Source organism: Triticum urartu, chromosome 3, assembly GCF_003073215.2.
Source record: "Triticum urartu cultivar G1812 chromosome 3, Tu2.1, whole genome shotgun sequence".
In the NCBI taxonomy this organism is placed as follows: domain Eukaryota; kingdom Viridiplantae; phylum Streptophyta; class Magnoliopsida; order Poales; family Poaceae; genus Triticum; species Triticum urartu.
In genome coordinates, this window is record NC_053024.1 from 294,869,714 (window position 1) to 294,941,802 (window position 72,089).

The following is a 72,089-nucleotide window of genomic DNA, read 5'->3' on the forward strand; positions in this document are numbered from 1 at the left end:
GGCACTTACGGCCATACAAAGCTTCGTACGGTGACATCTTTAGACTGGTCTGGAAGTTGTTGTTATAAGAAAACTCGGCATATGGCAAGCAGTCTTCCCATTTAGGCCCTTGGGCCAAAACACAGGCTCGCAACATATCTTCGAGTATTTGGTTTACCCGCTCTGTCTGTCCATCAGTCTAAGGATGATAAGTGGTATTGTATTTCAGTGTTGTCCCCGAGGCTTGATGGAGACGTGACCAAAAGGCAGAGGTAAAAAGTGATCCTAGGTCAGAAGTGATGGTTCGGGGTACTCCATGCAGAATGACTATCCTCGATACATACAGCTGTGTGATTTGGTCTGCTCGATATGTGGTTCTGATCGGGATAAAGTGAGCAACCTTGGTTAAGGTGTCCACTATGACCCATATTGCATCATTGCCTCGCTGAGTCTTAGGTAGTCCTATTATGAAATCCATGCAGACATCATCCCATTTCCATTGTGGGACTGGCAGTGGTTGGAGAAGTCTGGCTGGCTTCTGATGCTCTGCTTTTACCTTGTTGCATATGTCGCAACATGCCACAAAATAGGCAATATCTTTCTTCATCCCATCCCACCAAAATATTTGTCGGAGGTCTTCATACATTTTTGTACCTCGAGGGTGAATATAATATGAGGATTCGTGTGCTTCCATCAGGATTTTCTTCTTTAAGTCCGACTTATTGGGTACACAAATCCTTCCACGGAAATGGAGAGTGCTGAATTTATCCTTCGAGAAGTCTCGAGTCTGTCCTGCCATCGTACTCTTGACACGTTTCTGTAGATCGATGTCAGCTGGTTGGGCCTTGCAGATTTCTTCCTCAAGTGTGGGGGCAACTTCCAAAATATTAGCGAGGCCAGCATCAACTATGACCAGGTTGAGCTGAGCGATCTCCTCTTGAAGTTCAGGAGGCAAGGATTCCAATATGACATCTGGAAGAGTTAACACCGGCGCAGTCGTCAGCCGTATCTTTAGCTCATTAAAACTTTTCTCACAGTCCTTGGTCCATTCAAACTTCTTATCCTTTTTGAGCAGCTCCGTCATGGGCTTAGCAATCTTGTAAAACCCTTCAATGAAACGACGATAATACCCGGCTAATCCAAGAAAACTCCGGATATGTGATATGGTTGTGGGTGGCAACCAATCGAGCACATCCTTTACTTTCCTTGGGTCCACGGCTATACCTTCGGCAGATAGAACGTGTCCAAGAAATCCAACTTGCTTGAGACAAAACTCACACTTACTGAATTTGGCGTATAGCTGATGATCGCGGAGCCATTGTAGCACTGCTCAGAGGTGATCTTTGTGATTTTCTTCACTCTTGGAGTAAATGAGTATGTCATTGATGAAGACTACCAAGAACTTATCAAGGAAGTCCATGAATACTTTGTTCATCATATGCATGAAGAAGGCAGGGGCATTGGTGAGACCAAAGGACATAACTGTATATTCATAAAGATGGTACCGAGTAGTGAATGCGGTCTTAGGAATATCTTCCTTTTTAATCATGAGTTGATGATACCCTGTCCTGAGATCAATCTTGGAGAATACTTTTGCCCCACTGAGCTGATCGAACAGATCATCAATCCTTGGCAGTGGATATTTATTTTTGATGGTGACATCATTCAGCTGACGGTAATCCACACACATGCGGAGGCTGCCATCCTTTTTGTCCACGAAAATAGCAGGTGATTCCCATGGTGAAGAGCTGGGATGGATATACCTTTCTGGAGCATTTCATCAAGCTGTTTCTTTAGCTCCACTAATTCTGATGAGGGCATCCGGTAATACTTCTTGTATAATGGTGCGGTTCCGGGTCTATTGCAAACTCAAGCTCGCAGTCAGGTGGCGTGCCTGGCAATTCTTCGGGAAATACATCTGGAAACTCACTGACCATAGGAATAAATTCCAATTCAGTCACAGCGGTGAAAGCCATTTCTTTCTTGGGTATGCTTCTGCGAGCATAGAATTTTGTAGTCTACCCATTTTGACTGGTCAAAGTGACTTCGCGGGTCGCGCAGTTTATGCAGACTTGATATTGGGTCAACCAATTCATACCCAATATAACATCCAACTTATCAGACTCAATGATTATCAAAGAAGTTGGAAAACAGACTCCGTTGATATCGATTTCTAGATTTCTGCAGACCAGATTGCTCCTGATTAAAGATCTCGGGGTTTGTACCAGCATATTCTTGCCCAAAATCGAACAAGGAAATTTGTTTTGGGCAACAAAACTCCGAGAAATAAAAGAGTGAGAAGCCCCAGAGTCAAATAAAATTACTGCAGGTATGTTATTAACAGAAAACATACCAATGACGACTTCGGGGTTCTCTTGGGCTTCATCGGCGGAGAGGTGATGAATGTACCCAATGAGGTTTTGCGGGGTCAGACATGACTCCATGTAATTGACTTGCGGCCTGAATAGAGCATTTGCCTTGCTGTTCTTGGGGCACCGTCTGGCATAATGTCTATTTTGCCCACAACTGAAGCAAGAATTGTTGCGCTGGTGCTCCTCGTGCACTGGGTTGGTCACAACATTCTTGACTTGAGTGGTAGTCTTGTTAACATTCTGTTGCAAATTGGGCTTGTATTCCACCTGAGTCTGCTGCCAGGTACGAGCCTTTTGCACTGGTTGTCCATCCTTCTTTGGCTCAAACTTGCGCTTGTGGACATTAGCAGGCGTATTATCTGATACAAGCTTGTGCTCCCTTTAAGCAATGAAAGCCTTGTTCACCAGAGTTTGGAAATCTGGAAAATCAAACATACTGAGAGTACACTGGAGTTGCAGATTTAATCCACCAAGAAATCTATCAATCTTTCTTTCTTCGGTGGCCACGTCATAAAGGGAGTAACGGGCCAGATGATTGAATTTTTGCAAATATTCACCCACACACTGATTTCCTTGGATGAGTGCAAGAAATTCTCTCTGCTTAGTCTTCATAACTCCAGTAGGGATATGATATTTCCGGAACTGCTCCTTGAATTTTGACCAGGTGATTTCTTCATCAACAGGCCACATGGCTTTTGCATTTTCCCACCATATGGCAGCAGCGCCTTCAAGATAATGAGTTGCAAATGGAACTTTATCATTTTCTTCAGTACGAGCAATCTCAAGCTTTTTCTCAATGGTACGTAACCAATTGTCTGCATCCAAGGGATCAACAACTTGACTGAAACTGGGAGGCTTGGTCCTCTAAAAATCTGACAGCTTGGAGTAGTGACCATATTGATTTCCACTCTGACCAACCATAGCTTGCACACTTCTTAATATTTCAATCAGATCATTATTCCGTCTTTCCTCAAACATTCGCAGAATTTGCTCGGTGGAGGGCGGATTTGGCGGTGGATGCGGTGGCGGAACGTACGGCTCGGGAGAGTGTCCTGCCTGTCGTGCGGAACGACGAACAGGAGTTCCCTCACGAAGGTTGCTACTGTTGCCTCCCCACATCATCCTATTATGATTTTTCCCAGTACAACGCAACCGAGATGAGAAACATTCAAGACAACTTGGGGAAAAGTCAGCAACGAAAGCCCGAGAAAACCGAAATGACGAAGAAAACACGGCGAATAAAATAGAGTTCCAACATAATTATACATAGACTCATACATGAAAGATAACCAACATGCCAGGTTCAACTACTCTCATACAGACAACGAAACATCATGACTCGTACTACTACATCCGGACATCATCCCAACAACTGCGGATACTCAGAGGCTCTACTACTCCGCTGGTGCTGCGGTGTCCTCTCCTGAAGCGGACTCGGATCCTGAACTGGCGAGGTTAACAGAAACCTCTGGGCTAAAGGTAACACGACGACGCTGCCTAGAGGGCTCTCCCTCAGGGGAAGGTGGAGGATGAATCATCGGGGCTACATGAGTAGAGAGAAGTGTAACCCACTCAGCAGGGGCACTGGGAGGGTTCATCGTCGAGACGCCCGAGCTACTCGGGGGAGTAACTAGTGAAACAGGTGAACTAGAACTGGCAGGAATATAAGGAGTAAATCCCAGAGAGGAGGGAGTAGTGGCAGATCTAGTAGTGACTAAAGCAGCGGCTAAAGTAGTACGAGCACGAGTCAGCTCTCGAGCCAGCTCGTGGATCATAAGATAGCTAGCAGTGATATAACGAGCATGATGGCTAGCAACACTATCAGACTCCGGATCAATGGTAGAGAAACGGACACAACCATTGTCGTGCAGAGAAGGATAGTAGTAGAAACCTGGGTGGTTCTGCATCCGGACCTCGTTGTAACGAAGCTCGACAAGGACCTCGAATGCAGCAAACTGGACAGCCTGAGAAGCGGTAGAAGTGAAACCGCTCCGAGAGGTACGAGTGTAAGTGCTGGAATCGGAACTGGTGTGCAGAGTAACCACTGCGTGATACTCATACACTGAGTCAGCTAGACGCTCCTGGTACACACGATAAACTGGGTCGTCACCGAGGGGGTACAGCCGACGCCACACGTTACGAAGAAGATGCGGCGACGTGTACGGCATCAGCTACAACTGGCACGGATACGGCACCGGAGCCATCTACACTCACAACCATTAACATGTTAGCATAAAAATAAAACAAGTGCATGCAATGCAACAACCAGCTACAAATGCTACTGGCACTCAACTTAGACTCATATCTATCGTCCAGTTAACACGTTGAAGTCTAGCCTGGCCTACAGTCAGCGTGGCTCTGATACCAAGCGTTGTGGCACCCCAGCTCAGAGCGACCGGTTTACCCTGCATTGTCAGCCCAGAGACCATGTCTTCTGGCAACACACAACATCTTGGTACAGAAAGCAACCGTTTTATTAATGCTAGCGGATCATAGTTTATATTACGACAGGTGTTGAGGCCAAGCGGCACACACGGTGCGGCTGCACAATATGTACATTATTTAGTGAACATAAAGGGGGCCTCGATCATAATAACTACACGGCAGCGGAACAACGTCATAGCTAAGACTCCATAGCACAGGGACACCAATGTGGACACGATCTAGATTCGAGCAGCACTCCTTTCCAGCGAAACTTTCTTGAAATCTGGCATGACACGCCAGGTCAGTACATTGAATGTACTTGCAAGCTCACAACAGGCATAATCATAATGACAAACAATATCATGATAATTAACCAGTTAATAATGCAATAATGCTTCAACATGTTGTAATCATGCTCTCGTGGTAAAAGTCCCTCGAGACTGGCTTACCAACCGTGATCGTTCTTGGATCACAAACATACCACCATCGTGGTCTTGACTAGAAGTATCTCGTGATCCTTACGGCGATCACAACCACGACCAATACTTGGTCTCGAACGTCCCGATGGCTTTCCACCATCATCAACAGTGCAAAGTTCATAACTTAGTGTGCAAAGTTTATTAAATGTTGATGCATGGTGTGACCTACTACAAGCGTGTCCGTAACCGTGGACTCAGCTATCGATATATTATTACACTCTGCAGAGGTAGCACACTGTACCCACACCACGGAACCCATGGCCTCGTACTCCCATTCGGGTGGACCAACGACATTCCAACGAAACCCCTCCATTGCCATGACACTCTCCCGGCCACTCCGACACAATCCCCACTGGGCTAGTCCTGGGTTGCCCCGTGTCTACCAAAGACACAACGACCACCGTCGTGGCCAAAACAATCCCACAAGGGGACCCGGTACCATAATCTCAACAACGGGCACACAAGGTTATGTCTGCTTACCGGGCCAGGGTAAGCATGCCCATAACCTTCCCTAGTTGGAGGCACCGACCAGAGGCATGACAACGGACCGAATCAAGGCCCTCCATAAGGCAAATGTGGTTGCACTGAGAAAAACTCGATTCAGTGGCACCATGACCGGCCAACGATAGATTCAAGTTGAGTTATATTCAGGTTCAACTTAAAGTAAAAATAACCGGTGTCATAGTATGCCATGAAATGCAACACTAACATATGCATCACATATTAACGGAAATGACTGAGTCAACTATATTCACACTAAGCATAAACATCAACAACTCTTGCCACTTTTCTGGTTAAGATAATCCTCACTTTAAACAGAATATTTTCTAGCAAATTTTTATTATTTTACTCATGTAAGAAAATAACTTCAAGTAATTACTCATATGCATAACAATATTATTCTTTTATCATCACAAATGAATCCTAGTTTCTTTACCAACTAAGTTAGTTTCAAACATTATGTAAATCAAGCATATTAACTAAAACAAGTACTTAACAGAATATCAATAACATAATAGTTATTTAAATTCATAGTTTAAATCTTTCATTCAAGTAAGAAAATCATAAATATTGAAATGGCACCATGAAGATGTTGTTGTGGCTTGCCTTAGTGCAAATGAGGTTCACAAGCCTTCTGGTGATCCTCAAGACGAGCCTCACCCTCTGAAAATAATTTTAAACACAAGAAGAAAATATCAAGAACCCTTCTGAAAATCACCAGAAATTCTAGACAGCTCAGAAAAATCTCATTTTTGGTGAGTTGTTAGATTTCTTTGCAAAGAACACAATGCAAAAAGAATCAATTCATTTGGACATATGGTTGAAGAGTTATAGTTGTTCGAAGCTCCCTAGAAATTAATTGAATTTGAATTTAGATAAAACAAACTAGGGGGTGACGTCGAAGGCATAAAGCCTCGGGGCGCCACCACTCATACCGCTTCGCGCACGTACTGAGTGGCTGACTAGCGGGCCCCGCTAATCAGGTGAGGTGGAAGGGGAGAAGGAAACAGAGGGGGTCGCGGCTTCGCTGGAGCTCACGACAGCGACGAGGGCTCCTTAGCCAAAACGACAGGGAGGGATCGAGAGAGGGGATCGAGGCGCACTTGCCCGTACCCGTAGCATAGCTAGGGGTGGTTAGACGGCGTCGGATTCTACCTTGCAAGCGGAGGCAGAGAGTGGAGGTCGCCGGAGATGAAGACGACGGCGAACTGCGGTGACTCCAGGGGCTCCAAGTGGATGGAACGGCTTCACCGAAGAGTGGTGGAGGCTCTGGAAGGGTCGCCCAAGCCTGGAACAGGCTGGAGCTACCATGGCGACCCGAGAGGATCGCCGATGAGCTCGAGCTCGGGGGCGGCGGCCCACGGCCTGCCCGGCCAGGCTACGGCTATCTACACATTTGTGGAGTGTGTGGGAGTGGAGGATGGTGCTCGAGGAGGCTGAGGCTGACTCCATTTATAGGCGAGCGGCGAGGAGTGGATCGGGCTCCGCCGGCGACAGCTGGACACTGCGCCCGGTGACGAGCGGCGTCAGTGAGAGAAGGAGAAGGCGGGTCAGCTCACGCGGGGACTGTGGGCGAATGGAGACGAGGACATGATCGAGGAGAAGGCGACGAGCACAGTGCGCACCGCACTGTTATGTTGGCCAGACCGCGCCCGTGCTCGCTGTGGCGAGCTCTGGCGTCGGCGAGTGCCAAGGGGGAGTTAAGGGAGTTGAGACGAAGATGGTGGCGCGGTTTGGCATGCCCTGGCAGTCGGGGAAGCGAGCACGCGCGAAACAGAGCGCTCGGCGACACTTAGAGCATGTCGACACGCATGCTGGCATCATGGACACGCGTGGTCACCGCGTGAACTCTGCCCTCAGGCCGACCAACGTCCAAAGATCATGTCTGGCTTGTTGTTCGTGGTAGGTTTGAAGATTACCACGCTTTGGTTTGACTCCAGATGCAGTAGAAAAGATTTCACACGTTTGGTAAGTTTCTGATCAGTAACTTTGAGAGGTTACTGAGGTTAAATGGCTAGGATTTGGAGGCTGTGCTTTGGAGGCTAGCAATCATCTACTAAGGTGATGATGCACAAGAAAAATCAGGCACAATGGAGCAAGTAAAATGGTAGTTTCTGTAGAAACCACCATTTCTGTCCAGAACAGAAAATATTCTCTGTAGCAAAAATATTCCAAAAAGTGGTACAATATTTTTGCTCGGGAAGGTGCCCTAGGGTTCAGAGAATATTTGTGAATTTTCTCAGATTTTTGTGGGCAAGAAAAATTGGGGTTGCTTAGGAGCACATTGAACTAGCTAGGGTTTTGGAGGGGGGAATTAATATTTTTCATTAAAGAAAAATATTCCCAAATATTATTTTTGGGTAGAACCAGAGAGTGAATGATGATTATATAGGGAAATGAGGCACTTGGGTAAAAGCCAAGGGTACCCAAGTGTTTAAGTCCATTTGAAAAGATTCAAAAACTCCAAATTTCAAAATCAAACCAAATGAAAATCAGGCAAATAAAGGAGGGCAAAAACCAGGCTGTCACATGGGTTATGAGAAATCTTGATAGCACTCTCATTGTCACAATAGAGTGGCACATTCTTCACATTGATGTTGTAGTCCTTGAGAGTTTGCTTCATCCATAGCAATTGAGCACAACACGAACTAGCAGCAATGTACTCAGCTTCAGCAATAGAAAGTGATACGCAGTTCTGTTTCTTCGAAGACCAACAGACCAAGGATCGTCCGATGAAATGGCATGTGCCTGGTGTTGACTTGCGGTCCACACGATCACCAGCATAGTCAGAATCTGAATATCCAATGAGATCAAAAGCCGAGCCCTTGGGATACCATAATCCAAGTGTTGGAGTGTGAGCTAGATATCGAAGAATATGCTCCACAGCCTTATGGTGTGATTCCTTCGGTGTAGCTTGAAAACGGGCACACATGCAAACACTAAGCATAATATCTGGCCTAGATGCACATAAATACAATAAGGAGCCAATCATGGAGCAGTATACCTTTTGATCGAAGTCAATACCATTTTCATCAGTTCATAGATGGCCATTTGTGGGCATAGGGATTTTGACGCCTTTGCAATCTTGCATGCCGAATTTCCTCAACACATCCTTGAGGTATTTCTCCTGAGATATGAAGAGGCCATTTCATTGTTGACGAATCTGAAGACCTAAGAAGAATTTCAATTCTCCCATCATAGAAATTTGATATTCTTCACTCATCATATAGGCAAATTCATCACTATAACGTTGGTCAGTATAGCCAAAAATGATATCATCAACATATATTTGACACATAAATAATTCATCGTCATAAGCTTTGGTGAAAAGAGTTGGGTCAAGTGAATCGGGTTTGAAGCCTTTCTTCATGAGGAATTCCTTCAAAGTGTCATACCACGCCCGAGGGGCCTGCTTGAGGCCATAGAGGGTCTTATTGAGTCTGAAGACTTTGTCAGGATGCTTTGGATCCTCAAATATACTTCTTCCTCAAGCTTACCATTAAGGAATGCACTTTTCACATCCATTTGATATAAGATGATATTATGATGGTTAGCATAAGCAAGTAATATGCAAATAGCCTCAAGTCTAGCAACAGGTGCAAAAGTTTCATCGAAATCAATTCCTTCAACCTGTGTGTAGCCTTGAGCTACAAGTCGTGCCTTATTCCTCACCACAAGGCCATTTTTATCTTGCTTTTTGTGGTATATCCATTTTTGTGCCGATGATATTGTGCTTGCGAGGGTCTAGTCGCTTGACAAGTTCCCACACATTGTTGAGCTCGAACTGATGTAATTCCTCTTGCATCACTTGAATCCACTCAGGCTCCAGAAATGCTTCATCTATCTTAGTGGGCTCTGTGATAGAGACGAAAGCAAAGTGCCCACAAAAGTTAGACAAATGTGAAGCTTTTGAGCATGTGAGAGGACCTGGTGCTTTGATGTCGTTGATGATTCTCTCAATCTGCACTTCATTAGCAATGCGAGGATGAGTTGGTTGACGATTAGGAATTTGCTCAGCATTTTCTTCAGAGCCATTTTCTTTAGGTGCACCAGCATGATGTTCTTCATGTTCTGGAATGACTTCTTCAACAGATTCTTCGGTAGGAACGACATCCTCAGTAGCCTTGAACTTAATGGATTCCTCAGGTGGCATTTCATCTAGCATAGGAGGTAGGTGCTATCTTTGCGAGCCATTACTCTCATCGAACCACACATCTACAATTTCAGCAACCTTGTGGTGATAGGTGTTGAAGACTCTGTAGGTGTGCGAGTCCTTACCATAATCAAACATGAAACCTTCATGTGCTTTCGGTGCAAATTTAGAATTGTGATGCGGATCTCTAATCCAACATTTAGCACCGAAGACTTTGAAATAACTCACATTGGGTTTCTTGTCCGTGAGCAGTTCATATGAGGTCTTTCTGAAGGATTTGTGAAGATATACCCTGTTGATGATGTGGCACGCAGTATCAATTGCCTCAGGCCAGAAGCGAGAAGGCGTCTTGTAATCATCAAGCATAGTGTGAGCCATCTCAACAAGAGTCATGTTCTTGCGCTCCAGGATGCCATTCTGCTAAGGAGTATAAGGAGAAGATAACTCATGAGTAATACCAAGTTCATCAAGATAGTCATCAAGGCCAGTGTTCTTGAACTTAGTTCCATTGTCACTTCTGATGTGCTTGATCTTCACACCAAAGTTGGTTGAAGCCCTCGAGGAAAATCGTTTGAAGAGTTCCTGCACTTCAGTTTTTGTAAGTGATGATATGCACCCATGTATAACGAGAATAATGATCAACAATGACAAAGCCATATTGAGATGCAGCATTGGTAAATGTGGCATAATGAGTAGGGCCAAAGAGATCCATGTGAAGCAATTCAAATGTACGAGTGGTAGTCATGATGGTCTTTGAGGGATGCTTGGCCTTGGTCATCTTTCCGGCCTCACAAGCTCCACACAAATGGTCCTTGAGGAATTTGACACCCTCGATGTCGATGACATGCTTCTTCTTCCCGAGCGTGTGCAAGTTCCTCATGCCAGCATGACCAAGTCGTCGATGCCATAGCCAACCTTCTGAAGCTTTTGCAAGTAGACATGTAGCAGGTTGTGGTCCTGTAGAGAAATCAACAATATATAAATCTCCTCTCCTAAAGCCTTCGAAGACTTTGGAATTGTCAGCTTCCATGATCACAACACAACGATACTTGCCAAAGACAACAACCATATCAATATCACAAAGCATTGAGACAGACATGAGGTTGAACCCTAAGGACTCGACAAGCATGACTTTCTCCATGTGTCAATCCTTTGAGATTACAACCTTACCTAGACCCAATACCTTGCTTTTTCCTTTGTCAACGTAGGTGATATGCTTCAGATGCGATGGAGATAAAGCAGTGTCCATCAATAAGCTCCTGTCACCGGTCATGTGATTTGTACATCCACTATCGAGGACCCACTCAGTGGCTTTGGGTTGATCATCCTACAGATGAATTAGTGCATCTTACGATCTCATATACTTCGTTAGTGAAGAATATGACATCAGTTTTATCGGATCAATTTCATCAAGCGATAGAACAGGTAAAGTAGTATGAGGACGTGAGAAATGAAAATTCATTTCTTCATGATTAGCTTGCGTCCTTTCAAGCATATTCAGGTCTCCAGCAAATTCTTCAGACGTTTAGGTTCGTCTGGAGACCTGACCCTACATAAGAAGTTAGTTCTTTTTCTTCACCACCCACATCTGGAGGGGTGGCAAAGAGTTCATCATTCTGCGAGCTCCATAAGAGAAAGGTGGCATAGATGCCAATCCACTTTGTTTCACATAAGAGGGGTTAGGGTAAGCATATGAGTAAGCAGAGAAATTCTTCGAGGATTTATGAACATAATGATTTGAAGAATAATGCACATATCCATAACTCTTTGCCTTTCCCTGCGAACCAGAGGTGTTAGCACGATGATGTTCATATGAGGACTTTGATTCATATGAGGAATGTGGTCCATATGAGGACTTTGGTCCATATAAAGATTTTGATCTGGGGTTCCTATTCTTCACAGGTGGTGTCATGATGATATTCACCTGAAGATTTTCAAGGGACCTTTTGGGAACCCAGATTTTCTTCATAGGAGGACCGTTCCTGCAGTTAGTGCCAACATATCTAGCAAATACTTCACCATTCTGATTTTTGAACAGTTTATAATTGGAGTCAAATGACTCATCCGAAGAATATGAAGATTCACATGTAAAACCAGATAAAGTAGATGGATCCACTGAAGGTCCCTTTGCAGCAACCCATGAGGTTTTGGGATACTGCTTAGGCTTCCAGTAGGTCCCATCAGCATTGAGTTTCCTCTCAAAGGCAATACCCTCTTTTCTAGGGTTCCTGTTGAGGATCTACTTCTTAAGCACATCACAAAGATCCTGATGCCCTTTGAGGCTTTCGTACATGCCTGTCACATACAATTCCTTCAGCCTTGCATGGTCAGTGATACTAGCAGCATACTTAGATGAGGAATTTGTGACAGCATAGTCAGGTGAAGAATTTGCAGCAATAGAAGAATTTGAACTTTCACGTGAAGAATTAGCAGATTCACGTTCAATGCACTTCAAACATGGAGGAATAAATTCTTCCCGAGTAGTGCTGATTTGTTGAGCAAGTAGTGAATCGCGCTCCTTCTGAAGATCTTCATAACTCACTCTTAACTTCTCAAGATCTTGCTTTCTTTGAAGAAATTCATAAGAAAGCTTCTCATGATCAGATAAGAGAGTGCTATGATGACTCTGAAGATTATCAAACTTAGTGTGAAGTCTCTGAAGATTTTCAGTCAAAGTTTTAGTGCGATCCATTTCTTCACCCAACATATCATCGCTTTTGTCTAGCATATTTTGAACCTTTTCAAGAGCCTTTTGTTGTTTCACAGCAATCTTAGCAAGTTTAGAATAGATAGGATTGAGGTTTTCATCAGATTCATCCTCACTTGATTCAGAGGAGGGATATTTGAGTACCTTTGCACCTTTTGCCATGAAGCAATAGGTGGGAGCATAGTCATCATCATCGTCGTCAGTGGTGTTGGGGAGGTCCTTTTCCTCAGAGTTGAAGATGGACTTGCTGACGAACGCAATAGCGAGGGCTAGGCTCGCCACACCAGAGTCTGCCTCCTCAGATGCCTCATCTTCCTCATTTTCCTCAGATTCAGCCTCAGAGTCCATTACCTTGCCAATGAATGCCCGAGCCTTCTTGGAGCTGTTCTTCTTGTGAGATGAAGACCTTGAAGATTTTGATGAAGAGGACTTTGAAGATTTCTTCTTCTTCTTTGAATCATCAGAACTATAGTCCTTGTACTTCTTCTTCTTTGATTCCTTTTCCCACTGAGGATAATCTTGAATGTAGTGACCGGGTTTCTTGCATTTGTGGCAAAGTCTCTTCTTATAATCACGGGATGAGGAATCAGATCTTAAGTCATCACTTCTTGAGGATTTTCCAAAACGACCATGTCTTGTGAACTTCTGGAATTTCCTCACGAGCATTGCTAGCTCCTGGCTCAGTTCTTCAGGATCACCAAGGCTGCTACCAGAATCTTCACCTTCAGATTCAGACACTGCCTTGGCCTTTAGAGCTCGTGATCTTCCATAGCTCGGTCCATAGAGATTTCTCTTCTTAGCAAGCTGGAACTCATGAGTGTTTAGCCTCTCGAGAATATCAGCAGGATCAAGTGACTTGTAGTCTCCACGTTCTTGTATCATCAGTGCAAGGGTGTCAAATGAGGAATCAAGTGATCGAAGCAGTTTTTTCACCACCTCGTGGTCGGTGATGTCAGAGGCACCAAGTGCTTGAAGCTCATTTGAAATGCCAGTGAGGCGATTGAAGGTTTGCTGAACATTTTCATTGTCAAGTCTTTTGAAGCGGTTGAAGAGATTGCAAAGAACGTCAACACGAGAGTCACGCTGTGTTGAGACTCCTTCATTGACCTTGGATAACCTGCCCCAGATAAGTTTTGCTGTCTCCAAAGCACTCACTCTGCCATACTACCCTTTGCTCAGATGGACACATATGATGTTCTTTGCTTGAGAGTCGAGTTGCTTGAATCTCTTCACATCAGCAGCGTTGATGGTATGAATGATAGAGGGAATGCCATTTTCCACAACATACCAGAGATCGTTGTCAATTGCCTCAAGATGCATTTGCATCTTGTTCTTCCAGTAGGGGTAGTCTGTCCCATCGAAGGTAGGACACCCAACAGAGACCTTGATCACACCTGCGGTCGACATAACTAAAACTCCAGGCGGTTAAACCAAAATCACACACAACAAGGGAGTACCTTGCTCTGATACCAATTAAAAGTGCGTTAAGTCGACTAGAGGGGGGTGAATAGGCAATTTTTATGAATTCTTCACTGAGGAATTTTAGGGTGAGGAAATTCCTAAGCAAAGAACTACTTGCAACGGAATAAGTACTCAGATGCAGACATGACATAACATAAGTATGGACATCATGATGAATAGAAAACAAGCACAGAGTACAGAAAGCGTTAGCACAGGATAAAATAGAATGAAGACAAACAGACTGAAGAAATTGGACTGAGGAAAGTGAGAATGTCTTCAGTCGAAGTCTTCAAACAGATATGAACAAGAACACAACACAATAATGAGGAAATGAAAGGGTTGATGAAATAGAACCAGTTAGCTCGGTGAAGACAATGATTTGGTAGACCAGTTCCAACTGTTGTGACAGTCGTATGTCTAGTTGGAGCGACTAGGTATTCAAACCTGAGGACACACAGTCCTCACCGTATTCTCCTTGAACTAAGGTCATACAGACCTCGTCCAATCACTCGTGGTAAGTCTTCAGGTGACTTCCAAACCTTCACAGACTCGGTCACTCGGCGATCCACAATTTCCTCTTGGATGCTCTAGACAATGAAGCCTAACCGTCTGGAGGATGCACAATCCTCAAAGGTAACAAGTGTCGGTTCCCCACAGGAACAATCTCTTTAGTGATGCTCAATCACTTTGGGTTTGTAGGTGTTTGGTTTGGGGTTTGGGGTTTTTCCTCACTTGTTGATTTTCGCTCAAAGTCCTCGGAGGATGGGATGCTCTCAATGACAAGTGTCAGTTTCTCGTGGAGCAGCCAACCGACTAGTGGTTGTAGGGGGCGGCTATTTATAGCCTAGGGAGCAGCCCGACATGATAAGACATAAATGCCCTTCAATGATATGACCGTTAGGTGAGTAGATATTTTGGGACAGCTAGCGCATATCACAGCAACGGTCGGAAATTTTAGGTTCAAAATCCTCAGGGCTATCATGTTCCTCGCTCGTAGGCAATTTACACTAGTGAATTCCTAACTCCTCAGTCAGGACAAATTCCTCAGAGACCAGAAGAACTATGTCTCTGTCTCTGAAGAAATTGACTAAAATGTATGAGATTTCCAGTGACTTCACTCGAAGGGATTGGTAGGTGTAGGATTTTGAGTTGAGCATCACCTGGAAACCTTTCCTTAGTTTTACCTCGAACCCCTTTAACAGTACGGTGTTTCCTATGACTCAAGAAAGAGAAAATGAAACTACGAAAACAAAAGTCATCACGCTTCATGTTCCTCGCATGAATATCAAGTCTTCACGGTCACACCAATCTCTTCACTTTCAAAGTCTTCAGAAATCCAAGGTCTTTAGTTGAAGACATTCATTTTTAAGGGTCGTCTTTCTCTGTAAATATCAAACTCCTCATAGACTTATAGTCCTATGTACACTCACAAATGCATTATTCCCTTAACCTATAAGTCTTCAATACACCAAAATCACTAAGGGGCACTAGATGCACTTACAGTCGTCCGAAAGGGGTGTCATCATCCAGTTGAGTGAACTTGTTCCTTGGGTCTGTCATCTATAGAGTTGAAAATGGAGAAGAGTGAGAAATGAGTAGAGAAGAGTATCATGTGGCGTGTCCTGGTGGTCGCGTCCTACAGTCAACGCGTACTCTGATACCATCTTGTAGTGACCCGACCTCAGACGGTCAAGTCGCTATGCTTAAGTGTCATCCCTGGATCGGTATTGCTGACACACACAGTACTCAAGGATTTATAACAGAGTTCAATCACACACTTATTACATCGAATGTCTCAAAAAAGAACTTATTACATTTATATGGGTGAAGGCTATCTAAATAAGATAACAGCGGAAGCTTCGAAGGTAGAAGAGCCCATCCAACTCCACGACAAAACTGAGTGCATGACAACGACCTAGCGCACCTTACTATTCGTCTGAAAATTCTGCAACATAATACATTGCAGCCTGTGTAGGTCAGCACATGGAATATGCTGGCAAGATAACACTACAGAGCAATGGACAGAATAACAGCTATCACTACATGCATATATGGCTGGTGGAGGCTCTATGGTTATCATTTGCATAAAGCTAATTTTTTCCTACAACAAAGGAATTTTAAGACATTAAAACTGAGCACTTTTCCAGCCCTCTCAGGTCATTAGCGTTTCTAGCCGTTGGATCGTCAATTCTAAGCATTTTTGGCCGTTGGATTAGCAGTGAATTGTGTCTAAACTCGTTTCGTCCGCTAATATCCACCGCTCACCGTGCTGGGCCGCTGCTCCATGAGCATTTTTGGACGCTCGGTGTTAAATTGGGCCCGATGGGCTGTCCCCCCACCAGATGCAGGGTTGCACGAATCCTTCCCGGCAACGCCGGCGACCACAACCTTGAGCAGACCAGTCGCCCCCCTCACGCCTCCTCACCGCCGGCCTCCGCCCCTATCCTCTCGCCCTAAGCAATCGACCTTGTCTCCCACCCTCTCCTTCTCACGGTCTCACCTCATCAGAAGAGAAGAGAAGAGAACAGGGAGATCGACCAGGTCAGGCGTCGGCCAGATCCTCCACGGCTGCAGCCACCTCGCTTGGCTTCCATGGAGGTCAGAACAGCACGCCGGGACAGGACCTAACCTCGGCCACGTGAGGAGACGGCTGCCTTCTCCGCGCCATCGACGCCATTGAGCTCCCCCCAGGCTAGCATCCATTCTTCTCTGATCCAGTAGGTTGCCCCTCCATCTTCAACCTCTCTGCAGATTTTTTCTCTCCCCACCACACAATCCCTTCTCTACCAGTGGTTCGTCACCTCAAGATTTACTGATGAATCCAGTCAGATTTGTTTGTTGCGTACTTAATCACCACCCTATAGATGAATTATTATTTGTTTTTGCCGCAAATGTTGTTCATGTTGTTGTCCATATATTTAGTTGGTGCCAAAGCAGTGATTTGAGCATCATGAAAATATAGGGATAAAGCTTGTTTTAGGAATGTGTTTCGTTACGACCCGAGTAGTGTGATTGCACAGGCTGCTCAATGGCTTAAAATTTGGTCTGGTATACAGAAATGAGGACATGGAGCCATGCAAGCGAGAGGAGAAAGGTGGCTTCTGCAGATTGCGACTCGGATTTTCAGCACAAGAAGAGGCTGGGCACTTGGTGCTTAGAATAGCAGGGCGAGATGGAGTTTTGTGGAGCACTAAGGTAGATACAGTTGCGGTACTGTATTTTGATTAGTATTTCTGGTTCATTAGTTTTGGTATTGGGATTGGTTGCTTTCCTGTGTTGCTATCTACCCATATTCGTGTAATAAGTAGTTGGCTATAGAGTTCTTGTTGTCTGCTAATTTAAAATCATGGTGATCCTTGTGACCATGAAACTTGCTTTGTATTATCAATTTCATTGTTGCAAATGAAATTGGGAGTGGAGAGCTCCTAAAGTTGAAAAAAAATGTTGTTCATGTTGTGCTATGCTCTGTACCAATTGCTGATTTGTGTGCCAGGCCACCACCACGGTTGCACCCGTGTCTCCGCTCCATTCAATCATATCGTCCTACGATGCAGACATCCTAAGTCTGGGAAGCGATCCTGGTAAGACAATTAGAATCACATTTTTTTAATCCTATCACATGCACAATCTAATCAATGGTTAATTTGCCATCTCAGGTTCAAGAGCTTCTTGGTCAGCTCTAGCCATTGGGATCCCATGGATGCCACCAATGCATGCAATCAATAAACATATTTGATCATGTCTTCTTGAACCACTCAGCCTTCCAAGATGAAGTCAATAAATCCAGCACTCCAGTCTATCTGCCACTTAGCCCCTGAAATTAGTATGACTACTAGCTAACTACACCAAATCATAAAGCTCTACAACCTACTATAACTATCTCACATGGTATAGTACCAGCGAACAAAGTTTTCCGATTGTTAATTATTTTTAAAACTCAAATCATCCTATTATTGGATAGATGTGAAGTACATATCTGGTAGCTTACGATTGTTCAAAAAACTAAGACCATGATCGTTCCTAAATGTGATATTTCATGGTGAATTTTTTGGTACGATTGATTCTTTTGTTCTACTTCAGCTCACTCTTAAATATTGGCAATTCGTGTCCAGAGCCCTTTGTTGGCAACTCACTGATGTAGACAATCACGTGGATGTAGCCAGCTCAGCCCCAAATTGATTTTTCTGTTAGGATTCTCGGTAAGTATTTAGTTCGAAAGCATCAATCTTATTCAATTTACTTTACTTGAATGTTATCTATGTAAGTGTTTGAGCCAAAACATCTTATGTGGGTGTCTTCTCGTGATATTTGTACCTTACAAAGATTCTGTCTTGATTCTTGAATTTTACTGGGGGCTTTCCTATTTTTACCATTTGATTATTACCATTTTCTTGTATCACATTTGCTGTAAGTTGAGCCTTAAAACATATATGGCTTGCCAATGACACCATGATTACAAGTATATATGTTGTTTGTTGTTAGAAAAAATAAATTTGATGCCTATTGATCAGTGCATCACAGTAATGATTTCTCCTGTCACGTGCCATTCCTTTATTAGCTTATTTGTTGCATTGGTATTTCACGTCCACTTCCTAATTTACTTGTAACACAGATTGAATGTGCTTTGACAAATATAATCATATATCAAGGAAACATCCACATCTAAGTTGTTCTAGATATATTTTATATTGGTTTATAGCTCGCTGATAATACCATTTTTTTAATTTATGATATAAGAAATCTTTGCCTTCTTAAACCACTATACAATGAAGTTTCCTTTTTGTTGGGATAGCATTATGGCCAACTAATTCGATAGAAATTTTTACCCAAAGGATGCTAAACAAGGAAACAAAGTACACTTGCTAAATTTAATTTCCTTCGTCAAGGATATAGGGGGGAAATTCCTCTTATAGATCTCCTGCTTCTATTGCACTAAGCTTTTGGTCACCATTTTTTATCTTATTCCAGGATCCATGCTATGCATGCTCATACCTGGAATATTACCGATCCATACATGTTTTTTTCCTGCTGTTTATGACTTGGCAGTTCGGATTAGCTGTAATTACTGTGAACATTGTTGTGCATGTAGTCATACCATGTATCTGTGAATCTTGATATTTCCTTTAATTACTGAATAATATATGTTTATGTTTATGCAAATGTAATGTGTTCTATGTGGCCATTTACTTACAAAGTTTCTTATAATTTTATTGTATAAATAGACGGGCGCAACAACGCGCGCAGTCAGTGATCTAGTATATTTTATTTAGCTAGAAAGTTTGTTGAAAACATTGAGAAGGTAACCCCAACTCAATCCCAATTAAAAGTTAACAACCCAACAAATTAATTAAGTAAAGTGATGAGATCAACATAATAATTCAAGTACCAGATACTCAATATGTCCATAACCGGGGACACGGCTAATCATGATTAGTTTGTACACTCTGCAGAGGTTTGCGCACTTTTCCCCACAAGACTCGATCTCCTCCGTTGAATTTCTCGCACTGCATGATGTTTGAGAAATGGAAGACCAAGACACAGTCTTTCCGAAGAGATCCCCTTAACCGATAGATAGACTGGTACACCTACATTCCCCTACATCTGGTAGCCCATCATGAAAAGGATTCCCACAACTTACTCAACTATGCCAGAGCCCATAATGGCTTGTGGCTGCACACGGAAGTTTCTAGCATGAACAATATTATGATCCCTTTGAGCCTGGGTGGCGAACCATAGGAAAATCACACGGATACCATGGGATCTCCTTGGACAACACTGGATTCCCCAGATGCCCACAAACCAATCCATCCAGATGTGTACTAAAATAGTCACCTTAAGTTAAACCTTAGTTAACAATAACTCTCACATCTTTCATGATTTTTCTCAAAACCAAACCACGTATACGAGCATAGCATAGCAGTGTAAGCATAACGTAGTAACACCCACGGTTTGAAATAAAAGACAATAGGTTCCTACCTCATATTCTACTTCCCAAATACCCACATGTTATCAATCCTACTCATGCAATGTTTGAGGGTTGAGACTAATGCATAAAAACTGGGTAGTAAAGGGATATGATCAAAGTGTTACTTGTCTTGCTGACGATCGGAAAACCTTAGTGATTCGTAGTAGCAAGCCTCGCACTTCGGAAACTCTATCGTGAATAAACAATAGCATACATAAGCACTCAAGCATGAGATGCAAAAGTAAATCCAAAATAAAAGATCCAAACTGAAAGTCCAAGTGAAGAGCTTCGATTTGCAAAAAGAAACAATTGAATCGGAGCTACGAAACTCAAACTACGATCAAAAGAAGTTCGAATACAAATCTTCTTGAAACCAAATTTTAAAATTTCAAAATCATGTTCAAGTTGATTATCTGGAAAGAGGGGAACAAGACAAAGATTTTGGCGTTGGTTTCACTGGATTTGGACATACGAGCAAAAAGTAGTGAAGGATTGAACATCAGGGACTAATCTGTGATAAAAGTTATTACAGATAGGTCCCTGACCAAAAATAAAACTAAAAAGAAAAACCTAACGAACGAACGTTCGTTAACAGAACCTAACGAACGAATACGTTCGCTAACAGATAGAATCGGGTGAACGTTTACTAATTAGACTAAAACAAAAACGAAAAGCCGATCTAAAAACTAAACCGACAAAACCAAAAAAAACCAAAAGAACCGACCGGTTCTTATCGGTCAACGGGGTTGGCAGCGGTATTCCGGCGGTTCGGGCATCGGCGACGAGGCGACGACGAGGCGGGGCGGCGGCGACGCGCGCGACGGCTACGACCACTGGCGGCGGCGAACGGCGCGGGCTGCGGCAGGCAGCGGCGGGTGGCAGGCGGCGGTGGGTGGCAGGCGGTGGCGGGTGGCAGGCGGCGGTGGGTGGCAGGCGGTGGCGGGTGGCGGGTGGCAGGCGGCGGCGGGTGGTGGGTGAGGAGGAGGGGCCAGGGCGGCTTATAAGGAGGCCCGAGGGATCATCGGCTTGCGTGAGGGGGCGGGGAGGCTAACCCGGACTCCTCCTCGCCGGAGTCCGGCGCCCGCACGGGAGGAAGGCGGCGGCGCTCGGCTAGGCCGGCCTAGGATTTTTTTAATAATTTTCGCCGAACAGAAAAATCTAAAAAATAAAATAAGTAAATCCTAAAATTTCCAGAAATAATTTTCACGGTCCTCTCCTAATATTTAGGAGAACATGAACATTTTTCTGAGCTAAAAATACAATTTTGAAAAATACAATTTTCCCCTAATTTAATAAAATAAAATCTCAATAAAATATTCAAATAAAATAAATATTTTTATTTAAAATTAAATTTCCATTATTTTCTTTATTTTGAAGAAGTCATATTATCTTCTCTCAATATTTTATTTATTTCGAAATAATTGGAAAAAATAATTTCAAATAAAAATCACTTTGATCCAATTTGCCAGTTTTGAAAATTCAAAATGAAATTTTATAAAACCTCCAACTCTCTCAAATGGTCCTTGAGTTGCTTAAGGTCTTTTAGGATCAAAATGTTCAAATAAAATCAAACAAAAATGCAAAGAGCATGGATACATATGATGACCTAATAATTAACATCCAAATTAAAAATTGGGATGTTACAACACAACACTTATCAAAACAATGAACGGTAACTGAATAGAACTTGGTGAAAGTAACTTCACAAAATTCCCGAGTGTCCTCAAGAGCGTTTTAATCACTATAAAAAACCCAAACGGCTTGTCCTTAGCATACATAAGGTTTTGGCCACTTGCTTCACTCTATTGCTTTTGTTGCTATTTACCATTTTTATAAATTATCTGGTATCAAACAACTTGTCAAATTACTTTTACAGATTTTACAGTAAAACCTTGATGAAAGCTTCTTGTAAATTTCTTACACTCCTCGTTAGATTCAACACTATTACTTATGAAAAAGGCTAGACTAGATCCCCTATACTCGTGGGACATCAATGATGCTATAAATTTTTATCGGTCTACACACGAATCTACGACAAAAGGCATGACATATCCTCATGCAAATATGTATGTAATGGATCTATATCACACATGTAACATATCAAGGACAAACATAATATCACAAATGCATGATCCATCACATACAAAATGTACGGATCTATCACAGATAAACTACATATATGTATTACATGCAAAATATAGCAAGTATTTACCCATATAGCAAAATGAATGTCGCAGTTGAAAAATAACAAGGCCATTGTGTGTGTGTGGGGGGGGGGGAGACAACCTGCGGGTTGGGGGTCAGATAGGGTGTTAGTGTGTCGGCTTGGAGGGACACAGCTGGCGTCGGTATGGAGGTCGTGCGCCGGCTCGGCCTTGGAGAACGGAGACGACCCACTGTCCGGGGAGAGGTGTTAGCCACCGATGGCGTCGTGGATGCACATCGGTAGCTAGGAAGAGGGGTTGCACGCCCTCGTCGTCCCATCGAGGATGGGCGGGCGCTGCCGTCGGTTGGAAGAAGTGGTGAAGGAGCCGTCACAGAATGGATTCGGGAAAATTTTCCCCAAAGTTTTGGTCATGAGGGGTGATATAGAAAATGGATAAGTGACGTGGACAGAAAAAGCAACGCCACCTAAAATTATGATAGATATCAGCGGCGTTGCCCCCGAAAGGGCAAGGCACTGACACTTTTTTGTGTTAGATGTTTTTGAATTAAAAACATGTCAATGAAGTCAAAAGTTCATGAAACCTTTAATGTTGCGTCGCTATATCCTTTATAAGCTTTGGTTAAAGTATGATGTGTTATACATAGTTCATGATGCACGTTGCTTAGAAAACCGATCCATGTCCAGTTCAATTAAAGAAAATTGATACATGCAGACTCATAGTTTTTCCTTGTCGTCTTAGAGTTTCATTTTTTCTACATTGTATACAACATTGGAGGTTATTGATAACATTTTGGCATTGTAATTAGGGTATGGTTATGATTAATTAGGGGGTTACTAAAAAATTCGTACAAACTAACTAAGTCAAAAATTATTAACTTATCATGCTGTATTGCTATGATCTTTATAGGCTTTGGTTATATTTTGAGAGAGTTACACAGAGTTTGTGATGTACACTGTCTAGAAAATAGATGTATATTATGACCAAATAATTAATTAAAAATATTGATTGCAATTATTTGTTAAAAATTATTTGATTGGTATGTTGTTTATTTTTTGTAGTTTGCTGTTATTTTTTTGCAAATTCTATATGTTATGGGTAAGCATTAAATTAATTTGTAAATTTGTATAATTTAGTGGTGTGATGTAAAATCCGGACGCCGCTATGTCGGTGCTGGAGCTGCGGAAAGACGTCACACCGCTAATATCTGTAAAGCACCATACCGCCGCACGACCCTCTCGCCTTCCACATTCTTACTGTTGCGTGGGCCTTAGAAAACCACTCCCCATGTAATCAAATAGTCTCCCTAAAAATGTAATCAAATAGACAAAACCCCATCTTTCTCCTCTATCTCTCTCACCGTCCTTAACTCTCCCTCAAGAAACCCCCAAATCCGATCGATAGATGTGGAATTCAGGTAGAGCGTCGCCAGAGAAATATACAAAACAAGGTGGGGGAAAGACTTTTCTTGTATCCCTTGCTAAATTTTTTTAGGGGAATGTATCCCTTGTTAATAGTTGACAAACATATATAGACGACAAATGAATTGCAGAGAACAATGCCTAAAATTGGCTCCCATATTCCTAACTGGTTCTTCTATAAAAGCGATTTAAACATAAATGTAATGTCAGATTTTTAGGGCTGAAAATTTAACGCCCAATAGTACGTCTAATTCAGATCGAACGCATGGCAATTAATCGTTGTAGCGTGCTAAGCGGTAATTTTTATTTTAGAACATGATAAATTCTTGTATATCTGTTTTCGCATGGCAAATTTGGTCGTCAGATTTGTATAGCGCTAAAAAGTTCTGATGCCAGATTTTAACATTTTCGTGAGAAAAAAAGATTCCTAACGGGCCTGTCTCTGTTTTCTCGCTAACGGATCACAAACAGAAAGTCCACCCGACCCGTCGCCTTCCTTCGTCCGTCGGCCTACACCGTCTCCTCCCTTTCCCGCAGAGTCGAAACTAGGGAGAGATCGACGGAGACCGACCGCGACGAGGATCCCTTTCCGGAGGAGGGCGGGTGGGCGTGACTGCCGGTGATCGACGGCAGAGGCGATGGCATCAACGTCACGGATCTTCGAGTACTTCGTGGTATGCGGGCTGGGGCCGGAGATCCGGGCGCTTGATGGCCTCAAGGGCTTCCATGGCGCCGAAGAAATGTACATGCCTGCCTTCATCGACCAGTTCCCGCACTCGGGCCACGCGCTCTACCCTCCCCCGCCCCCGCAGCTCCCCACCGTGAGTTGCAGATCCCGCCCCTTTCCTCCAGCTGCCCCTCAGTTCTTCCTCTCGCGATCTGCTTCGGCCCCCATCATTCGAATTTTCGGTGAAATGGACAAATTGCTGTTGTTTAGCATTTGATTGGGCTGGCGTGTTGCTAAGTTCGAAATGGTTGATCTGTAGACGTGAATTCGTGATGCTCTAGTGCACTGAGGTTAGAATTGTACGGAGTATATGCCAGTTGCGTACTCAACCGTGCATCGGTCGAGACAGAAATTTAAGAATGGCTGGGAAAATTATTGGCCGCCACACTGCGCCGTGGATTGTTGGCCTGCGAGGTGATAACATTGTCCGCACACTTGCTGGCCTGCTGGGGATAGTTCTTTTGCACGGCCACTTGCTAGCCTGCTGCACCATGCCACTGCTTGCTCACCATACTACTGGGGTCGTGCCACCTCAAGATTATGCGGTCACCTAGTTATTCTGTCGATTAGGTTGACCCGATTCGGTTGGGTTTCAAGTTTGATTGATTTTTATAAGGGTGAGTCTGTAGGCACTCAGGCCAATGTGCACACTAGATTACTAGAGGCTTAACCGCTCTGCCCAACAGAGTTTCTTCTTTGAACAGTTACCTTCATCTCTCCTTGTTGAAAGTTACCATCGAAAGTTCAAGATCCTGCTATCTTGGGAAAAATGCTGGCATTCTAGGACAAGTGCCCCAACTTGCTCCAGTGGCCTCTCTGCCTGCACGCAGATGATTTGATGCTATATGAACTGGTGTAAGCAGGGAATTTGGCTTCAGTACATCTGTGTGGTTGGAGATAATTGAACATGGAAGGTTACTGTTACAATGTGATCGTGTGATGTATGTAGGGGCATGCTATTTTAACATGTTCAATCACATCCCTGCCCATGACCTTTTTGTACCAGCACATATAATTTACAACCAAAATTTGTTAGCAGTATCAAAGTCTGTAAGCCATGTATTATTGCGGAAAAACATGTTAATGACACATGGGACGGAAAGCAAGGGGTAGGGCGTGCCATCCATTTATTTTAACTATCGATTTTGTTTAGCAATGTTGGATAATTCCATGTCATTTGCCCAGGGGCTGAACCTTGAACACCAATAAAATAGTGGAGATCTTTGCCAGATAACTGAAAAGAAAAGATAGTAATGTGAACAAAAGAATGTGATTGATTTCATGTTATAATAATTTTAAACCGCTGAATGACAATCATGATATCATCATGTCTATTTTATCCCTAATCTTGTTTTATTGTAATCTGAACCTTTCTATCATTGTCCGTTGATAACTGCAGTGTGTTTTGCCAGCGGGTGTAAGAATATACTCTTCTGGGTTGGACGCCAATGACGTCTCCACCTATCCAAGGAGCTATCCCATAGTTTTGACAGGTATGTCTTGTTGGTAGTTGACATTTCCCGAACTTTGTACATGTTTTTAACCCTTCGAGTTGAAATTATTATTGCTTATTATTTACATAGACACCTCTTAACATAGTCATCATTTTTTTGTAGAGGGAGATGGTTCAAAAATTTACGTCAGTTGTATTGCATTTCGGGATCCAATTTGTGAAGATATTATTGAAGCCTACCAAATTCCGGTGAATTCTTTTGCTGATAAATGCATCTGCTTTGTGTCCCATTCTCCTTGTTTCCAAGTCCTCCGTGATGCTCTAGAGGAAATATTTGTCCTTTGTTTTTCTCCTGCCGGTTGTAGGTAAACTTTCATTGTTCATGCGTGCGCTTTATAAACTATGGATTACGCCTTTTTCATGGCTTAATATTTGTCGGCCCTGATTTCAGCAAGCCTTTGTGGGATATAATATCCCATGTGGTGTCAAATGTTCCATTACCAACACCGGGAAAGGATCGTGTCTTGTTTGCCATTGATAATTGCCTTCTTTCCGCGGAAACTCCTCCAAAAGAATGGCTTCCTCACGCTGATGTATGGCTTCCTTTCCATTTTGTCTTATGTTCCTTGACCATATTTCCAGTACCATTTTAGATACTCCATTTTGTTCACATTCAACTTGTAATGTCAAGCTGATTGTGGTTGCAGATATCCTTCCAGCCATTGGTGCAGTGTCTGGATGTTGATAAACTAATACAGCTCTTTACTGCCGTTCTGCTTGAAAGAAGGATATTGCTAAGATCTAACAAGTCTGTTGAGTTTCACAATGCAACTCTTGACCATGTTTTAACATTATACCATCCCAGTCTTAGCTTAGGTTTACAAGTGAATGGATTGTTACTTTGGAACAACACCTTAAGTGGAAGTGTTTGAAGTTTATCTTAAGTTTGCTGGACTTCTCTTTTGTTTTGTAATGCAGGTATACATTATTAACTCTAGTTTCAGAAGCCATATGCCATTTGATATACCCGATTAGGTGGCAGGTGGGTTTCATTCAACTGTGTTCCTTTTTATTCCCAAGTCTTTAGCAGGCTTCACAAATATGTAAAATAATTATTGCGCTTGAGGATTTCATTCATATCTGTTCCAGAAATTCTCATTATTTTATGTTATGCTCATGTGGTGAATTATCCCCATTCAACGTATTTGTTGTGCTGCAGCATGTCTACATTCCAATAATATTCTCTAGTGGTGTTGACTACATTGATGCTCCGACTCCCTACATGATGGGACTTCATTCAGGTGTTGACACATCTACAGTGACAATGGATGGTGTAAGTTGCAACATTAAATGAAGTTTCCGTTGGCTGTTTTTCTGCCGTTGCCTGCCTATATTCTCTTGGTAATACGTACTAGTACTTATTTACTAGTGGAAATAGCCTTTTTAAAGGTTTGGTCCACCTGTTTTTTATTTTTGCTGGTAGGATCATTTTCCTTTCACAGCCGATGTGTGAATGTTGCTTTGATTAATAAAGTCACAACAAATCTTTATATTTATAGTTTTGTAACCCTGAACTGAAGACGGATGTTTGCAAGGGTTCTATGATATTTTGAGAGCGAAGAAGTTTGGTTCAACATATTTTGTTACTAGTCTGAAGCAGCACAAAGGTTGTGGAGGAGCAACTCCACCTTGCTGCTACAATGTGTACATCACAAGTGTTGAAGGAACAACTTCAACGTGCTGCGCTAGATATCGCTCTAGAGACGAATGTAGGCTGATATGGCAGCAAGAGTTCAATCCAGAACTCCTAGAGCACAAGATCTACTCCAAGATCTTAGATAAGAACAACAAGTTCTATTATAGGTAGTGAGTACATAGTCTGGGTTCCAAAGTAGAGGTGAGGACCTCTATTTATAGGTCTTTGGGAAGCCTTCACATACTTCTACTTATAGCTGGAGCACTCTAGAAAACATTATTTAGGATTCACCTCTCTACTCACAGCTACTTATAACTAGAGAACTCTAGAGACAGCAGGTAGGGTGAAGAAAAAAAAAAAGAAATACTGCACTAGAGTGAAAGTATCTAGAAGTAGCCAAACAGATCTGGCATCTGTTTTTCTTTCTCATCTATTGTTCCTCATCATTCTCCCCTGGTTGTTTGGAACTCGCCCTCGAGTTATCGTCATAGAGCACTTCTTCTAGATGGTAGAGAGTCAAGCCCGCAACATTGTAAGTGTTGGATATGCCCATGTCGCTTGGAGGATTTATCACATAAGTATTATCATTTATCTTCCTCATGATAGAGAAGGGCTCATACCTTCGCTGCCTAAGCTTCCCCTTAACACCTAAAGGCAGCCTCTCTTTTCGGAGGTTGACCATCACCTTATCACCAACTTGGAATGATTTTGGCCTCCTTTTAAAATCAGCAAGTTGTTTATATTTCTGATTTTGTGCTTCCAGAACACCACGAATCTCGTCAAATAACTCAGTGTAACTATCAACAAGGGACAATGCTGATTTTGAGTTTCCCCTTGATGGTAGCTTCACCAGGTCCACCACGTGTGTTGGAACTTTAGTGTAGACAATGGATTCCCCTTGATGGTAGCTTCACCAGGTCCACCACGTGTGTTGGAACTTTAGTGTAGACAATGGAAAAAAGGCCCCTTCCTGTGGATCTATGCTTGGAGTTATTGTAGGAGAACTCTTTAAGAGATAGAGCCAAATCCCATTGTCCCTTTCTTTCTTCACAAATGCAACGGATCAGATTACCCCAAAACTTGTTCGCCACTTCCGTTTGTGGATGAGCAGTGCTAGAAAATTTCAATTCAGTGTTCAATTGCTTCCACAAAGTGAGCCAAAATGCAGCAAGAAACTTGCTATCACGGTCTGAGACAATGGACCTTGGAACTCCATGAAGTCTGACCACTTCTCGGAAGAATAGGTTTGCCACATGATGAGCATCCGTTGTCTTGCGGCATGGGATGAAATGAGCCATCTTAGAGAATCTATCCACGACCACAAAAACGACATCACTCCCTCATCTTGTTCTTGGCAAACCCAAGACGAAGTCCATAGAGATGTCCTCCCATGGAGCAACAGGAACAGGCAAAGGCATGTATAACCCTGTGTTCTGGACTTGGCCTTTGCAGGTTTAACATATAGGGCATCGTTGGACAAACTTTCCAGCATCTCTCTTTAGTTGTGGCCAAAAGTAGCGAGCTTCCAGGTTAGCGATAGTCTTGTCCCGTCCAACATGGCCACTAAGATCACTTGAATGGAGTTCTCTAATTAGTTTGTCACGCAGAGAACTCCTTGGGATGCACAAACAATCATTTTCGAAGAGATAGACATCCTGCACCAAATAGTCATCACCTAATGGCTGTTCCCTGATGTGCTTTACCCAAACATGGCCAAAGTCTTCATCATTCTCATACAACTCCTTTATTTGATCCATGCCTGGAAGTTCAGCCTCAAAAGAAGTCAGGAGGCATGCAAGACGACTCAAAGCATCGACCACTCGGTTAGTTGTTCCAGATTTATGCACGATGAGATAGTTAAATCTCTCCAGATATGCTGCCCATCTTGCTAGCATGCGGTCAACATGCTTTTGATTTCTAAAATGCTTCAAGGATTGATGGTCACTATGAGCAATGAACTCTTTAGGCAGCAAATAGACTTCCCAAGTTTTCAACGCTCTGAAAACGGCATACAATTCTTGCTGATAGATACTCCATTTCTGTCTAGCTTCACTTAACTTCTCACTAAAGAAAGCATTGGGCTTCCTTTCTTGAGATAGAACAACTCCAATGCCTACTCCACTTGCATCGCACTCCAACTCAAAAGTCTTGTTGAAATCAGGTAGCACCAAGACAGGAGCTTGTGATAGTTTTTGTTTAATCTCATTGAAACTAGCTTCAGCTGCTTCTGTGTTAGAGTACGTAATGGGCCTAATGGGCCTGGGCTGGCGGTATAGTCCGTTAGTCTTAGGGTTAATTAGAGATAAGGGTCGCTTGCTTGGGAGTCAAGTAAACCTCTCTATACAAGGGGAGGAGATGTATCAATCTAATCAAGCAAGAATTAAGAAGGAAATCCCTTCCCTCTTGCCCGGCCATGGGCAAAACGGCCCCCGGCCGGCCCTCTCGCGCCCTCCTTCTAGCAGCCACATAACAATTTGGTATCAGCTAGCTTCGGTTCGATCATGTCTTCACCGCCGCCCAACCTGTCTCTTCCGCTGCCGGGATCCTCCGTCGCGCCCGCCCCCGCCGTCCTCACCTCGGAGGAGGTGTCCGGGGCGCTGCGGGACCTAACCCAGGCGGTCCACGAGATCCGCATGTTCTTGGCCGTCTCCTACGGGCCGCACCCGGCTGCGCCGACCATCGCCGCCACCGCGCCGCCGTGGCAGCCGCTGCACCAGGCGGCCTCCGCCGCGCTCGCCGGGCCGCAGCTGCAGCCGCAGCAGCTGCCATCCACCGCCCCGCCCTGGTTGCAGTGGCAGCCGCCGCTCTTGGTGGCCTCCGCCGCGCCCGGCGCTCCGCCGCTGCCCCAAGGCGTCCCTGCCGCGCTCGCCGGGCCGCTGCAGCAGCCGTTGCAGCTGCCATCCACCGCCCCGCCTTGGCTACAGTGGCAGCCGCCGCTCCTGGTGGCCTCCGCCGCGCCCGGCGCTCCGTTGTAGCAGCCACCACCGGTCAGCTCCCGCCCCGCATCGACCGCGCCGGCGGGAGTCCCGATCCACCAGATCAAGTTCCCGCCGTCACCATTACCGCTTCCCCAGGGCGTCCCCGTCCAGCAGAACAAGTTCCTGCCGTCGCCGTCACCGCTTCCGGCTTGGATAACTACCCGCCACGTGTCGGCGGCGGTGAGGCTACAGGCTGCTGCGCGCGGCCTCCTAGCGTGTCGGCGTGTGCGGGAGATGCGTGGTCTATAGCTGACGCTCCTCTCAGCCGCGCTTCGCTGCGCAAAGGACCTCGATCTCGTCCGCTGCGTCGGGGATCTTGGGCATGTTGTTTCCCCCGCGGGCAGCGACCTCAAAGTCTGCGACATCGGTGGTTGGGGGGGGGGGCGCACCCCTCCTCGTCATTCTTCATCGCAAGCCCTCCACTCTTCTCTGTGCGATGCAGACCAACAGCCGTCCGACGGGGAGAAGGCAGGGTGTCACCGACAGGGGCGCACCGCGTAGCACCACTGCATTCCGCCGGCTGCCGCGAGGGCGCCTCTGCTGGTCGCTCTTGCGACCACTTCCAAGTGGCCATACACATGCACTCCTTTTGTCCAGATGGTGTCCATGGGATCCAGGCGGCTGTACATGTGCATGTCCGACGTGCGGATGGTGTCCACTTTATGTTCAGGGGTCCAAAATAAAGCGTCCTAGTCCATTTCAGGTTGAGAGTAATAAAACAAGCCGAGATGTAAAAGGCTTGTTTTTAGGTGTTAGGTTTGTGTTGCGTCGAGTCATGGTTATAAGTTGGTTAGGTTGCAGCTCGAGGACAAGCTGCATGTCCAGGTGGGGTGTAGTGTTAGAGTACATAATGGGCCTAATGGGCCTGGGCTGGCGGTATAGTCCGTTAGTCTTAGGGTTAATTAGAGATAAGGGTCGCTTGCTTGGGAGTCAAGTAAACCTCTCTATATAAGGGGAGGAGATGTATCAATCTAATCAAGCAAGAATTAAGAAGGAAATCCCTTCCCTCTTGCCCGGCCGTGGGCAAAAAGGCCCCCGGCCGGCCCTCTCGCGCCCTCCTTCTAGCAGCCACATAACATTCTGTCCATTGGAACTTTCCTTTCTTCAAACACTCGGTAATTGGTGCCATGACAGTGCTGAAATTCTTCACAAATCGCCTATAGAAAGTTGCAAGGCCATGAAAACTTCTTACCTCAGAAATGGTCTTCGTAGTTGGCCATTCTCGGATTGCTTCAACCTTAGAATCATCAACACGAATACCGTCACATGTTATGACGAATCCTAGGAAAAGAAGTTGTGTTTGCAGGAAAACACATTTCTTCAAGTTGACGTAGAGCTCATTTTCCCTTAGTACTTCTAGCACCTTTCGAATGTGATCAAAGTGTTCATCCTCATCCTTGCTATAGATCGAGATGTCATCGAAATAGACCACAACAAAGTGGGATAAGAAGGGTCAAAGGACTTGATTCATTAATCACATAAAGGTACTTGGTGCATTTGAGAGTCCAAATGGCATGACTAGCCATTCAAACAACCCTTCCTTTGTCTTGAAGGCGGTTTTCTATTCATCCCCGAGTCTGATACAGATTAGATGATATCCACTTCTTAAATCTAGCTTTCTGAACACTCTTGCTCCGCTAAGCTGATCCAACATATCATCCAGACGGGGAATCGGGAGTCTATACCTTACGGTGATCTTGTTAATGGCTCTACTGTCCGTACACATGCGCCAAGATATCTTTCTTTGGCGCGAGTAGGGCTGGTACAGCACATGGGCTAATACTTTCTTGAATGGGCCCCTTTTGTAGCAATTCCTCCACTTTCTCCTTCAATATATCATGCTCCTTTGGGCTCATTCGATAATGTGGAAGATTAGGAAGACTTGCTCCCGGAATTAAGTCAATTCTATGTTGAATTCCTTTCATCGGTGGCAGGCCTTGTGGCTCTCCAAGTATGTTCTGAAATTCTGCCAATAAACCACGTACCTTTGCTCGAATTTCAACAGTCAGGTGCTCTTCTCCTTTTACAACAAGTGCAGCACACAAATCTGCCTCCTTCAAGTTTTCCATAAACTCATGAGAGGAATGGGAGATAGTTAATATAGTTTTCCCCTCCTTAGAGGTATTACCTTAAGTTTTGTTTGGTAAAATAATGATCTTTCTCTTGTTCCAAATAAAAGAGTAAGAATTTTCCTTGCCCTTGTGTGTAGTATCCACATCAAATTGCCAAGGTCTCCCAAGAAGAACATGGCTAGCGTCCATATCAACTACGTCACACAACACATTTGAGCGATAATGCTTGCCCAAAGAAAGTGGCAGGTTGCATTGTTTGGTGATCTTCATATTCACTCTTTCTTGATCCACCCAATAGTGTAGGGGTTTGGATGATCATGAGTATCAAGCTTTAAATGGTTCACCAACTTCTGGGAGATAAGATTCTCGCAACTGCAACTATCAATCACTAATTTGCATACCTTGCCATTCACTGTACATTTGCTCTCAAATATTTTCTTTCGTTGTGTGTCGTCAGGTTGTGGTGTGGAACATAGGAGACGCTGAATCACACATACCACTTCTTCACCTTCTTCTTGACAAACCTCTTGTCCCTCTACATCTTCAGATTCGTATTCTTCCTCATTGCCTTCACCATCATGGATAGTTGTGTTAACAAATTTCCTTAGTGGGCAACCGCTGGATATGTGTCCGTCTTCACCACATTTATAGCATTTTGGGCCTTCATTGGACTTACCCTTGCCTCTAGTTTGCTTCTGGATGGGTCGTTTTGCCTTTAGTGGAGTGGTCTTTTCTTCCGCTCTATTAGGCTGACTCCTAGACGAGCCTTCGACATGAGGATATGGAGCCTTAGTTGCCTTTCTTGTCCTCATAAACCTCTCGGCTTTTAAGGCTAGAGCTTGTGCTTGATCAATGGACCAGATTTGTTGCATCATCAATCGATCTTGAATAGCATCGTTGGGACCATTGATGTACCTTGCAACTTGTTGATCTTCAGTTTCAGCAAGGTTGCACCTCACTTGTAGCCTTAGAAACTCCTCCGTGTAATCTGAAACATTCCTATTTCCTTGAGCACAATTTTGAAATTGGATAAATAGGATCTGGTCATAATCAGCGGGCAAAAATCCCCCTTTCAAGAGACTTTTCATTTGCTGCCAAGTTCTCACATGAGGTTCTCCTCTCAGCCTGCGCTCTTCTTGAACGCGATGCCACCATGCACGGGCTCCTCCTTTCAGCTTGTATGCGACCAAGGGAACTCTACGATCTTCCGGAACCTCCATGACCTCAAAGAAAGTCTCCACTTCATATAAGCAATCTAGGCACCCTTCAATATCAACATTTCCATTAAAAGTTGGGATCTCAGCTTTCACCTTGTATGTATCTCTTGCATATGTAGGCTTGGGTACTCTCCGATATGCGTAGAGATCTGGTTCTTCAAGGGCATCATCATACTCCTCACCTTCAGAAGCTTCAACATAAATTGGCCTTCTTGAAGCACGTTGAACAGCACGTTGTGGTGGTCTTGCTCCAAGATTACCTCTCCTTCTTTGATGAACATCTTCTTCTTCTTTAGATGAATCTCCTTCATTGGTAGCAGGGGGACACCCTTTCTTATCATCTCAACCAGTTGCTCAAATCTCCGATTAAGATCTTCACGCAGCTCTTTGATTTGTTGTTCTGCAGTATCCATCCTCTTCTCCAATTGCTCCATTGCTTGCTGCAGCTTGCTCTAGAGACGAATGTAGGCCGATATGGCAGCAAGAGTTCAATCCAGAACTCTTAGAGCACAAGATCTACTCCAAGATCTTAGATAAGAACAACAAGTTCTATTATAGGTAGTGAGTACATAGTCTGGGTTCCAAAGTAGAGGTGAGGACCTCTATTTATAGGGCTTTGGGAAGCCTTCACATACTTCTACTTATAGCTGGAACACTCTAGAAAACATTATTTAGGATTCACCTCTCTACTCACAGCTACCTATAACTAGAGAACTCTAGAGACATCAGGTAGGGTAAAGAAAAGAAAAAAAAGAAATACTACACTAGAGTGGAAGTATCTAGAAGTAGTCAAACAGATCTGGCATCTGTTTTTTCCCTCATCTATTGTTCCTCATCATAGTCTGAACTCTGAGAAGTCAGGATTGCTTCTGGGCGTGTGAATAATTTCCATGAGAATAACACACTGATTTGTAAACGAACAATGTTCAAGAGTACCCGTACCTAGCCTTAACAAGAGAAGTTGAATTGCATTTATTTATTCTATACACCATGCGCTTAGATGTAGAACTTCTTATATTGCATATATTGAATGCATTTTATGAGAATGATGTCTCACTATTGCCCCAAGTTTTTGTTACTTTGGCCAACCAATGCAAACTTGCGTTTTCCTTGTTTGTTTTCTCAAACTTTACCATTATGATGCATCATGATGCTGTGATAATGGCAATGCATGCAATTGCAGGTAGTGGTGGTTGATCTCGAATACAATCGGATAACAACCACTGAAGACATTCCTCCTATACCCGAAAGCGAACATAGTTTCTTGCGTGGTGAGATATTGAAACTACTACAGCCCAATGTTGTGGCAATTGATTACATGAAAATCAATCTTGGCAGTATGGGTGACTATTCTTTAAGGACCGCGGCAAAATCATGGGGGCAAGATCATGATTTTCAGCTCAGGTAATTCTGTGCTACATGTTAATGTTTACTTTGTATCTGTGCGCAATTGCTAATTAATAGGATGTTTGTGCTAGCACTCCACTGAAAGTAGGCTTATAATGGTAGCAGCATTCCACTGAAAGTAGGCCTAGTGGCTTAGACAACAATATGAATAGATAAATTATAGTGCCTGGCTGCCTGCACAAGTATATTTACATGAGAACAGGCTCAGACTCAGTTCATGCAGACTATTCTGTATCTTACCATTCTGAGCATGGTAAATAATTGGAAACTGAGAGAAAAAGAAAATATGCTTGACACTAATCAGATAGGGAGTTTATGATTCTTTGTTGCATGGATTGATCCTGAATTAACCCCGAAGACTATTCTGGGTCTTCGTCATGATCTATGTTTAGGATTATTTGTTCTCCAGTGGGCATCATGGGAGCTATTTTATTAGTTGATCTTTTTTTTTTTGCAGGCTGATATTCTTGAGATTCTTTGCACAGATTATGAGTGGTTACCGTAACTTCATTGTAAGTCATCACTCTAGTAAGTTTTGTGACTACTATTTGTCTACTACGTTCTTTGGTGGTAACTCAAGAGGTTTGCTTGTCAGGATAATGCTTTACCAACCGGTTTCAATGCTCAAGCATTCCTTAAAAAACGGTCTCGAGTAACTAATCAGCCTGTCGAGTCCATGTCGATGGTATGCTTACAATTCATTGGCACTTTACATCTTTGTATATCATGGAACGAAAAGTTGAATCTGTTAAAGTATCTTTTGGTTCCCCAACTTAGTTTGCGTCTATTTTGAACACTAAACTTCTCAGTGGTACTATTGGTCTCTCAAGTTTGGAAGCGAGTAAAAATGTTCTCCATTCTGTTAAAAGAGTGGTATATTTATTAAGTTTCTGTTTGACCCAGCTGCCAGTGCTCAGAATATCTGACTTGGGCTTACCTCTGAAGTTTAGGGACCAAAATAATGCCCTCATAAACTTAGGTCACATAAGACCTGTCTATGAACTTGAGTCCAATGAACTATTCCAATATTTAATCTGTCATTTCAGCGAATGATTTGCCTCTGAAAGCTTTTCCATGTATAAGGATGTTTTTAAGTATACACTATTCTTATACATTCAGGAATTGGCCTTAATATAAATGGAGCTATATGGCACATAAGCTACTTTCCATTGACGGCGTGTACTATATACAACGATCACGAGAGAACATGGAAGTCTGTTCATGCTGTATTATGGTTCATTAATTTGTAAAGTAACTAATGAATCCCCTTTTGCGAGACAGAGGAAATAGCTGCTCACAAATAACAACTGTGCACCTTATTCCATAGACGCATTTGCATACTTATATTTATACAAGAGTTATGTGCCATTCCACACAGATCAAACCTATTGCTAGATGGGCTTTGTCAACATGTATGCAAAGTTACATCTGTCACTCGAGTCCTGAAATTTGGTCCCTTGGTTCCTTTGTTGTTGATCCGTTCAAATCCGTCATTAGTCTTATCTGCATATATGGGGTTGACATATTCCAAAAATCAGAGTTTACTTAGATTTCATCTGATTAACTAGTTACCAAGGAGGTGTTTGGTTCACACAATGGTAACGGCAACAGGACTGGTATGAGGTTATAGTGGAGAAGGGGCGTAACTGATTCAGCTGCTATTTTGTTTGATTCTAATCAGTAAGGGTATCGATTGAGGTACGGCCTCGCTGACGAGACAGCTCTCCTCCCTACCCTCGCGTCGCTCCCGCGAGCGACCGAGTGGATAACCCTAGCCGCCGCGAGTGTTCCCTCTCCCTCCCCTCCCCCTTACCGCTACTTGTCCGCGCCGCCTGGTGTTGGCGGCGGCGGGGCTCTTTCTCTCGCTCGTGGGGGCTTGGCGCGGGCGGGCGCTCCCGGGTGGTGGCGCGGCGCGGATTCGGTGCGTGGCGACGCACGGCTGTGCTCGGCGGCGGTGTTGCGGAGCGGCTACCCGGGCTTGGAGGGCCGGACGCACGTGGTGCAGGGCGGATGCGTGGCGGGGGGTGGCGGCGGCGGCTTCGACTGGATCTGCCCCGCGGGCGGCGCAGGCTGCGGCGGCTTTGTTCGAGGCGGGCTTGACCCTCTCTCCTCTGCTCATCGGTCGGCGGTTGTGGCGGACGGTGGCGGCCGACTGGTGGATGTTGGCTGCTCGGCGGGGGTGCCGGTGGCTGGCCGGTGGTGGTGGGGGAGAACCGGGGAGGGAGGCAGGGGGCTTCTTGGCCGTGCCGATGTCTCGGTGGTCCATGTCCCCAGCAGAGCGGTGCGGTGGCTGTGGCGAGGATGAGGCCGGCGGCTGCCGGCGACCCTTCCCTGCCTGGATCTGGCCGGCTGGGCCGCCTTCCCGCCAAAGGGTCAGTTTTGGGGTGGAAGGAGGTGCCTTCTACCTCTCATCGGTCGGTGGCGTCCATTAGCCGTCGTGGTGGTTGTGGGGGGTCTTGGATGCCGGGGCGGTGGCCTCGGTGGTGGTAGTCGTGCTGCTTGTGGGCGGGGTGCGTGACTCAGGTGTGGGCTGGTCGCTATGGCCGTTCGGGCGGCGTGGTAGCCGGTGCTTCGGCAATCGGAGGCGTTTCGAAGGTGGAGCGTGCGTGCCAGGGGAGATCCCCTACTCGGCTTCGGTTGGGCCGACGACATCGGCGTCCGTGGGCGTCGTCTCCTTCTTGAAGGCGTTGCCGTGTCTAGGTGAAAACCATGATCCTTTGGATCCGGCGGCGATGGCGCTCCGCTGTCGTTCCCCTTCTTGAAGGCGCTGTCTTGTAGGCCTACTTTCGCCGAGCTTAGCTTTGTGGCTGTTCCTTTACCTTTTGTATCCGGCCTTGGGTGTGTTGTGTGGTGTTGAGTTGTTTGCGATGATTGTAATCGGTTATGGTTGCTTTATATATAAAGCGGGGGGAAATCCTTTTTGGGTAAGGGTATCGATTTACTTCACAACGTTTGTTTATGCAATAAAACCTGAATACAACTGAAAACTGGAGGGGAGATGAAGGACAACTAGAGAGCGGAGGAAAACACGGGAGAAGAATAACATGGGGCCTGAAGAAGAAGCAGCACCGTGAGTATAGAAGGGGATCGGCAAGGGGGTCTGCGGCCCCCGCCATTGTTGCTGCTCCTCGCATGGTGGCAGCCGCCATTGTGCTGTTCCTCGCATGGTGCCGCCGAGATCGGCTTTCCATCGCCACCACCTGTGCCGTTCGATTTGACGTAGAAGAATCAGGGCGAAGGGGATCTAGGGGGGGGGGGGATCGATCCATGGAACCGTCACCGGAGGCGAAGCGGTAACGGGATCTGTTCCCGGTCTGGGATGGGCAGAAACGACCGAGACTTAAGGCGTAATCTGTTTACCCCGTATTCGTTTATGGGCCGGCCCAACCAAACGTGATTAATGGTATCAGCATGCGGTGTAATCAGATAACGATACAAATTGGTCGAACCAAACGTCTCCCAAGTGCTTTGGTGATTGATAATTGTTCTTAACCTTATTAATCCTACTGATTTAACTCAGTATTTCTGATTTTCCACTGATGCTTCCTGACTTCTATTTGTTGCTCACAATAGCTTACCTATTTTGTAACGCGACAGCTCTTCTAATTTAAAGTGAGTATTGCTGGTTATAATATACTTCGGTGTTATATCCTTTGTAGCCAGGTAGGGCAAGCATACACACAGTTAACTAAAGTGTACCCTAACCTTAAATCATGTGTTTGCATTTTAACACCGTCGCATAGCTAGCTTGGTCATATCCTTAACAAACTATAAATTTGATGCTTGTTTGGCAGATTATGCAGTTTATAGAGACTCAGGGATTCTTGGATTATCTGGAAAGATGCAACAACGCAGAAGAATTCACCAATAACCTTCTTGATAAGCTGCAGGATGCAACTGGGAGAGGACAAAGCCCTCTGGCCATCTTTCCTTCTCATGTTGCTGATCCTGAGATCATAACAATAGCTGATTCTGAGATCGAAGGTTCAGGTACTCATCTACATTTTATTTTTTGCCTAACACTTGTTCTCTCCATCTTATTGTCACACTTAATCACTGTTTCTAACAGTTCAAACCCTATGTATGTTAGCATCAGATGACCTCAGGAACACAATTATTTAGGATTGTGTAGATGACCGTGCATTTTTTATTGGGTCTAATACACTACGGTGTAGGAATTGATTGTAAACAACTTGAGCTCTTTACCAAAACTGTTCAAACACTTTAACTGAAGGAACCATGTAACTGTTGTATTTTCTCCATGTCGAGGTTCATTTTGACTTGTAATGCCTGGGTTGTGGGGTATCTGTTTAGTGCTGCACTTCCATTATATTTGGAAAGGTAATTAGCCATAAACGCATCTGCAGAACCAGGCAATAGGCACTGTTATAAAAGCTTTCCAGCAAATGCAAGAACAGAAGAACAAGAAGAAAAGCGTAAATCAATTCTAGCATTAGTTGGTGGAGCTAGTAAGCAAGTACCAAGGTATGATGACAGGCCTGCAAGTTTTTTCACCGTTAACCTTTTCCAGTAACTATAAGTCTATAACTGCAATATCAACTGACATCTGTTTTCAGCTCTCCCGCTGTCCGAATCAGTGGGGGTCCAAAGGCAGAAAGTCTGAGTCCCAGAGAGAGGGCGGTAAGTCATGCATACTGCTATGTAAATAATCCCTACCATTGTTTCTGTACATGCATGCCACAGTAGCTTTTCTTTTCTTAAAATAATAACGATCTTCGTTTTGGTCTATACAGGCTGAGAGAGAAAGGATGGTTCTGGATATAAAAGTAAAGCTCCAGGTAATTATCTGATCATTCTCACTGCTCTCATTTATATTTTACCATGTTCTAAATTGTGATTATCATGGTTTTGTGGTATTGCTCATAAAGAATGGTACTGAGGATGATCTAAAGTATGGTGGAAGTTATTGGATGCCATGTTTTTAAGCCAGTTATATACGATCCCTAAATATTGATTGCAGTGGGATCTGCCTGATCAACCTTTTGATACTAACATATATCTGCGAAAGTATATGACTGGCTATTTGAAAATAATCTGTTGGATTTATCTTGCACAATCATTTGCTGGTATATTTTATTGAAAACATAGTCAATAGCATGCATTGTAGTTTGTAAAAATCTATAACAACTTAGATTTCTGTAGAGTACTACTACTTATTACCATGTACGTATTGCTAGTTGCGATAAACTAAACTTTTCATGGTGCTGGGTGTCTCTGTGCAAAATATGTCATTTCAGGGAATCAAAAGTGTAGCAACTGTAATTTTTCACTCTATGACTCGGAAGAAGTTAAGAGGTTCTAGCATGTCATTTTATAGGGGTATGCATGGGTATTTATCATTCTTAGATTCAGTGTCTTGTTCTGTGCGCTTGGTGGGCTGTGGACAAATAGCGAAATGGAAGGAGTACCAGTCTTCAACTAAATTACTGTGAAAATTACAAGAAACAGTAAAATAAAGAGGATTGTATCCAAGTTGGAATTGCAACTTAGAACTCTTACTCGGAAGTGCGAAGTAATAATCCTGAATAGCGGTAGGGAAATTATTCAGCTGAATTTTTTTAGACCCTTAGGTTGTGAGTTGATTGTTTTGATCATCATTTTTTTGTCCTCAAATGCGCAGGAGAGGTGCGCATCATTATATTAAGAAAGAAAGGAGTCTAGTAAGACTCATACAAGCCCAATAGGAAGAGTTTAAATACAAAGGATCACTGAGAAAGAAAGCAAGAAACCTATGGCCAGAACCCCCCCCCCCCCCCCCCCCCCCCCCCCCCCCCCCCCCCCCCCCCCCCCCCCACACACACACACACACACACTCAAAGACACATCCATTCCTATGCTTCCAAATCCACCAAGCTACCAACACGACCAAAGAATGGAAACCCTTGCAAGGTTGTCCAACCACTTGCTGCCTTGCTTGGCGCCACCAATCAGTTGGCCCTGGAGTGTGCTGTTGTAACCCAACCAAGGATAGCACAGAGAACCAAACTTCTCTAGAGAACATGCATGCACTGAGCAAGTGTTGTATGGTTTCCTCCTCCTGGTCACAGAGCGTGCATTTTTCCGGGTGAGACCTCGACGAGCCAATCGATCAGCAGTCAACATCGATTTAGAGAGGCCAGCCAAATGAAAAATTTGCAACGAGGTGGAGCCCAAGTTTCCAAATTTCTTCCCATGGCTCAAAACCAACAGCCCCTAAGAAGAAATGACGATAGGCTTATTTGGTCGTGAGCTCTCCCAAAAGATATGGCATCAAATCATAATTTTCCACCATCCTTCTATTTCTTGCCACTCTCCTAAGGCTAGCTAACCTTGTTGTATGAGTGACTATAAATGATGACTATATATGACATGGGAACATTATATAGCCAGCAGTTGGCTATACTATTAACCATGCTCTGAGCGGGGTCAGCCTTGCTGGGGTGGTCATGCCTGGATCTTGGTGACGTGGGGCGGGATCAACCTCACACCTCGACTTGACGGCATGGCAGGATAAGCCTCGCGGGCTGATCCCTCCTGGATCTTGGCGACATGCGCAGGGTCAGCCTCACCAAATTATTCCCGCCTGGCTTATCGATGCGGGCCCGGTCAGCCGTGCCAGGCTATGATCCGGCCTGGGGCCCTATAACCCCTACACCATCATTTGCCCCTGCAACTCAGTTGCTAACAAAAAGTGTAATCAATTACAACAACGTCGAACCTGTTCATTTATGTCAATTCGGGATGGGGCAGCGGCCCTCTCGCACAACACTCTGATTCTATGGAGTGGGACCCCAACTTTAGAAATGGATATTGCCTAATATGTGGCTGCGAACCAAAAACATGCCTACCTCAGTCAAACTTAGCTAACATGGAGTGTGGAAAAGTGAGGCAAACCCAGTGACCAATCAAACAAGCGCTAAGAGTCTTGATGTCATTTAAATCCTTTCTGAGCCAAAAGCCTAGCCATGGCCGTGCCTGAAAGTAGCAAGTGTGCAGCCGCCTCTGTTTTGTGTGAATTTTCAGTATCTCTACCTAATATTAGAGGAAGGATTGTTTCTCCACTTTTTTTCGTCATGGGGTCCTTTTGTATTGCCCGTTAATTTTTTCGTCCGTCATCTGCACTGGATTTTTGCCAGTCGTTCGCGCGTACAGCGTACGAAATAGAAAAAAAGGAAAAGCGGCCGGGTGGGAGTCGTACAGCGTGCGAAATAGAAAAAAAGGAAAAGGAGCCGGGTGGGAGTCGAACCCCAGAGCTCCGGCCTTGCAACAAGGCCCAAGGCCAATTGAGCTAGCTCTCAATTGTGATGGAAAATAGAGTTGGCCACTACTTAATATCAACAAACTTATGGACCCTCTGTCCTGCACATGGACCGATATTGGGCCTGGTCTGAAGCAAAAAATAGTTATTTCTGCGGGAAGGACAAAGCCAACTGAACTGGCTTACGATTGTGTTAGGAAAACAGCGGCCTTTCTAAATTAGTTAGTCTCGCATCGTTTTTTTTACATCAAATAAACAATACTATGACAGCGAGGTTAATTGAAAAAGTACACCGGTGTGGGCTTCGGTACTACACATGGGATATTTTATCCCACAACTTATAAAATGAACAAGCATGGAATTATAGGCACACAAGTTTGCTGCTGAATATGATTTTCAATTATTAAAAATCTGTACAACATCAGAACACTTCTTACTTACAGATTTGGCTAATTATTGTGATTTTATATTATCCTATGAAATGTTATTTTATCTGATGAATAGTAATATTATTCCATGCCTAAAATCATAGTTTGGAAATCTATCTTTTTGCTATCTCATTTTCCCTTAGTTGAAAAGACAATCGATCACCCCTGCTCTATTGTATATATTTTTTCGTGCGTGTCATTACGTGAATGTATATATTTGATAATTTATGTAGAAACCTATGTTTTAATGTATGAACTTTGTATACTCTACACCAGGTATGAGGAAATATCTACATTTCTAAAGGGCCAGTGCATTGTTGTAAAGTTTTCCATTAAAGTGATTGTCAAATTTTATTTTGTATTCAATATTTGCTTAAGCTATCTCATAAAGCTATTGTAGATGTGCCTTGGTACTCTGCCTTGGTACTACTACAATACACAGACGGTTTTTCGAGATTGTTACCCGGTAGACACATTTACCAACCACCCTCGGACAAAAACAAAACTGAAATAATGTAAATTTAAACATTTCTTACAACATGAGGTAACCTCCATCGTTCAATATCCAATCAAGACGAGCAACCCCAGCTAACATAAACTTTTTTAGAGAGTCATCGAAAGATCGCGCGGTAGAGAAAGAGAGTCGTTCTAAGATGATGCAGAACACAGAGACATATATGTAGGGTGGAGGAAGGAGTAATTCAACAGTAAAAAAGGCCGGCATTGTCACCTGATGTATGTGATAGTCAAAAATATATGTGATACACACAATTGATATCGAATCATAGAATATGTATCCTAAAGATATGTCACACAAAATTGATATTGTGCAATAGAATATGTATGCCCCGTTGCAACGCACGGGCATTTGTGCTAGTTACCACTAAAGCTGGAATGCCATAAATATAACATTTTGAGGCCCAAAATCGCGATAGAACCATTAGTCTGCAATTTAAAGCAGTGTTGTTCAGGTTGTTTCATTTTGAACTCTGCGCTGCAAACTTTGTTTCTCACACATGCCTGGGAGTGTCATTTTTTTCTGAGAGAAAGGAAGTGCATCACTTTTTTTGAGAGAAAGGAGGCGTGCCATTTTCATTAAGAAGAAAACACTAAGATAGCGTGAACAACTAAAATACAAGTATTTACAGTATGAGCACTGCATCCGTCAACTGCGAGATCAAGAGTCATCCTCACCAATTGACCTATGACCACAATGACAGGAAACTCGCCTTGCCCAGCCTCTAGCAAACTCCTCTCCTAATAGAGAATTTTAGCCTAAAAATTCCCTACTAAGCATCTTATGCTAAAGTTATTTGCATGTTTTATCTTCAGGGACTATGGCTTCGTCTTCTGAGACTTGGGGCAACTGAGGATCCCCTTTCATCATTCGAATATGGAACCATTCTTGGTATCTTGAAGTTTCAGTTTATACTATATTCTGTCATTGTGTAACACATTTATCTATATATGTCTTACTTGCCCAACATGATTTCTGTTGCCTTTTTGCAGCCTTGATTGAGTCTGATGCAGAAGGCATCGGAGGGAGTGGCTTTGTTGAATGCATCAGAGAGCACATTCATTCTGTAATCTGAATCTTATAACTACATAGTGCATACCTTGCTACTTTCTGATCCACTTCATAAGTAACTTTTCTACCTTATAGGGTTGGCAATGCCGCTTGACTGATGAGCAGTTTATTGCTGTAAAAGAACTGGTGAGTCTTATTTCTTATTCCATAGCCCCACATTCTGCATGGTATAAGTACTGGTTCTTGCAAACAGTTTTTCATGTTCAAGGCGGTGATTGCCATGATATTTAGCTGGTCACTAAGATGTAGGTATGTGGGCAAACTAGTTGTGCTAACTCATCACTTATAATTTAATTGCTATGAAAATTTGACTTCTGTATCAGGTGGTGGTGGGTACTGCCTTTATAAGCTTATAAAATTATAATGCTATATTTGTGCCGATGTTTTCAGTAGAAATCGTACCCAATTAATTATCACTTCACTACTATGGAAGTTACGCCTAGCTTCTTTCTTTACAAGTTTATGAAGCTTGCATTTTGTGTGTGTACATGCAGATCTATCAATATGCTTATCTTCTTTTCTCTGTCGTGTCGATTCTTGCAAAGAATCTCATCATTCTCTCTTCATGCAGCTTAAAACGGCTATAACTCTTGCTAGCTCTCGCGATGATGTGTCAACCATTAGAGATGCTCTTGAAGTTTCTGCTGAAATGTACAGGAAGGACCCAAACAATGTTCAAGACTATGTCCAGCGTCATCTGTTATCCCTATCAGTCTGGGAGGAGCTTCAGTATGTCGTTACTAGCATGAGATAATTCGTTCTTAAGTTAAGATTAGTTTCCAAAGGTGCAATCCATATGCCATGTCATTGTCTAATCTAAAAGTGTTGCTACGTCGACCGTGAACAGCACATTAGCTTGTCATGCCATGCAGCTTTGTTTTGAAATAAGCTAAGCGTGTGTGTGTGCCTGTCATGTCATTGCAGCTTTGTTTTGAAATAAGCTGAGGGTGTGTGTGTGTGGACTAAAATATAACTTTGGGGCTTCAATTGACAAATAGCGTGTAGGTTCTCATAAGTAAAAAAAAAAGGCAATCCTGAAAAGTGAGGAGAATCAAAATAAGTTACATGAAATTCAAACAAACATTGTCTATCGCCAGCAGCATGATTACTCATCGGCCTGTGTGGATCACAGTCTCCAGAGTAAGTTCTAAGTTTATCAGGTGGATCACACCCTTCTTAATAGATGGGAGATCCATTCTCCTTTCTTCTGTTTGTTTAGGTTTATTGCCATGTGATCATTTGTGTTTCTAATAGGTTCATTACCATGTGTAATTTTAGTCATTCAGTGTCCATCTAGGGTTAGAGTTGTTGTAGCGTCCATCTATGGTATGAATAGTATACATGATTGTTTTTCTTTGGCAGCTTCTGGGATGGCTACTTTGAATATTTGATGGAAAACTGTTCGAACAAGTAAGTTTCTGAATTAGTTATGTATATGCCTTTACATCATGTATTAGTTTGCAACATATGATTAGACAGAAATTCTTGATGCAGGTTTAAAATATGAACAGTAAGGAATATCTTACATTTACATGGTTGTGCAGTATGTGCAATATAACTGTAATTTTTCCTTTTTATGCCTCCGCGTATCTTCTAGACTAGAAAAACCATGTAACTGATATAGCAGATTTATAAAATCGCATTAAGTTGATTGAAATAAAATGTGGAAAATATACGTGTCGATGTCAACGTTCATCTGTTCTTTACTAGACAAATTCCAGTATTTACAAAAAATTGGGACAAACAAAGTACCAATGCATCTACTGTGGGGAGAAACTCCTTTTACTTGTATGGGTGGGTGCTCCCACTATCTCAACCAGTGAGTGCTTGAGGTTTCTGCACATTCTCTCAACCTATTGCAATCAATGTACACTGAGATAATGTGCACATGGCTCAAGGCGCATTCCATGGATGTGATAATGGTAGCACCGATCAATACAATAAGAAAATTCCAATATTTATACTTGTTATCTAATGATCTTATCTCTTGTTTATTTTTCTGTTTCCGCAGGTCAACAAATTATGTAACATTAGTTACTGCACAGCTCATTGTCATGGCAACTCACATGGTACTTAGCAGGTTACGTCTTGTATTCACTGTCGAGCAATCAAATTTTACTATCCTGACTTTCTATTTTGTCTATAATGTAGGCTGGATTGGGACTACCTGATATCGATTCTTGGAATATGATCGAGAAAATAGCAGAGAGAAACAACTTAGGTTATAAGCAGCTTGTAAGTCAAACTAGAACATGACAGTGTCTTGATAAATGCCCGCTGTGAAATGTATTTTCTTAATAATTATTTTGAACTTCCCTCAGATCAAACTTAGAGCATTGCTCACACATCTGCAACAACTTCGTGTTGGCTATTGGGGGGTCCCTATAGGAAAAGGCCAACCACCGCCATCATATAGCATGGCTTCCCCTCGTGCGCTTGATATATCTGATGAAAGCGAACAACCTGCTGAGGCATCCGTGTTAGGCCGAAGTTGGGTGCACAGTATGTTCAGTAGGGACAGAAGCTTAAGAGCTAGCTCCTTCAATCGAGCCAGTAAGTTTAAGCTAGGCCCACCTTTCCTCCTTTGAGGACCTAAATGGAGAATATATTATCTTGACATCTCCATATGTCCCTAATATGACTTGGATAATCTCAGGTGATACAAAGGCTGGTGCTACTGCGGGCAAAACAGACCTAGCTGCTGCGCAGAAGAAAACTCAAACAAATATGAGGATCCTTAGAGGACACACAGCTGCCATTACTGCACTTCATTGTGTCACAAGAAAAGAGGTGTGGGACCTTGTTGGTGATCGTGAAGATGCTGGATTTTTCATCAGTGGAAGCACGGATTGCACGGTTAGCTTTATGCTGTCATAATTATTTTATTTGCAATCGTTGCTTTAGCGTAATTGTTAAATTCTGGTACTAACCACACCAGTAGCGAATCATGGGCCAGAGTATATGGTTTTAGTATGATGACCTCTCCAATTTTTACCAATCTAAAGTGGAGAAACTTTTTCAAGGAAAAAGCAAGTGCATTATGACATTATCATGAAAATTAGAACCTACCAGGCAAGTTAGGAACACAAACGTTAATCAGGATGCTTTCGAAATACCAGATATGGTTTTAGTCATGTTTTTTGTTGAGAAAAACTGATATTCTCAATACTTGTCTTTGTAGAGATGCATACCACGTTTCTGCACCCGAGCTCATATGATCTCACATGAACAGTAAACTCAAAACAAATAGTAAAAATATCATTAAATCTGAAAGTTTTAGGCATCGAACATGATAATGTCTTATAACTGCATGCGAATTTTTGTGTCGAAGGACATCTGTGGTGCCCTGTGCAGGAAAAAACATGGGTGCTCCAAAAAGCCTTTGCTAGGGTACCTATTTTTGTTTTGTTTGTGCAGGGAACTGCAGATGTCCTTTCATCGTGAAATTTTGCATGCAGTTAGAAGACATGAGCAGGTTGATGCCTAAGGGAATTTCTAGTCGAACCCCTAAAATTTAGCCTCCAAAGGCCCCCTCAAACCTTAATAATAACTCCTCAATTTTGAGGAGTTAAATGAAAACGGTTCCTGATACTTCATTTGGATGATGGTTGATGCAATGAAATAAGTTGCATGAAATTCATGTATTCTTTTGGAGGAGTATCCAAATTTAGAGTCCTCTGATGCAGCTGTCTCAAGAATGATGGTTGGATCTTTGGAATGCCCTTTGTAGTTACCTTTCCACCCTGTAGGACAATTCTTCCATGTCTAGTGCATGAAATCAATTGATCAAAGCATCCCTGGCCATCCTCATTCTTCACTCAAACCCAAGAGTTTCTCGGTGTCTTCATCATTGGGTGCCCTCAAGTACACCGGTCCATAAATCTCAATGACAGCTTGTGTGTATCTTCGAACGGCTTCTAGGATTGTATCTTTCCCAATGCGGACATAGTCATCAATGGTGTCAGCTGAATACCCATAGGCAAGCACTCAAACAGCCACGACATACTTCATCAATGGGCTTGCACAGTTGCACTTATCTCTCCCAATGCACTTCTCCTAAGTGTAAACCATGGATCATGCTCCTCAACAACTTTTGCAATGGTGAGGAAGAGACTTCGGTGCATCCGAAATCGCCAGCGAAAATATTTCTCTCGATAGGTTGAATTGGGTGCAAAGTAATCCTTCATAAGCTTGGCATGGCCTTCTGATCTATCGCGATTGATGTACAAGCGGCAGAACTGTGATCCTAGTCTTGGTCGCTGAAAGTATCACAAACGATCACGACAATGGCCATTTCAAAATCATCGTCTTTTTCCTCCTCCGACGAAGAGTCGTCGAAGAATATCTCCCTTAACCTCTTCATCTACACTTTGGAATATTCGATGTTGATTTTGATTGCAAAAACAATAAAACACAATCAAAAGGCCAAAAAAACGCACCTAGGCAATTTGTCGAACACTTTGCGGGTGGAGGAGGTGACAGCTAGGTTTGCGGGTGGACAGTGGGGGCTGGGTGATGGTCTGCAGGCTCCGAGGAACAAGACTCTCCTCCAAGCCGTGCTTGCCCGTCGCCGGCCAAGCTCGCTGCGGCCATACTCTGGTTGGCGTGGCCGCGAATCCGGCGCTACCTAGCTCATCCGCGGGTGCTCAGCGGCATCTCGGTCGTCCACCGGTTCCGATTTGGACGAACCCAAGCTCGGCGGTGGCCTTCTTCGTTCACTAGAGTGCGGTGGTGACGGTGAAGATATGTGGCGATTCCGGTTGTGGCGCCGCCGGCGAGCTAATCAAACATGGCCCGAGAGGTCGGTGGGGGTGTCGGCGAGCGTGCGTGCTGGCCAGCGGAGGAAAGGAAATTGGCGGAGACGGCGCCCGGGTGTAGGTAGTCGAGCGATGTGGATGCATATGAGAGGGTTTTTTGCTGAGAAGTTGCTTCGGCCGTTCGAATCTTAGGCGCCGACCTCAGCCTAATTTTTTTGAGTTAAACCGACTGAGGGTTCGGCTAGGTGTGGCTCAACTCCTAAAAAGGGTATATTTTGAGGAGTTAGCACTTTTGAGGGTTTGGCTGGATGCTCTAAAATTCAGTTTTTTTTTACTATTTTTATGATTTTCCTGTTCACGCGGGATCATATGAGCTTGGGTGCATTTTTTTTTCCTTACATAGTAAGGCTTCTGTGCGATCTACTTTTTTTGGTGTCCAGAGGATCACGCTACAAAGGATCAATATCGAAATGTATAACGCCTGCTAGTGGCTTGTAATTGTGTTCGAAAATGTGAACTGGCTGGTTATGGCCCACTGCTCACTCAGTTCACATCCAGTTTCCAGAAAAGAATCGAAAGCCAGATTAAAATTGGATTATTCCTTATCTTGTAGCCATACTTGAACAATCAACATTGTGCAGGATTGCTTGTAATCGGTTGGTATTACGTGTACTATGTTGGGTAACATCATTTGTGCTTCTGCAAACTCTTGCAAAAATACGTACATCTATCTTTGTAGCCCATGATTTTGTAAGTTTTGCAATACAGTGGTTGTTCTACTCTAAATTACTTTGTTGGGGATTGCTAAGTGCTTCTTACTAGTTGAGGGTTTCAGTAACATCTGCGCAGTGCTTGTTCATTATCTTCACCTTATTGGTCAGTGCTTATAGCTATGCTGCATTACAATGAAATCTCTTCATGAACAATTGTGCGTATGTGTGTCCTTAGTGTGGATAGTGATTGATACAGTGATTTTGCATGCAGGTAAAAGTTTGGGATCCAAGTTTGCGTGGTTCCGAACTTCGAGCAACACTTAGAGGGCATACCAGGTAGAAAATGTCATCCACATTACTCAATGGAACTGTCAGCTGTGTGAACATTGCATTTAAACTTAATTTTATATCCTACTCCCTCCGCCCCAAAATAAGTGTCGCTGATTTAGTACAACTTTGTACTAAAGTTGTACCAAGTCAGCGGCACTTATTTTGGGATGGAGGGAGTATCATAGTTGGGTGTATAGTAATCTGACTAACTAATTACAATTGCTCATCCGAGACACTGTATAATGCAAGCATACAGTTGACTTTTCTCAGTATACATGTTCAAGCATGTATCATTGTTACTGTTATTTGGAGAGTCTTTTGCATAACGCAACTTGAACCATCTTGCAAATGCATGGGCATGGGGTTGCATGTAATAGTTGCATACCCTATATCTGCCCTTTCAAGCATGGTTCCTTTATGTCTAAAGTTCAACCAAGGAATGTGATAGCCTTTTTTTCCTTTTCCTTTTGGCCGAGCATTGGATCAGTTCTACACTTGTTTTCGTACGACGAAAAAAGAATATTCATGCATTGGTTCTGGGAGGAGTGTTGTTCGTGCTCTCATCCATAAAGTTGTTGAGAATCATAGGACAACAGTAACATTAATTGTAAAGTGTTGTAAGGTCTTTTGTGGTCTATGGCTGATGCGTTCGCAGTAGTGGTTATCAACAGACTAGTCATAGACCTTCAAGTACTTTTGATTGGTTTTTTGTCTTTCTAGCAGCATCGTAAAGTATTCAGGGTCTTTAACTTGCCATGCTGATTTGGCTACTCAAATTCAGTCTAGATTAACTGCTGTCCACTTAAATTCTTGCAGGACAGTTCGGGCTATTAGTTCAGATCGTGGCAAAATAGTTTCTGGAGGTGATGATCAATCTGTCATAGTCTGGGATAAGCAAGCTTTTAAGCTTCTGGAAGAACTGAAGGACCATGATGCACCGGTTAGCTTCTTCATCAATAGTAGTAACTTACATATCATTGTCTCCATATCTAACCCTTACTAAGCATGTTCATGCACAATTGACATTGATATAGGTCACTTCTGTGCGGATGCTCTCAGGAGAACGTGTTCTTACTGCATCTCATGATGGCACGGTGAAGATGTGGGATGTCCGGACTGATACTTGTGTTGCTACTGTGGGTCGTTGTCAAAGTGCAGTTCTCTGTATGGAATACGATGACTCGACTGGAATTCTGGCAGCTGCTGGGAGAGATGTGTATGTACTTTTTTTAACTTGGAAATGTTTTTAGTGCTTTAAACTAATATTTACTTGAACAACTTTTGTTCCATTCTAATCTGAAAGGTCATTTCATCAGGGTGGCGCATGTCTGGGATATTCGTTCAAGTAAGCAGATGTTCAAGCTTCAAGGGCATACAAAGTGGATAAGGTAATGCCTCTGTTGGACTGTTGAGCATTCACATTCTCCTGCGCTGGCGATTTCGACCAGTAATTTACAGATGCTGACACAAATTTTGGTTAATTATAGATCAATGAGGATGACTGGGGAAACGATAATAACTGGGAGTGATGATTGGACAGCTAGGGTGTGGTCTCTTACACGGGGAACATGTGATGCTGTATTAGCATGCCATGCTGGTCCCGTACTTTGTGTTGAATACTCACCTTCGGATAAAGGAATTATCACTGGTATGTGACCCATTGCTTGTTTTTAAAGTTAGGTGGGAGGTCTGCCAAATCATATCGAGTGTCTATTCACGATTAAAGAATTCTCTCCATGTCACATGTATCTGATCCTTAATTAATATGCCAGGTTCCTCTGACGGGCTTATACGTTTTTGGGAAAACGAAGGTGATGCATTATGGATTGTGAAAATTGCTTCATCTGTTTTTCTGTATTTACTTTTTTGTACCTTATTTAGGAAAGTTAATGTGTTTGCATTATTTGTACAAAAGGGACACATAGCATTTATCACTAGAGGATACTGAGCTGTGTTACAGCACGAGTTTGCTTAATGACTGATCCACATTGTTCCAGTAATTACCCATGTGATGGTGGATGCAAAGTTACATAAAATTGGAAATAGTTCCGTGTTATTAGCGGCGGCAGTCCTATGCACTGTATGATTGACTGAACAAGTTATTCAGCATGTCTAGTTTGCAGTTTAGCATCAATGCAATGTGTCATTGACTTCGATGACATGTTAGTAGTTTTCGTAATGAGCACTTAGCACCAATCAGTGTATTGTGGACCTTTTAGTACCTGTGGCTGCATATCTACTGGAACCCGCATACTTATTGGATATGTGGAACCCTTTTGGCTTGGACACCATAACAACATGAAAATTTACCAAAAAAGGAAGAAAAGAAAGATAGACTACTGTGTCAAGTTATATGTTCAATCTTTATAATTTACGAGCCGCTCCTCTTACCTTTAACTGATCTGTTGATGGTAGCCTCATTTCATCATTTTATGGTTTCAAATTTATATTATTATTTTATGAACAAACACTTGTATAGGGAAAAATAAATATAATGTTAATGTGGCAGAAACTGGTGAATGGAACTCAGGGCATTTCATTTTTATTGTAGGAGGCATAAAATGTGTTAAGAATCTGACGCTTCACTCGGCATCGGTTCTGTCCATTAGTGCTGGTGATCACTGGCTTGGAATTGGTGCTGCTGATAATTCTATGTCTCTTTTCCATCGACCACAAGAACGATTCGGAAGTTTCTCAAATACAGGATCAAAAGTTGCAGGATGGCAGCTTTATAGAACTCCCCAGAAAACGTCTGCAGTGGTAATACATCTCATTGCTTTGTTTAATTCATTCCTTCCTAGCATGTTTGCAATATTGATCAATGAGAGGCCTGTATTGATTTCTATCGTGGTCATAGCATGATAGCAAGTAGGGCAATGGAGTAGGCACGTAACAATCACACACTAGAAATTCAACACATAGATGATAGATACCTTCCCCCACTTTTGTTAACTTCTTTGTACGTAACAAGCAAAGCTGCCTGCTTTTAGCAAGGATGCTTTGTACCACATCTGTATTTTGTTCATACTTATCTTTTGATAAACAATTACTATTCATACTTGACGTCTGCTCCGTGATGTTCCTGGCACAACTATGTGTTTGATTAATGTACGACTGGACCAATTGTTCCCAAGCATGACTGTAGATAGTCATACTATATGCATATGATGTTCCAAGGCACGTCATAAAATCACCTTTTTTGTAAGCATCATTATAAGTTTGTAGTATGTCCAAGATGCCATGTTAACATTCATGGTTGAACAAATGGTCGTCCATTCTAAATCCTCAATTTTCCTTGTGACAGGTGAGATGTATAGCATCGGACCTGGATAGGAAAAGAATATGCAGTGGTGGCCGGAATGGACTTCTTAGGCTGTGGGATGCTACCACAAGTATCTAAGACATTACTAGGATATATATGTTCATGTAAAGAAATGTCAATTGCCCTGTGATGTTGTATGTCATTTTCTGTTTTTGGTCGTCTTGTAGAAATAAGAGAGAAACTCTATTTGTTCCATCCATTATGTAATCTCAAAAGCTGTTTTGATGTCTCGTGTGAAATTTTGTCTATAATTTTAAGGTCTAGGTGACCCCTAGCCTGCCAGGTAATCCCTCCGTTCACAAATATAAGATGTTTTGCATATTTTAATACGGACAACATTCAGACTGATATGAGTGAAAAAACACACTATCTTTTTTGACCATGAAAACTGCAGGGCTCACCTCACATCATATTTTCTTTATTAATAAAAGAAAGGCAGTAGCATATTCACAGGAAAGAACGGTTCCACCAGCAGTGGAAAAAATTAAAGTAAACATTAATTATACATATACTAAACCTGGCCAGGTTTAGTTTACCAGGTTTTTTTTTTGACTTTTTCCTATCAGTAAAATTCGGGCCAATAGGGTAGTGACGCGTTAATTTGTGGGGGAGCTGGCAGGGTGCGCTTCTGGGTGCGTTTGGTTTGTTACGTCCGTATAGGCGGTGGCTGCTGAAATTGCTAGCCCTACTCGCTTCGAGAGAGACCTCGTCGATGTAAGGCCACCACGGCACCCCCGAACAAGACTATAAATACTCTCCTTCGCTCTGCCTCACGTTCCTCCCCGCTCCACAGCCGAGCTCCCGTTCCCTTCTCCGTCTCCTCTTTGCCCGCGTCCCGCTCGAAACCCACACGCACTCATCTTCCACATCCGTGTGCTCCGCTGTGATGTTGCCGACGGTAGTCTGCACCGTGGCTATGCTCCCCAGGCGTCGCCTGCCCCGACGGCCCGAGGGTCCTTACGCGTCAGGCCGCCTTGGCTGGAGTGTGCCAAGGTGAGGAGCTGCCATGACCGTGGATCCCCCTACCTCCTCTGCTCCTTCTAACCTCTTCTACCACTCCACTGATGTGCTCCATGCTGCTCTCGCGACAGAGATGACGGTCAACCCTTGGTTGCACGGCGCGGTGGCCAGCCATGGGACTGGACGGTACTGTCGCCGGCGCTCTGCACCTTCCGCCGGTATCTCCTGTATGTGCCTACATCACTCCATGTCCCATGTCCCTGCTACAGCCGGTGGACCTCCACATGTTGGACGAGAACAAGGGCACTGAAGACCATGGCCAGTCCCGTGAGGCCGTGACACCATGCCTCTCCCACCTCTTTCGGTGGCTTTCTACTGCCCCTGCGCTGGGAGCTCAACATGGAGGGACTCGCCATGGATCGAGCATCGTCTGGAGTCTGGACGCAACTGCCCACTGCCCTGCAAGTTGACTGTTCCAACGCCCACCAAGTGTTTGATGTAATGTTTTGACGGCTGTAGGTAAAAGAAAATCAGTTTTATCCAGAAACTATGTTGCTATACTCCTAATTTTGTGTTCTTCCAAGAGATTTGACTTCACCATTAATTGAGGGAAAGGACTTTCCTCAACCATGCACCATATATTGTTTCCGCATTCATTTTTCTCTTTATTAACTTAGTTATTCTCTTATTACCATGTTTATGGTTTCCGCTACAAAGTTTGATGACATGTTTCCTCTTATAGTGTTGATGATAAGTCATCGAAGGTTATACGTGTGTTCCATCCCAAGCACAATTCTTTTTCTTGACATGTTCCTTTTGTGATATGTCTGCTTATGCAATGAGGCTTAGCGTGCTACTGGTGGATTGCAGCTTGGAAATATGTTGAAAGAGAGCTTTACTATCAGGAGGCCCTCTAGGAAATAGGATGCAGTGTAAAATGGACTGTGCCTTAACCCTTGTTTGGCATGAACTTCATGGATGAGGCAATTGAGCTCTACACAACAAGCATATTTAATACATCAAGGTTGTTAGGCACAATTGTTCATGTAGAACCATCTGCTAAACTTACTATGACTTCCTTGTGCTCCATGGAATCTTCCTTGTGCTCTGTGAGGCCTGGCGCTTCCGGTCGCCCCCCCCCCCCCCCCCCCCCCCCCCCCCCCCCCCCCCCCCCCCCCCCCCCCCCCCCCCCCCCCCCCCCCAAGAGTGTCGGGAGAAGCGGCTGCTACAGAACGCATCACACGCTATATGCTCATGGGTCTTCAGGTCAGCTCCCTCTCGAGTCATGCGTCCATCTTCTTCTAAGGCAGATTTAGCATGCATTTCAGTTAATTGTTCCATTAATGTGTTTGTAGGACAGGGATGGGAGGCTCTTCTACAAGCTCATGATCGACATCGAGGAGCTGCATATCCTTATTTATAGAGATAATTAGAAGTTTGCGAGAAATTTAGTGTGCTCTACATCTAATTTCAGAGGAAGTACATGCACTGTAGCAGCATGCAAGTGGGTTCATGCCATTGTACATAGCAGGTTCCAGCTGTTGTATTTCCTTACTTTCAGAGACAATTATTAGTTTCTGAGAAATATATATTTCATAGCACGAGCACGTGACTATGAGAGATTAGAACAGTAGTTCTACCTACTATCACATGTATTTTTCCGTTGATTGTACAAGTTTACATGTACATCTATGAATAAAGAAGAACCTTATTACTGAAGTTATAGAAACTGAGGTGGTGTTGCTCTATATATACAGGCTATTATTTGCATGCTTTTCTGAATAAGTGCACTTTAAAATGTGTTGAAATCTAAGAGCAGACAGTTGCATGTTCGACTTCTGTTGTGCAGTACCATTTCTTGCAAAATACTTTCAGTTAGAATAGTTGTCGTGCAATATTTGCCTAGCTCTAATACCAACCATTTCTCGCAAAATACATACACCTTTTTTAGTGTCTGAATTTTATTATCTGTTGGCGGTCAGTTTTTCCTACTGCAGTTCTTGGATGTGCTATCCTCCCTTCTCACTCTCAGGTTGTAGCAGTAAATGGATGGCAAGCATCACGAAGCAGCTCAGCTCCATCGCCTCCAGTCGCAGCAAGGTCTGTATGCTCAGCCCAACCCTGATGCTCTCTTTGCATTTTATTTATACACCAAAATATACTGAATGGAGGACAAGTTCTATTTTTTGTTAATGGAGCTAGCTTGATTCATTTTTTTCCAGCATTAGCTTGATTGATTTAATCCCCGTGGATGTGCTACTTTTTGTTCATGCCAAGGTGTATTTGTGTTAATGTCTACAAGGGAGCAAGTGTACTAGAAGGATGGTTGGACGGAGAGTAATCTTCTACAATGTTTTACATCTTTTATGGTTATTTCTTGAATATGTGATATAATATATAATGCATTATGTAGAAACCAAAATGATGTTCATTGCAGCTTCTCTCTTGCTGTGTTTCTTCCATTCATTTATGCTTTGAGAAAACTCCATACTTGAAAAATGTCTCTTCATAGCTTCTTCGAAGTTCTTTCTGTAGTTCTCAGTCTTGGGTGCATGCAGTTTCGTCATGTCACATCTGAAATTTGGGTCCATGTATGTACATTCTAATTAGTAGAGCCTTCCCAGTTTATGATACTCCCTCCATTCCAAAATATAGTGCGCCCACGCTTTCCGAGGTCCGACTTTGACCATAAATTTAACCAACGAGATCAACTGCGGCGGGAGAAAAAATTATATAATTGAAAACTTCTTTCGAATACGAATTTACTAATATAATTTTTGCTCCCGCTGCAATCGGTCTTGGTAGTTAAATTTACGGTCAAAGTTGAAGCACGGGGATAGAGGAAGCACTACATTGTGGAATGGAGGGAGTACTAAATGAGGTACTTCTATATATAGGTTTGCAGCATGACAATTTTTCCTGTGATTAATTGATCTTCATACCAAGAAAATCATGTTCAAGGGATATCGTGCACTCTGATTTTCAGTGCTTTTTATGAGAATAGGGTTGTCAAGTAATTAATTTTATCATTGATCTGAACAACAATAATACTTTAGGGTTGATCAATGATCAACACCTGTGTAATATGTAGCATAAGTTGTGGCTCATGGTAGTACACCAGTATCTCAAATGGAAAGCCAATCATTAAGATTTTTTTCCGAAGACAATCACTAAGTATTTTGAACATATTTTTCCTGCCTTTTGAAATTGGTTGCTTGATTAGAAATACACACTGTTATTATATACTAGGATATAGTGTTGAGGCGTTGCCTATGAAGATCATATATCACGGCGGCGCGGTGCCCCGGGATGGCTTCACCATTCAATAGAACTTTTTTGTGAAAATTCAACAAAGTTATCAAATAAAAGAGGAGAAAAGAAAACCCTTGCGGAAAGGTTGATGAGAAGATTTACCAACAGGGAATATCTTCCAGCCAAACAGAAAAAATATGACAGAGACGTGATGATTCTTTTCATTCAATAAAGATTTTCTTTATGAAAGATTTACCAATATGATTTTTGTATATACATCATAACATAAAAAGTAAAGTGAACAAGCAAAAACATAACAGTTAATAGGATAATTTCTTTATGAAAGTTTAATAGCACCATATACAGAATTTCTCACATAATGTATCAATAGGCGCGGCGTGCCGCCGCGCGGGCATAGCTAGTCCAATCTAAAGAACTACTCCCTCCGTTCGGAATTACTTGTCTCGAAAATGAATGTATCTAGAACTAAAATACGTTTAGATACATCCATTTTTGCGACAAGTAATTCCGAACGGAGGGAGTAGCTAAACTAGCAAGGGGTAAAAAGGGACTCAAGGAGGAAGGAAAGCTATCCAGTGTAACAATTCCTCCTTGTGCCCGGTCTTGATCCTGTGAGCTATCAAAGAAATATCATGAATAAAACCGGCCTTCCATTTCCCAAACGTTGGTCTCACCTTTCTAAAGACCTTATCATTTCTCACTGTCCATATATTCCACCAAGTGAGAAAGATCACCTCAGCGAAGAAAGGCTTCACAAACTCCCTTCTGGCTTGAACAACAATATCCACCATGTTTTGACTGGGAGGCCAAAGGATCTGAAGATAATTCCAAACCCTAGCATTGAAATTACATTCAAATAATAAGTGATTCCTGTCTTCCAAGATTCCAGAGTATACCTGGGCCGGGCCGGCCTTGGACCGGGCCTAAAAAAGGGGCCGGGCCGGACTTGGGCCGGGCCTAAAAAAGCCCATGGCTGAAAACTGGGGCCCATGCCCTACCATTGGGTCTACTTTTCAAGCCCAAGCCTGGATCATCTGGTAAAAAGCCCTGAAAAGCCCTTAGGGCTTAGGGCTGTGGGCCGGGCCTCTTCCTTAAAATGCCAATATGCCAAGCCCAAGCCCGTCTAGACCCTGTTGGTGGGCCCAAAACTCAGGCCCAAGCCGGCCCATGGGCAAGCCCATCGGGCCTAGGCCCTGGATTTTAGGGCCGGGCCTGGGTGGGCTGACAGGGCCGGGCCGGAGATGGCCAGGACTACTCCAGAGTGACAGAGCACACAAGCAGGGTCATCCTCAATTCTCCTATGTCTTCTCTGAATCATATCATTTGTGTTCACTTTGTCCATCAATAACTAGCCATGCAAACATCTTAATTGACATGGTTCAACATCTTTTCCAAATCCAGTTCAGGATTGGGTTAGCCACATAGGTCTATGGATGCTCATAGTATTTCTTTGCAGTATATTGAGCTCCCTTGCCAGCATTCCAGGACCGTTATCAGGTCTGGGGTGCAAAGAATACCCTATTTACACAAGTTATCAGTGGTATGTTACAATATTTCCCCCCTATCTCGAAGTTACCATAGTGTTGATACAAATTACTCCCAAGTTTATGCGTGACTCACCAGGCCGACGTTAATGCCATCCCCGTGAGACGCATTTTCCATAGTCTGATTTCTCCCTGAGCAATCCGTGCCGTCTATTTGCACTGGTTGGAATAATTTTACTTATTGCTGACTGCTTTCCTTCTTTGACTGATCTTGGGACCCACAGGGTGTTGGGCCGCTGTTTTTTCGACAAAGGGTAAATTTTATTATCTCAAGATAAAGTATCAAGAGGATACAAATACAATGAGCACACACCTGGCCTCTGCATAACTAGGATGCACACAGCCAACATTAACACACGTACACAAAAAACACGCTCACAAATAGCAAAGTCATGCAAGACCAAAGCTATATGTAGACGAGGAAAAAAAACCTAGCTTGGATCCGCGATCCGCAAACTAAAACAATGAGCATATCCACACCAACCATCTTATGACATCACACAAACGCCGAGGTTCTTCAACAGCAACGCCTTTAGGAAGGGAGTGGCGCTCAATGGCCGCCGTCACCGGATACAACCAGCAAGGTCAGAATATAAGTTTTCACCCTGAAGAACCAGTCCGAAGATATCCGAGCAATGCCCTCAACAAGGTAACGACGGAAAAACATCACCATTGCCAGGTATAACCAACACATGTCGGACCTAGGCTTTCACCCCTGAGCTCAAGACCAGATGCTTGAGTAGCACCATCATCGACGTAACTTATGTGTTGTCGCCGCCACTTTCCCGCGATCCCAGCAGGTACATGCGATGCGCGACCACTGCCGCTGCACAACCACCCCTCTGCGTCAAATCATCGTTCATAGTTTGCATCTCCCTGAACACAACCACCAAATCTGGAGAGAGCAACACTCGTGAAGACCTTTCGGTGGTCACCGCAATTTGCGGCGAGTCCGCCGCCGCTGGCAGGAGTGGCGTAGATGATGAAGCCGCTAGATCTGCCATTAATCCCCACACCACGACCACCACCGGATCAGCCGGACAGTTCAGCACACCATGAGAGTCGTACTTTCAGGGAACATGAAGCCAATAGGCCAAATCACGTATCCCGATGACAACATCACACGCAGGCCATCACAGAAATCATCTTGCACCACTTGGAGATGGTGAACGCCCGATGGCTGGCTTCATTGTGAGACAACGGGGAGAGGACACAATTGTGCGTGCTTGCGGCCGTTGAAGGGAAGGGAGGAGTACTGGAGGAGGCGGCGCTGGAGATGGGATGGGAAGCCGCCCTTGTCGCCCAGTCGAGCGACGCGGGGGCGATCCGTTGTTGGCCCGCTGTTATGCGACACAGTTTGTTTTTGACGTGTGTGACATAAAAATTTAACCTTCATGCAGAAGTTGAACTGCGTAATCCGTAGTCCCCAGACCAGACTCAGCCTCGCACCTTTTCCAGGTCTCACCCGTGCTCATCTATCTCATGTTGGCCCTTCAAAAAAATGCTGAGTATTTTCTGACAAAGACGAGGAGCAAAGCTGGTTTGATTTTTCGAACACACATACAAAGCTATCCTCCCAATGCCTAATTCAACATGCCAATCGATTCTACTAGACGTGGATGTGTACTAGTAGATTGTGGTTTAGAAATGTATCACAGGATGTGCTAATCTAGTTGGCTAGCGGTGCAAATAATAGTCTCAGCGTTAGTCTTGAGTTCACCTTATTTTAACATATTTTTTTGGCTAAAAAGACTGTACGACGCATCATGGGCACACCGGATCATCTACCCCCCCCCCCCCCTCCCCCCCCCCCCCCCCCCCTCCTAAATATCTTTCCTTTAACTTATGTTCACCAAAATTAAGATACCTATTAAATATGTATACTGTTTCCAAAAACTTGTATAGATCACACCAGTTGTTTTGCAATCTGTCTCGCCAAAATTTGTGCTTTGCTTGCATACACAAGACTAGTATCCTTGAAAGGAAATCAACAGAACCACTCTACCTATGGAAATATTTACTTTTAACTATTTTTTGAAAATAAACCTTATTCTTTATTCATTAGAGATAACCAATACATCGTTTATGATGACCGTTACAATATGATTTAAGGGTCCTCAAACCAATCAGAAATTATAGAAAATCTAACTAATCTAGCGAGCTCATGAGCAACTTTATTTGCTTATTTGTTACATTGTTTGGACCGAGTAATAATAAAATCACAAGCATAATGAAAACAATCATCGAAAATAACCACCGTTGCACCTGCCAGCCGTCCATCCTTCATGATATCAACCACGTCCAGATTGTCCGATTTGATAATAAGGCGATTGCATCCCGATCTTTGCGCCAATGATAGGCCGAATTTGAGGGCCAAGACTTCAACCGTCAAGACATCCACGCAGTAGTCTACCTTCCCATTCCCCCAATGATAAAACTTACTTTGTCATCTCTAAGCACCGCCCACATCGTACCCCTAAGCAGGTCATGGTCAAAAGAAGCATCGGCATTAAGTTTCATAAAATCCACTAGAGGATAAGACCAACCTCCCTTTCATAGATGCCTTTGGACATGAGGCAGAAACAAAGTTTATCGTAAGAGCTAGTATCCTCATAGAAATCTGATACGCATTTTGAGTTGTCTCCTTCTACACTAATTTTCCTCTTTTACACCATATAATAGGCTGATTTCATGCACATTCTGATGACCCATAAATCCGCAATTCTTGCCCTGATAGAAGAAGTAAGTATTCCAACACTGCCTCTCTAGCACGATCAACCTCACAGGCTTTATCAGTAATATCATTGCTACTCCCATAGGAGTTGTTGGATTTCCCCGAATAGGAAAGGTGATGTAGCATAACAGTAGGAAGTATTTCTCTCAGTTAAGAATCAAGGTTTAATCGAACCAGTAGGAGTCAACAAGCTAACAAGATAAGCAACATTTGCACACAAACAAAATAAAAGCTTACTCCCAACATGGCAAGGGGGTTGTCAATCCCCTTGTCTCGCTAATTGCAAGATTGAAAACAAATAAATAGAGGTATGACAAAACGACAATAATAGTAAAAGGAAATAAAAGAGATATTGTGTAAACGCAAGTATTAATAGAGAATGGACCCAGGGGCCATAGTTCCACTACTGGCATCTCTCTCGAAGAAGGTAGTGGTATGGTAGACAAATTACTGTTGGTTAATTGATAGAAAAGCAATAATCTATAACTATGATCATTCATGGAATAATACTGTATATGCATCACGTTCATGATAAGTAGACCGTTATCCAACTACATCTACTACTATTTTTCCACTCCAAAACTGCTATCCAGCATGCATCTTAAGGTATTAAGTTTAATGGAAAACAAAGCAATGCAATACGCAAGATGACATAATGTAGACAGAAAGAAATCTAGCACTAAGATAAATCCCCGTCCTTTTATCCTTAGTGGCAACAATACTTTACGTGCCTTATCACTTTCTGGCACCAGGATATAGAAATCACCGCAGGATTGAATCCACTACTATGCACAAGTCCCTCTGGAGAATTAACCATCTATCAAGCCGACTGTTGGGGAACGCATTATTTCAAAAAAATTCCTACGATCACGCAAGATCTATCTAGGAGATGCATAGCAACGAGAGGGGAGAGTGTGTCCACGTACCCTCGTAGACCGAAAGCAGAAGCGTTTAGTAACACGGTTGATGTAGTCAAACGTATTCACGATCCAACTGATCTAAGTACCGAACGTACGACACCTCTGTGTTCAGCACACGTTCAGCACGATGACGTCCCTCGGGCTCTTGATCCAGTTGAGGACGAGGGAGAGTTTCGTCAGCACGACAGCGTGGCGACGGTGATGATGAAGTTATCGGCGTAGGGCTTCACCTAAACACTACAACGATATGACCAAGGTGTTGAACTGTGGAGGGAGGCACCACACACGACTAAGAGATTGTTTGTTGTGATTTGGGATGCCCCTGCTCACGTATAAAGGAGGGGGGAGGAGGAGGCCGGCCTAGGAGGGGCACGCGCCATAGGGGAGTCCAACTAGGACTCCCAATCCTAGTTGGAGTCCCCTTCCTTTTCCAAGAGGAAGAGAGATGGAAGGAGGAAGAGAGGGAGAAGGAAAGAGGGGGGCGCCGCCCCCTCCTAGTCCAATTCGGACCAGCCATGGGGCATGGGCGGCCACCCCTTGCGGCCCTTCTCTCCTTTCCACTAAATCCCATTAAGGCCCACTACTTCCCCGGGGGGTTCCGATAACCTCCCGGTACTCCGAAAAATACCCGAAACACTTCAGAACAATTCCGGTGTCTGAATATAACCTTCCTATATATCAGTCTTTACCTCTCAACCATTTCGAGACTCCTCGTCATGTCCGTGATCTCATCCGGGACTCCGAACAAGCTTCGATCATCAAATCACATAACTCATAATACAAATCGTCATCGAACGTTAAGCGTGCGGACCCTATGAGTTTGAGAACTATGTAGACATGACCGAGACACATCTCCGGTCAATAACCAATAGTGGAACCTGGATGCTCATATTGGTTCCTACATACTCTACGAAGATCTTTATCGGTCAAACCACATAACAACATACGTTGTTCCCTTTGTCATCGGCATGTTACTTTCCAGAGATTCGATCATCGGTATCTTCATACCTAGTTCAATCTCGTTATCGGTAAGTCTCTTTACTCGTTCCGTAATGCATTATCTCGTAACTAACTCATTAGTCACATTGCTTGCAAGGCTCATAGTGATGTGCATTACCGAGAGGGCCCAGAGATACCTCTCTGATACACGAAGTGACAAACCCTAATCTCGATTTATGCCAACTCAACAAACACCATCGGAGACACCTGTAGAGCATCTTTATAATCACCCAGTTACATTGTGACGTTTGATAGTACACAAGGTGTTCCTCCGGTATTAGTCAACGGGTCTGCCACATTCAGATCCATATGTATCTTGCACATCTCTATCTCTCCGTCCTTGACTTGATCGCGGATGGAATTGAAGCGTCTCTTGATGTGTTTGGTTCTCTTGTGAAATCTGGATTCCTTCGCCAAGGCAATTTCTCCAGTATTGTCACAAAAGATTTTCATTGGACCCGATGCACTAGGTATTACACCTAGATCGGATATGAACTCCTTCATTTGCTGCTTCCGAAGCAACTATGTACTCTGCTTCACACGTAGATCCCGCCACGATGCTTTGCTTGGAACTGCACCAACTGACAGCTCCACCAGTCAATATAAATACGTATCTGGTTTGTGACTTAGAGTCATACGGATCAGTGTCAAAGCTTGCATCAAACATAGCCATTTACGGCGAGCTCTTTGTCACCTCCATAAACGAGAAACATATCCTTAGTCCTCTTCAGGTATTTCAGGATGTTCTTGACCGCTGTCCAGTGATCCACTCGTGGATTACTTTGGTACCTCCCTGCTAAACTTATAGCAAGACACACATCAGGTCTGGTACACAACATTGCATACATGATGGAACCTATGGCTGAGGCATAGGGAATGACTTTCATTTTCTCTCTATCTTTTGCAGTGGTCGGGCATTGAGTCTGACTCAACTTCATACCTTGTAACACAGGCAAGAACCCTTTCTTTGACTGATCCATTTTGAACTTCTTCAAAACTTTATCAAGGTATGTGCTTTGTAAAAGTCCAATTAAGCGTCTTGATATATCTCTATAGATCTTGATGCCCAATATATAAGCAGCTTCACCGAGGTCTTTCATTGAAAAATTCTTATTCAAGTATCCTTTTATGCTATCCAGAAATTCTATATTATTTCCAACCAACAATATGTCATCCACATATAATATTAGAAATGCTACAGAGCTCCCACTGACTTTCTTGTAAATACACACTTCTCCAAAAGTCTGTATAAAACCATATGCTTTGATCACACTATCAAAGCGTATATTCCAACTCCGAGAGGCTTGCACCAGTCCATAAATGGATCGCTGGAGCTTGCACACTTTGTTAGCACCTTTTGGATCGATAAAACCTTCTAGTTGCATCATATACAACTCTTCTTTAAGATATCCATTAAGGAATGCAGTTTTGATATCCATTTGCCAAACTTCATAATCATAAAATGCAGCAATTGCTAACATGATTCGAACAGACTTAAGCATCACTATAGGTGAGAAGGTCCCATCGTAGTCAACTCCTTGAACTTGTCGAAAACCTTTCGCAACAAGTCGAGCTTTGTAGACAATAACATTACCGTCAGCGTCAGTCTTCTCATTAAAGATCCATTTATTCTCTATTGCTTGCCGATCATTGGGCAAGTCAAGCAAAGTCCACACTTTGTTCTCATACATGGATCCCATCTCAGATTTCATGGCCTCAAGCCATTTCACGGAATCTGGGCTCATCATCGCTTCCTCATAGTTTGTAGGTTCGTCATGGTCAAGTAACATGACCTCCAGAACAGGATTACTGTACCACTCTAGTGTGGATCGTACTCTGGTTGACCTACGAGGTTCAGTAGTAACTTGATCAGAAGTTTCATGATCATCATCATTAACTTCCTCACTGATTGGTGTAGGAATCACTGGAACTGACTTCTGTGATGAACTACTTTCCAATAAGGGAGAAGGTACAATTACCTCATCAAGTTCTACTTTCCTCCCACTCACTTCTTTCGAGAGAAACTCCTTCTCTAGAAAGGATCCATTCTTAGCAACGAATATTTTGCCTTCAGATATATGATAGAAGGTGTATCCAACAGTCTCCTTTGGGTATCCTATGAAGGCATTTTTTTTTCCGATTTGGGTTCGAGCTTATCAGGTTGAAGCTTTTTCACATAAGCATCGCAGCCCCAAACTTTAAGAAACGACAACTTAGGTTTCTCGCCAAACCATAGTTCATATGGTGTCGTCTCAACGGATTTAGATGGTGCCCTATTTAACGTGAATGCAGCCGTCTCTAAAGCATAACCCCAAAACGATAGCGGTAAATCAGTAAGAGACATCATAGATCACACCATATCTAATAAAGTACGGATACGACGTTCGGACACACCATTATGCTGTGGTGTTCCAGGTGGCGTGAGTTGCGAAACTATTCCACATTGTTTCAAATGAAGACCAAACTCATAACTCAAATATTCACCTCCACGATCAGATCGTAGAAACTTTATTTTCTTGTTACGTTGATTTTTCACTTCACTCTGAAGTTCTTTGAACTTTTCAAATGTTTCAGACTTATTTTGCATTAAGTAGATATACCTATATCTGCTCAAATCATCTGTGAAGGTCAGAAAATAATGATACCTGCCGTGAGCCTGAACACTCATTGGATCGCATACATTAGTATGTATTATTTCCAATAAGTCAGTTGCTTGCTCCATTGTTCCGGGGAACGGAGTCTTAGTCATCTTGCCCATGAGGCATGGTTCGCAAGCATCAAGTGATTCCAAAAGCCCATCAGCATGGAGTTTCTTCATGCGCTTTACTGTTGGGGAACGTAGTAATTTCAAAAAAAATTCCTACGCACACGCAAGATCATGGTGATGCATAGCAACGAGAGGGGAGAGTGTTGTCCACGTACCCTCGTAGACCGAAAGTGGAAGCGTTAGCACAACGCGGTTGATGTAGTCGTACGTCTTCACAGCCTGACCGATCAAGCACCGAAACTACGGCACCTCCGAGTTCTAGCACACATTCTCCCCGGACTCTGATCCAGCAGAATGTCGGGGAAGAGTTCCGTCAGCACGACGGCGTGGTGACGATTTTGATGTTCTACTGTCGCAGGGCTTCGCCTAAGCACCGTTACAATATTATCGAGGATTATGGTGGAGGGGGGCACCGCACACGGCTAAGAGATCAATGATCAATTGTTGTGTCTATGGGGTGCCCTTGCCCCCGTATATAAAGGAGCAAGGGGGAGGAGGTGCGGCCAGGCAAGGGGCGCGCCAGGAGGAGACCTACTCCTACCGGGAGTAGGACTCCCCCTTTTCCATGTTGGACTAGGACTTGGGGGAAAGTGAGAGAGAGGGGAAAGGAAAGGGGGGGCACCGCCCCCTCCTTGTCCAATTCGGACTTGGGGGGGGGGGCGCGGCTGCCCCTTGGCCTCCTCTCCTCTTCCTCCACTAGGCCCATTAAGGCCCATTAGGTTACCGGGGGGTTCCGGTAACCTCCCGGTATTCCAGTAGAATGCCGATTTCACACGGAACACTTCCGATGTCCAAACATAGGCTTCCAATATATCAATTCTCGACCATTTCGAGACTCCTCGTCATGTCCGTGATCACATCCAGGACTCCAAACAACCTTCGGTACATCAAAACATATAAACTCATAATGAAACTGTCATCGTAACGTTAAGCGTGTGGACCCTACGGGTTCGAGAACAATGTAGACATGACCGAGACACATCTCCGGTCAATAACCAACAGCAGAACCTGGATGCTCATATTGGCTCCTACATATTCTACGAAGATCTTTATCGGCCAGATTGCATAACAACATACGTTGTTCCCTTTGTCATCGGTATGTTACTTGCCCGAGATTCGATCGTCGGTATCTTAATACCTAGTTCAATCTCGTTACCGGCAAGTCTCTTTACTCGTTCTGTAATACATCATCCCGCAACTAACTCATTAGCTGCAATGCTTGCAAGGCTTAAGTGATGTGCATTACCGAGAGGGCCCAGAGATACCTCTCCGACAATCGGAGTGACAAATCCTAATCTCGAAATACGCCAACCCAACATGTACCTTTGCAGACACCTGTAGAGCACCTTTATAATCACCCAGTTACGTTGTGACGTTTGGTAGCACACAAAGTGTTCCTCTGGTAAACGGGAGTTGCATAATCTCATAGTCATAGGAACATGTATAAGTCATGTAGAAAGCAATAGCAACATACTAAACGATCAAGTGCTAAGCTAACGGAATGGGTCAAGTCAATCACATCATTCTCCTAATGATGTGATCCTGTTAATCAAATGACAACTCATGTCTATGGCTAGGAAACATAACCATCTTTGATCAACGAGCTAGTCAAGTAGAGGCATACTAGTGACACTCTGTTTGTCTATGTATTCACACAAGTATTATATTTCCGGTTAATACAATTCTAGCATGAATAATAAACATTTATCATGATATAAGGAAATAAATAATAACTTTATTATTGCCACTAGGGCATATTTCCTTCAGTCTCCCACTTGCACTAGAGTCAATAATCTAGATTACACAGTAATGATTCTAACACCCATGGAGCCTTGGTGCTGATCATGTTTTGCTCGTGGTAGAGGCTTAGTCAGCGGGTCTGCAACATTCAGATCCGTATGTATCTTGCAAATTTCTATGTCTCCCACTTGGACTAAATCCCGAATGGAATTGAAGCGTCTCTTGATGTGCTTGGTTCTATTGTGAAATCTGGATTCCTTTGCCAAGGCAATTGCACCAGTATTGTCACAAAAGATTTTCATTGGACCCGATGCACTAGGTATGACACCTAGATCGGATATGAACTCCTTCATCCAGACTCCTTCATTTGCTGCTTCTGAAGCAGCTATGTACTCTGCTTCACATGTAGATCCCGCCACGATGCTTTGTTTAGAACTGCACCAACCGACATCTCCACCGTTTAATGTAAACACGTATCTAGTTTGCGATTTAGAATCATCCGGATCAGTGTCAAAGCTTGCATCAGCGTAACCATTTACGATGAGCTCTTTGTCACCTCCATATACGGGAAACATATCCTTAGTCCTTTTCAGGTACTTCAGGATGTTCTTGACCGCTGTCCAGTGATCCACTCCTGGATTACTTTGGTACCTCCCTGCTAGACTTATAGCAAGGCACACATCAGGTCTGGTACACAACATTGCATACATGATAGAGCCTATGGCTGAAGCATAGGGAACATCTTTCATTTTCTCTCTATCTTCTATGGTGGTCGGACATTGAGTCTTACTCAACTTCACACCTTGTAACACAGGCAAGAACCCTTTCTTTGCTTGATCCATTTTGAACTTCTTCAAAACTTTGTCAAGGTATGTGCTTTGTGAAAGTCCTATTAAGCGTCTTGATCTATCTCTATAGATCTTAATGCCCAATATGTAAGCAGCTTCACCGAGGTCTTTCATTGAAAAACTCTTATTCAAGTATCCCTTTATGATATCCAGAAATTCTATATCATTTCCAATCAGCAATATGTCATCCACATATAATATTAGAAATGCTACAGAGCTCCCACTCACTTTCTTGTAAATACAGGCTTCTCCAAAAGTCTGTATAAAACCAAATTCTTTGATCACACTATCAAAGCGTTTATTCCAACTCCGAGAGGCTTGCACCAGTCCATAAATAGATCGCTGGAGCTTGCACACTTTGTTAGCTCCCTTTGGATCGACAAAACCTTCCGGTTGTATCATATACAACTCTTCTTCCAGAAATCCATTCAGGAATGCAGTTTTGACATCCATATGCCAAATTTCATAATCATAAAATGCGGCAATTGCTAACATGATTCAGACAGACTTAAGCATCGCTACGGGTGAGAAGGTCTCATCGTAGTCAATCCCTTGAACTTGTCGAAAACCTTTCGCAACAAGTCGAGCTTTGTAGACAGTAACATTACCGTCAGCGTCAGTCTTCTTCTTGAAGATCCATTTATTCTCAATTGCTTACCGATCAACAGGCAAGTCAACCAAAGTCCACACTTTGTTCTCATACATGGATCCCATCTCAGATTTCATGGCTTCTAGCCATTTTGCGGAATCTGGGCTCACCATCGCTTCTTCATAGTTCGTAGGTTCATCATGATCTAGTAGCATGACTTCCAGAACAGGATTACCGTACCACTCTGGTGCGGATCTTACTCTGGTTGATCTACGAGGTTCGGTAGTAACTTGATCTGAAGTTTCATGATCATTATCATTAGCTTCCTCACTAATTGGTGTAGGTGTCACAGAATCCGGTTTCTGTGATGTACTACTTCCAATAAGGGAGCAGGTACATTTACCTCATCAAGTTCTACTTTCCTCCCACTCACTTCTTTTGAGAGAAACTCCTTCTCTAGAAAGGATCCATTCTTAGCAACGAATGTCTTGCCTTCGGATCTGTGATAGAAGGTGTACCCAACAGTCTCCTTTGGGTATCCTATGAAGACACATTTCTCTGATTTGGATTCGAGCTTATCAGGTTGAAGCTTTTTCACATAAGCATCGCAGCCCCAAACTTTCAGAAACGACAACTTTGGTTTCTTGCCAAACCACAGTTCATAAGGTGTCGTCTCAATGGATTTTGATGGTGCCCTATTTAATGTGAATGTGGTTGTCTCTAAAGCATAACCCCAAAACGATAGCGGTAAATCTGTAAGAGACATCATATATCGCACCATATCTAGTAAAGTACGATTACGACATTCGGACACACCATTACGCTGTGGTGTTCCGAGTGGCGTGAGTTGCGAAACTATTCCGCATTGTTTCAAATGTAGACCAAACTCGTAACTCAAATATTCTCCTCCACGATCAGATCGTAGAAACTTTATTTTCTTGTTACGATGATTTTCAACTTCACTCTGAAATTCTTTGAACTTTTCAAATGTTTCAGACTTATGCTTCATTAAGTAGATATACCCATATCTGCTTAAATCATCTGTGAAGGTGAGAAAATAACGATATCCGCCACGAGCCTCAACATTCATTGGACCACATACATCTATATGTATGATTTCCAACAAATCTGTTGCTCTCTTCATAGTATCGGAGAACGGTGTTTTAGTCATCTTGCCCATGAGGCACAGTTCGCAAGTACCAAGTGATTCATACTCAAGTGGTTCCAAAAGTCCATCAGTATGGAGTTTCTTCATGCGCTTTGCACCGATATGACCTAAACGGCAGTGCCACAAATAAGTTGCACTATCATTATCAACTCTGCATCTTTTGGTTTCAACATTATGAATATGTGTATCACTACTATCGAGATTCATCAAAAATAGACCACTCTTCAAGGGTGCATGACCATAAAAGATATTACTCATATAAATAGAACAACCATTATTCTCTGATTTAAATGAATAACCGTCTCGCATCAAACAAGATCCAGATATAATGTTCATGCTTAACGCTGGCACCAAATAACAATTATTTAGGTCTAATACTAATCCCGAAGGTAGATGTAGAGGTAGCGTGCCGACCGCGATCACATCGACTTTGGAACCATTTCCCACGCGCATCATCACCTCGTCCTTCACCAGTGTTCGCTTAATCCGTAGTCCCTGTTCCGAGTTGCAAATGTTAGCAACGGAACCAGTATCAAATACCCAGGTGCTACTACGAGATCTAGTAAGGTACACATCAATAACATGTATATCACATATAACTTTGTTCACCTTGCCATCCTTCTTATCCGCCAAATACTTGGGGCAGTTCCGCTTCCAGTGACCAGTCTGCTTGCAGTATAAGCACTCAGTTTCAGGCTTAGGTCCAGATTTGGGTTTCTTCTCCTGAGCAGCAACTTGCTTGTTCTTCTTCTTGAAGTTCCCCTTCTTCTTCCCTTTGCCCTCTTTCTTGAAACTAGTGGTCTTGTTGACCATCAACACTTGATGCTCCTTCTTGATTTCTACCTCCGCAGCCTTTAGCATTGCGAAGAGCTCAGGAATTGTCTTGTTCATCCCTTGCATATTATAGTTCATCACGAAGCTCTTGTAGCTTGGTGGCAGTGATTGGAGAATTCTGTCAATGACGCTATCATCCG

The 72,089-nt window shown here is 43.4% G+C and overlaps 1 protein-coding gene across 1 annotated transcript; it reads left to right on the plus strand.

The window, feature by feature from the left end:
- The first annotated feature begins 24,105 nt into the window (after nucleotides 1-24,105).
- Nucleotides 24,106-53,803, plus strand: LOC125543860 (DENN domain and WD repeat-containing protein SCD1). The gene is made up of 31 exons (XM_048707354.1): nucleotides 24,106-24,448; nucleotides 25,754-25,847; nucleotides 25,971-26,172; nucleotides 26,259-26,400; nucleotides 26,515-26,615; nucleotides 26,786-26,849; nucleotides 27,027-27,140; nucleotides 34,954-35,174; nucleotides 35,635-35,689; nucleotides 35,773-35,862; nucleotides 38,972-39,167; nucleotides 39,545-39,662; nucleotides 39,755-39,818; nucleotides 39,932-39,976; nucleotides 44,196-44,271; nucleotides 44,373-44,446; nucleotides 44,527-44,577; nucleotides 45,023-45,180; nucleotides 45,814-45,861; nucleotides 46,463-46,520; nucleotides 46,603-46,686; nucleotides 46,773-47,004; nucleotides 47,108-47,307; nucleotides 50,193-50,257; nucleotides 51,068-51,191; nucleotides 51,286-51,467; nucleotides 51,568-51,639; nucleotides 51,739-51,899; nucleotides 52,024-52,062; nucleotides 52,803-53,011; nucleotides 53,556-53,803. Exons 1-31 carry the CDS (start codon nucleotides 24,266-24,268, stop codon nucleotides 53,649-53,651), a joined length of 3,618 nt encoding a protein of 1,205 aa, XP_048563311.1. The 5' UTR covers nucleotides 24,106-24,265; the 3' UTR covers nucleotides 53,652-53,803.
- Nucleotides 53,804-72,089: the final 18,286 nt, after the last annotated feature.

Bases quoted from the DNA above. Each gene is read 5' to 3' on its own strand.
- LOC125543860 (XM_048707354.1), top strand. From the start codon at position 24,266: ATGGCATCAACGTCACGGATCTTCGAGTACTTCGTGGTATGCGGGCTG. The intron at 51,900-52,023 runs GTATGTGACCCA...TTAATATGCCAG, and splicing joins GGATAAAGGAATTATCACTG to GTTCCTCTGACGGGCTTATA. The intron at 53,012-53,555 runs GTAATACATCTC...TCCTTGTGACAG, and splicing joins CCCAGAAAACGTCTGCAGTG to GTGAGATGTATAGCATCGGA.